The sequence below is a fragment of the Cetorhinus maximus genome, chromosome 11, assembly GCF_964194155.1.
Source record: "Cetorhinus maximus chromosome 11, sCetMax3.hap1.1, whole genome shotgun sequence".
Classification (NCBI taxonomy): domain Eukaryota; kingdom Metazoa; phylum Chordata; class Chondrichthyes; order Lamniformes; family Cetorhinidae; genus Cetorhinus; species Cetorhinus maximus.
Window position 1 is genome coordinate 45,694,395 of NC_135889.1, and position 72,089 is coordinate 45,766,483.

General features: G+C 41.9%; 1 protein-coding gene across 1 annotated transcript; it reads right to left on the minus strand.

Annotated features, from left to right (window-relative positions):
• Positions 1-763: 763 nt before the first annotated feature.
• Positions 764-34,676, minus strand: wdr75 (WD repeat domain 75). The gene is made up of 21 exons (XM_078551897.1): positions 34,517-34,676; positions 30,050-30,179; positions 28,848-28,913; positions 28,666-28,765; positions 27,415-27,539; positions 26,729-26,799; positions 26,472-26,597; positions 25,196-25,284; positions 20,449-20,607; positions 19,848-19,907; positions 19,631-19,746; positions 15,836-16,011; positions 13,143-13,306; positions 7,931-8,111; positions 6,435-6,529; positions 6,235-6,330; positions 4,457-4,626; positions 4,291-4,350; positions 3,461-3,589; positions 3,285-3,376; positions 764-1,085 (listed from the first exon to the last, which is right to left on the minus strand). Exons 1-21 carry the CDS (start codon positions 34,609-34,611, stop codon positions 839-841), a joined length of 2,547 nt encoding a protein of 848 aa, XP_078408023.1. The 5' UTR covers positions 34,612-34,676; the 3' UTR covers positions 764-838.
• Positions 34,677-72,089: the final 37,413 nt, after the last annotated feature.

A 72,089-nucleotide genomic window follows, 5' to 3' on the forward strand; every position in this document is an offset into this window, starting at 1 on the left:
TCTGTTTCCTGTCAGTTATTACCTTGTGTAATAACCTTTTATGTGGCACCTTAATGAATGCCCTTTGGAAGTCCAAATACGCTATCTTGACTGGTGCCCCTTTTCCACCTTGCTTGCTACATCCTCAAAGGACGCTAATAAATCTGTCAGACAAGATTTCCCTTTCATAAAACCATGTTGACTTTGCTTGACTGTATTATAATTTTCTAAGTGTCCTACTGCTTCCTTAATAATGCATTCTAGCATTTTCCAAATGACAGATGATAGATTAAGCAGCCTATAGTTTCCTGCTTTCTATCACCCTCCTTTCTTGACATTAAATTTGTGGTTTCCAGTCTGCTGGGACCTTTCCAGAATCGAGGGAATTTTGGAAGATTACAACCAATGCATCCACCATCTCTGTAGCCACTTCTTTTAAAACCATGGGAAATAGGCCATCAGGTCCCAGGACTTTGGCAGCCTTTAGTCCCATTAGTGTTCTTCATATTTCTTCCTCCATAGTGATTGCTTTAAGTTCCTCCCTTTTGCCTCTTGATTTTCTATTATTATTGGTTTGTCTTTTGTACAGTGAAGATAGGTACAAAATGCTTGTTCAAAGTATCTGCCATTTCCTAGTTTTCCATTATTAATTCCCCAGCCTCATCCTCTAAGGGATCAATGTTTACTTCAGCTACTCTATTCCTCTTTTCCTTTCAGTACACTGCAGAACAATGTGCAAAAGCGTTGTGCGCGCCAAACAGTTCAATTATAAGGAACACAAATAGCCATTTAAAAAAAAACTTTATATAGATAACCATGACTAAATGTTTGTTATAAAAATATTTAACACTTTATCTTGTCACTTTCTAGCAGATCCCTGGCTGTAAGCAATCTCTCCAGTCCATACTGCAGATAGCCAGCTGTAATCAATCTTACGAAGTTTTTTCAGTTCTTTTTCTTCAGATTTGGTCAGTTTAGGTAACAGTTCCTCTGATGAATATGCTTTCCTTGTTTCTTGCTCATCTTTAATGGGATTCATCTCCACGTCAGATTCATCTTCCTCTTTCTCACTCTCCATTTCCACTTCCTCTTGTTCTTCTTTTGAGCTAATTTTAAAGATTGTAAAAATGCAAAACCATATCAAAATGGATGGTCAGATAACAGATCTTACTCCTTCAACCGAATTATTTGCAGACAAGAATTGAACACACTACTTCAATTTCATTTGGCTGATTATTCCAAACATTTATCACTCCGAGTAAACATTTCTTCACTGTATCTGTTTCAATTTACTTTTCACTATTTCTTCTTATCCTACTTTCTTGGTGTGCTTTGGAGGTAATAATTTGGATTTACCACCACCACTGCTTAACTGTGGTCTTTCAAAACATCAAATCCTAAGATTCTCTAACCTTTATCATGTAGTTCATAGGTGAGGCCAGTGTCTGGTACGAGTTCAATCAATGTAATTGTAAGTGCAATAAAATTAATTTTTCCATTTATTAAAATTGAGAGATTTAAAGAGCTGCAGCTTGACTTAAAACTGCACAACTGGTGGTTGGAAGGATAGTTAGTTGATAGCATGTAACTCAACTTTCATTACTTCCTTCTTGTCCTTAAAATCTGTCTCTTTGACCAAGCTTCTGATTACCCCTCCTGCTTTTGCTTCTTAAGTTTGTCACCCATTTTTGCCTGTGAAATGGCTAGGGTGTTTTACTATATTAAACGGTGCTATATTAATGCAAGCTGTGGCACACTCAAAAAATCACATCACCAGAATAATGCATCAATTAAGTAGCACTTCAAAATTACAAATGTGCTCCTAATTATTGAATGGCAAGCTGTAATCAAATAATCTCTCTGGACATTGTTGCTTCATTTGAAAATGTTATGCTGTTGCTGGAATGTGTGTAAATTCATAATAATGAAGGTATTTGATGTCCCATCCTAAGTTGATTATAGTGAAATAGAGAGCTTATTTCGGTATGGTGACCAGAACTCAACACAATCCAAAGCACTGCAAAGATTTACATTAATGTTCGTGGTCTGTATTCTAGGTTTCCATACGCTTCTTTAATTGCTTCACTATGGACAGAATTTTACGACCCGTGGGTGGGCGCGCGCTCAACCTGATCAGAGTAAAATAGTGTGCGATATTTTGGTCAGTGGGCGCATGCGAGAATCAGCAGCGCGCCTGCCAACAATTAAGAGGCCTAACAAGGCCTTTAAGCAAGTAATTATGTAGTGGTTTTTGCTGCCCGTCCAACATTACTGTTGGTGGGCAAATAGGCCAGGCGGCCTTTGTGTTTTTTTTAACGAAACCTCATCCACGGGTGGGATGAGGTTTCCAGCAGTAAATAAAACAATAAAAATTTATTATTTTTAACACGTCCCTCTTCATGTGATTGAGTCACATGGGACATGTTTATATCATTTATAAAATCTTTATTTTTCATTTTAAAATTCATCAGCTCCCTGAGGCAGCTCTGTGCCTTCAAGGAGCTTTCAGTGAGCGCACCACCGCACATGCGCAGACTTCAGCGCTCACGTTCCTCCTACCCCACACCCGAGCAGCACTGAGGCTCTGAGGGCACATTTCACACTGGCTGGCCATTAATTGGCCAGCCAATGTGAAATTGTGGTTGGAGCCCAATCGAGGGCGGCGGTGAATTTTGCAAGCGTTGCTGTGCCTACTCGTCACGCTCGACCGATGAATCCTGCCCCACATTGTTATGACAACAAAAGCACTATGTCTTAAGTTCCTTTTTTATTCTCATGATAATTATGCAATGAGTGAAAATTAATTATGCTTCCCATTTTTTGGTCTATTTAATACTTCATAATTATTAGCGTTAAAACGTTATTTGTTCTTGGTCACACTGATTTTTAATTTTTACTTGGGATTGTCAATCAGCAACCAAACTCAACACGTTCTTAATTGTTTTCTTCCCCTCTGCTCTTTCTCATTTACTTCCTTCCTGCTTCCTCTCAGACTCCAGTTCCTTTTCCTGCCCCTCACAAGTTTTCAGTTAATGCAGCAGTTGGCAAGTACAGGGCTCATTTTGGCTTACCAGTACTGTGTAAAGGTTAATGCATAATATAGGATTTAAAGGCCAAGAAGAAATCTAAATATGGCGCTAAACAAGCTGATTGAAGAGCTATACGCGGAAGCCAAATAATCTAAAGTTCTGCAAAAATAGAAAGAAAATAGGTATAATTTCAAAGGAGGTATGTCTGCCTGGTATGATCTTAATCGCATTTAGGTGAAGTCACCTATTCCAAAGCAACCAATCTATTCATCTTACCTTATGCCCATCTTGGGTATCAGCAATGAATTCACAAACATCAAACAGAGAAATGATGCATTTGGCAGAACATGAGCTGGTGTGTGAAGCATCTAGAGAAAAGCAAACAGTGTTTTTAAGAAAGCTATAGTAGTTAGGACTTGGTATTCTCAATTGCTCATTATGTAGGTACTCACTTGGTTAATTGTAGCAGATCCTTCAGGCAGTGCAGTTTGTTCTGTTTTTGACCCAAAATTGGTTTGTTGTTCCCTATGTTTTCCCAGCAACACATGGAAAGGAGTCATGGGAATGTTTTCTATGACCAGCTGGAGGAAAATTGAATGTTTTTTATAAAGTTGTTGATAAACATTAATTTCCCACTCTTGGTAGAAACAAAGCAAATTTTATCAAAGCATGAGCACATTTCTATGAAGATATCAATAACAAACAAAACTCAGGTCAAACAATTGTACATCATTTATTAAAGCTTCTTAGCCTTAAATAATGGTAGGGCTAAGGAGAAAAGGCAGGGACTAGCCGAGTTGCTCTTGCAAAGGGCTGACATGGACACGACCTGCCAAATGGCCTCCTTATGTGCATTCAGAATTATTTCAGTTGATCTTCTAACTTACTATGTAAGTAATATTATCAATTGTATAAATTAGCAAATTACACAAGATACTGCTACCTTTCTAGTCAAACACCAGTTAACAAGATCCTAAAGCTCACAGCCTCAAATTTGCAACTGGATATTCACTGACCTTTTAATTACGTCATAAAAGCTCCCATTAATTGTACTATATATTACCAGAGAGTGAATTAAAATTGCATTACAATTTCACAATTCAGTTGGCATTCAGAAGCTTTGTTCTTCCAGTATAGGGTATAATAATCTGGACTCAGTGCTTTTTCCTTGCATATGTTCAACAATAAACTTCTTTCATATGATATAATGTACGATTTCTACAAAGGAGAACATAATCTCCTCTGGCCACTTTATCTTTATACTAGCCACATATACAAGTACCTGCTTGCTGGATGGCGTCAACCTTTCTTCTACTGATTCTGTACTGAAGGTCAGCAAGTTCTGCGAGGGGAAAGGAAATGCTTATCAACTTATTAAATGCTTAATATAGCAGTGAATATCTAGTTATTTCACTAGTTTGTAACTTCACCGTTAACATTTGTTTTACCTGTGAAGCAGAGATGAAGTAGAGCTGGGATCTGACTAGCCATTGGTTACTGTCAGAATTATAGTCCTCAGGAAATTCTCTCGGAACAAAGAGCGCCCACCGCACTCGATCGTAACACACATTCTTCTGCATGTACAAGGGCTGTGGCTCATTAGGCTTAAAAATAAACACTGGAGTGAAAAAAAAAAAGACATGAATGAAAAATATTGGGGGAATTTAAATTCTGAAAAGCTAAGGAAAAGTTATGGAATATGAAATAGAAACAAAGTGTTGGAAAAGCTCAGCAGGTCTGGCAGCAACTGTAGAGAGAGAAGCAGTTAATGTTTGAGTTGAATATGACTTTTTCAGAACACATATTTGATTTGAAACTTTAACTGTTTCTCCCTCCACATGTGCTGCCAGGCCTGTTGAGCTTTTCCAACACTGTTTTTATTTCAGATTTTCAGCAGTAATTTGCTTTTATTTTGGAAAAGGAAAAGTGACCAACTTTAAAAAAAAAAGGGATAAATCCCACTTGTGTGCTTGTGCCCTTCCACATAATAAATGGTTGAAAGCCATTAGAAAATGTGCAGCAGAGAAATAGAGTTTTTAATCCTAATATATTGAAAATACTGTACAGTGCTTAAAACCTCAAGCAATCTAAACAGCTAAAGTTCTTAAATACAGATAGGACACTTCCATATGAAAACACTTTTAATTACAGATGTAATGAATAATTGCGATTCTACAAAAGTAAATTTAAGTCATAAATGAGATACCCTTTGAACCAATATCACAGCCTATATAAGAATACTAGAACTATGAGCACTGAAGAAATTACATTAAGTAACTTTCATGAGGATTTGTGCAGTAAATTGTATTTGTTAATTCTAATCTTATATAAAATTTAGAACAGCATGAGTAGACATCCCAGCAGTTAATATGGTAGTGTTTATTTGATTAGGTTTTAAGGTTTGATTTTGATAGCACAAATATTCCTTCACACAAATTGGAGAGAAGTGCATCATGCACACAGAACAGTGAATATGGTGAAAAGATGATTTTGTATAAAACATCTTTTGCTGTGGCATTCTGGAAAAATTTCTTCAAATTGAAAGACCATAGCAAAGCAGTGGAAAGAATTGTATTGAGTCAGAAACTAGCAGATTTATGCATCTTGCTTTTTCTCTCCAATGACGTCACAACAGAATTCTGTAGCCATGGTTCATGTGTCAGTGACAAATCAACTCTAGAATGAGTGAGTTTCTCCATTTCTGCCAAGTGGAGTGGCCATGACACAGGAGGGAAAAAAATACACCTGCGTGGCCACATCTCTAGTCCATTCTCCCAGACACGATCTCACAAATCACAGAGCTGTCTACAGCCTGACTGCCAAAGGCAGCACGCTGGTGCTTTTAATCTAACTGCTCGTGAAGGAAGATGAAAAATTAATTACAAGTGAAATGACATTTAAGTAAAAAACAATAAAATATTGCTGTACCATCCATTTAATCCGCAAAGTTCTCAAAATGACAGATCTGGGAATAATTTCTTTTTTTAAAAAAAGAGCTTGCACTTAAAACTGCACAGTGAGAACTAGATGTTAGCTGTAAATGAAATAGGGAATATAATTTCTGGATCATGTTATTCACGATAAGTAATCTATTGAAAATGGTAATCAGATATATTTTAAACTTATAATCTGTGTCTGCACTAAAGAAAATGTATGGTAATTTCTTAATTTACTTCAATGACAAAATGCAGAATATATTGCAGTTAAATACAGATATTTTACTTACAGTCTGTCATCCTAGAAAATTCAGTAAAAGCAGCAACATTCTCAGACAGAGGGTCAACTTGCAATACCATTACATTCAATTGTGTGCTCCATTCCACTGCAAAGAAAAAACACTCTAAACTCAAGAGCTGTTTCATAATTGGAAATTGAGAGATTATAAAATCAGATAGTATTCTGTTGAAGAAAAAAATTCATACGCACAGGTACATGTTAAAAGGTTCCAACAGCACAAAAATCCATTTTCAGTTGTGCCAAGGAGGTACTTGGAACAACTCAGTCTTCCAAAGGCAAGATCTCTGAAAGATTCAAATGAAATGTTCAATACTTCAAAATAATGTTAATATTTGATTAGTAATGCTGCATCAAATTATCTGTCATTTACCATAATTATTAAACGGACAGGGAAAAAACAGAATTCTGAAATGGACTGTTTGTGAAGAAAGTGGTATTGTGTCATAAATGCTTGGAATTTACATCATCATGAGTCACCAAAGCTTTCAAGAACAGCTGCATTTCTACCCAACTCAGCTACTTGTGAAATACGAATAGTATCAGAGTCATTTCTATAAATGCTCAACTGTGCCATGTTCATGTATGTTCTCAAGGACCAAAAACGAATTCTGAGGACAACAGATCAGGTATACATTTCTGTGCCAATGACAAAGAATGTCACAACAAAACATGGTGTGGAATTTTCCCCAATTCCTTGGAGCCGACAGCTGGTGGTGCTGGGTCCAGGAAAATAGTAGGGAGAGCTGCTTAGGGATGACTCCTCCACTCATTTCCACCACTGGAGAACTTGGATCTGCTGCCCACTGCACGGAGGCTGGTAGCTGATTTACATAGTCAAGGGTCCATTTAAGAGCAATTTTGCGGCCTTGCTGGTATCTTACCAAAGGTGTAGTGGCTGCACCCCCAACCATGTGTGGCGGTCACCAGCTTAATAGAGACAGCCCAGCCATCGGAGCCAGAGACTCCATGCCACAAAGAGGGGGTTGTTTTAAAGCGTGGCCACAATCACTGGCTGAGATCAACTCAGCGGTGAGGTATCCCCTCCAGCCCCATTCACCTATCTATCTAGGTCCTGCTTATTTGTTGATTGTTGTGCAGGCCAGTGAGGGTGCCTCCATTAAGACACCCTTGAAGTCCCAAACCTCTCCTACTGGTGTTGCCGACAAGTTGCCAACTCTCTGATTGGGCTGGGAGCCTGCAAGGTGCGCTTGGAGGCAGCCAATTAAGAGGCTGTTCCAGGAAGATTGCTCTGTCAGTTTTGCTACTAGCAAGTGCAGGATTGGGACCCCCATTTGGTCTCTATGTCAGGGTCCTGAAGCCTGCAACTAAACCCAGCCCATTGTTTTTATTCTGTGACTATCTGAACCAAAGATTCTCTTCATTTTCCATGTCATTTTGGTTTTCACCAAAATAAAAACTCATCATACAGTAAGAACCACAGGGATACTGCCATTAGCTGACAGTTTCAGGGTAAATTGAGCTTTTTTAGAGTTACCAAGTGGCTGGAAATTGGGTGAAATGATACATTTCAACAACGTAGATAAGTGCCAAATTTCCCAAAGGTGAAATATTACTTTCAAAATTAGAGCCAAATGGCATATTTATATTTTACAGCAGGCAATATTTTTTATATCAGTAGAAGCAATCCTGCAGCCAGATTGCAAAAAATCTCCTGGAGGACTCACCGTATTTTGCCAGGTGGGTGGCAGAAGGTGCATTTCAAATCCCAAGTTTCTGGATCCCATAAAGTAATGATCTGTTCAAAGCTGACTGCAAGCAGAGAACCATCTTCAGAGAAACTACAATTTGTGGCCTGAAGGTGGTGATATGTTCCCACAAAATCACAGCTCCAGCTTACACTTTTTCCTGGAAATTAATTGCAAGATAGAGAGCACAGCATGTAAAGAGCAAAGTGCAGAAAGGCTGCTAACTTTGTAACTCTGATCAATTATTTGAACCTTTGTACTGGTAATTCAGTTCAAATGTTATTTCAAGCACTTTACTTCAAGTGGTTTCGAGAAATTCTACAAAATAGAAGTGTAATTTGACATCAGCATTAATACTCCTTTAGAAAAGTGAGGCTAAGAGATACATACACACAAGATTTTTAACATTAAAAGTAAATCACGCTCTCCCGTGATCAGCAAACCACATGCAATGAATTGAAGATGAAAGTCATTTGGGTCAGGAAATGAGGTACTAAAATAAACATCAGGATTTTGGTTTTATTTCATAGAATTTTTCAATAAGGAATCAGCAGTCAATTTGTTGGAACCATGTATAATATGATTCAGTATCTCCAAATGGGAACCTATGCAACAGCACCTTCTACTGTTGAATCTTCTGCATTTACAAAATGCACTGAGAGTATATAATATATTGGATCTCCCGCAACTCGTACCTGGAAGGTGCCCCAGAAGATATGCAGGGGGACCACCCCCTCCCTGGGAGTCCCCACAAAAGGACTGCATGGGAATTGCCTGGGAAGTTTAAACTTCCGATAGGCAATTACCCTGCACTAGGAACCATCCAATAGGCTGATTTAAATTGGAGATTTTGGATGGTTCCGACTCTCTTAGCAGAATGATTATTTAGGAAAAAATGGAAGAATTAAAACCACTTTTAACTTCTGGGTAACCATAGTACTGACCTCTGCCCCACTGGACCTCCAGACAAACCCCCCACCCAACTCCTCCGACTACACTTCACCACCTCCACCACCCCCCCCTCAACCAGCCCCCTCTGAATATACTTCACCACCACACCTCAACCCAGCCCCTGACTCTCCTAACCCCCAGCCCCTGACCACGCCCACCACAGACCCCGATTCCTCCCCCACAGCCCCCTTCCCTTAAATTCCCCCAACTACCCTCCCAGCCCGACTACCTCCCCCACCCCACGACTATCCTCCAGGCCCGACTACACCCCCACCGCCCTGACTACCCTCCCAACCTCACTACACCCCCAACCTATCACAGCTGCCCAGACCGACCAACCACCCGACCCATCCTACCCATCCCCCTCTTCCCTGCTAATTATTTAAACTAGCCATAATCCTGTACACTTCCATCAAATCTCCTCTCAACCTCCTTTTCCCCAACGAGAAGAACCCCAGTTTCCCCAACCTATTTGTAGCTAAAATCCCTCATCCCTGGAACTATTCTTAAAATCCCCTCTACCTTCTCAAAGAATCTCACATCTTTCCTAAAGTGTGGTGACCAGAACTGGATACAATATCCAGCTGCAGGCTAAGCAGAGCTTTATAAAGATTCCGCATAACTTCTCTGCTTTTGTACTCAACGCCTGTATTAATGAAGCCCATGATCCCATATGCTTTGCTAATTACTCTATCAACACGTCCTGCCACCCACAAAGATCTATGCACATGGACCCCTAGGACCCTCTTCTCCTGCAGACACTTTAGAATTGTGTCATTAAGTCTATATTGCCTCTCCCTTTTGCCAAGAATGTATCACCTCACACTTCTCTTTATTAAATTCCTTCTGCCTCTTGTCATGACAAAAAACCGCACAATACCAATGAAACAGAAACAGGGATCGGAATCTTCCAGCCCCCTACCCACAATCTGTCCCCACCCCATGGCGGGGCTGGCGAGCCTTGAAATCTCCAGCCCGAGTTTCTGAAGTGTGTTCAGATGAATTTTCTAGATCAGAATGTTTCAACTAGAAAGAGAATGGAGGCATTGTTGGTTCTGAGTCAAATGGATCAAGGGGGACAGTTATCAGTGTATTATAAGGTTTAAAGTTATAACAGCACAGAAGGAAGCCATTCAGCCCATCAAGTCTATGCCAGCTCTCTACAGAGCAATTCAATCAGTCCTAATTCCCGAGTTCCAGGTCATTACCACTCGCTGCATAAAAAAGTTTTCCTCATATCCTGCCTGCATCTTTTGCCTAAAACTTTAAACATGCACCCCCAAGTCTTTGTACCATCAGCTAATGGGGACAGCTTTACTTTGTCTACCATATCCAAACCTGTCATAATCTTGTCCACCTTTATAAAATCTACTCTTGATCTCTTTTGCTCCCAGGAGAATCCAACCTAACGGTTGCAGCTATCATCCCTGGAACCATTCTGGTAAATCGCCTTTTTTGGGTAACTATGGAAATAGGCAAGGACCAATCCAGAGTAAAAAATAATTAAATGGGGGATACCAATTGGGCGAGGGCAAATTTGGTCCTTGTAAATCAAAGATCGGCAGGCAAAACAGTAATGGAACAACAGACTGTCTTTAAAAAGGAGATACTCCGGGTAGAGTTGATATGCCTTTACTCAAGGGGGAAAGAGGTGACAAAGGCAGAGCTGCTTGGATGATGAAAGAGGTAGAGAGGAAGATGAAGCAGAAAAAGGGTGTCTATGCCAGAGATCAGGTTGAAAACCAGGCTGAACGTAGAAAGCTCAGAGGGAGTGTGAAAAGGAAAATAAGAGAATGTGAAAGTATGAAACAAGAATGGTAGCTAACATAAAAAGGAATCCAAATGCATTGTAGAGGCATCAGACAATAGTAAAAAGGTAAAAGACAAGAGAGGCCCTATTAGGCACCGAAAAGGGGATTTACACATGGAGGCAGGGAGCATGACTGAGGTACTAAATTAACACTTTGTATTTGTCTTTCACAGGGAAGCACAGGCTGCCAATGTCATAGGGCAGGACCTTTATAGATGGCAGGGTTTCCCACCCTGCCATCCGTAGAGTCGGCAGGGAATGCATGCACACAGTCATTTAATGTTCCGTGAAGAGCTAAATGGCTGAAGATGGGATTTCTGCCTCTCACTCGGATGGAAGGTCTGCCGCAGTGTGCAATCAGATTGGCCGGTAGCTCTGTGGTGGAGAGGACAAGCAGGGAGAGAGCACATGGGAGCAACAGACCTTGAGGGGGGGGGGGGCCTGATGTGGAAAGGGACCCCTAGAGGGCTTCCAGCCCGATGCCTGATCACAGTTGTTGTAATGTGCCTTTAAGGGATAGGAGCATGACATCACTAGAAAGGAAGTGTGTCACGTGATCCAGTTTTAGTTTCACTTTTGCTTTTAAGCTGAGCACACACAGTTCTGCTGATGTCTTCAAGCTTTCTCTCCACATATGTCTGTTCTCATGTGCCTAGTCTTAATAAAGGAGCCCACAATGTGTTTACCCAATCCCTTATGAGTGATTGGTGCCTTTATATCATTATAAAAGCACAATATGATGAGCAGCAGTTGTTCCTTCTAAACGACACGGTGCTCAGCCTGGCAGCAACATAAGTACAGGTACACCATGGTGAATAGTCTTAAATCATGAGACGACCTTCAGCGCTTTGGTCAGACTGCAACCAAGTCGAAGCATTGGAGAGTGTTGAGAATGCAGCGTGCTGACTGCGCAAAGCGTTGAAGGCACACTGCTCAAGTAAAGAGCTGATAAGCAGATGGAGTTCTTGTGGTGAGATTGCAGCGCATAGCCTGTCAGTTCAGTGAGTCGTACAGTGCGTCGAAAGGATCAGCACCGGGTTACCTCAATTGAGAAAGGTGGGTGACCAGGATGTGGGCCGGATCAATAGCGAATGAGAGAGTGTCAAACAAAAAAACCCCTCAAAAATCGGGCCAGAAAAGGGTGCAATTGTAATGAGTGGAGCTTCGGAAAAGCGGATACAGCAACATACATTCCAGGCACTACAGAAGGAGGGAAGTCAAAGGGATATTGTACAAACATCCACAAAATTCCTCTGTTTGAGTTGGGATGCAGCTGACTCACTGTCTGAATTCAAAATGTTTAAACAGCGTACAGAGCTATGGTTTCTTGATTCAGGTGTACCTGAACCAGACAAGCAAGCCATAAAACTTCACCTAGCAATTGGAAACAAAGGTCTACACAGGCTGAATATGTCAGAATTAACAGCAGATGAGATCAAGGATCCCCCAAAAATATGGACTACATTGGAAGAAGGATTCAGAATCAGGTTAAACTTCCATATTCATCAACTAGAGTTCATGTCATTTCAACAACAGTGTACAGACTCCACAGACCACTTCGTTAGCAGATGCAGAGAAATGAGTACGTACTGTGATTTTTCAAATGCAGAGCTAGCAGGTAGAAATGATGCTATAATATGCCTTTAAGGGATAGGAGCATAACATCACTAGGAAGGAAGTGTGTCATGCAATCTAGTTTTAGCCTCACTTTTGCTTTTAAGTAGAGAACACAGACAGCTCTACTGTTGTATTTAAGCTTTCTGTCCATGTATATCTGTTCTCATGTGCCTAGTTTCAATAGACTAACCAACAACAGGTTTACCCAATCCCTTATGAGTGCTTGATGCCTTTATTATTATAAAAACACAACAACAGTGACCTGCTGGGTTTCCCCTCTTCCCCCAAATTCTTCCCGCCGGCCTCAAAATTGAGGCCAGACAGGAAGCAGCCCTTTAAGTGACTAATAACTGGCCACAACAGGCCTCAATTGGACAACGGCAGGTAGACCCAAGCCTGAGAGTGTGGGGGAGATAGATTCAATCATGGCTTTCAAAAAGGAGTTCGATAATTATCTAAAGAGAAGAAAACCTAAAATCTACAGGGATAGGGCAGGAGTGTGGGGCTAGCTGAGTGCTCTTTCTGTGAGCCGGCACAGATATGACAGGGTAAATGACCTCCTCTGTGCTCTAACCATTTTATGAAACAGGAAATACCTGTTTACAGGATGCCTGAATCAGCTCTTTTATAGCTTAAAAAGGAATACAAGAGAGAACACAGACACAAACAATATACAGATAGGCCTCTGTCTATTTTAGGATTGACATTCAATCCCCTTCAATTGTTGATACAGTACATTGTTCAAAGTTTAGAATTTACAAAAGTGAATAGGAGTTGCCTCAAAGGGCTGCTTATAAATGGCTAAGTACTTACTGTATATATCTGAATCATCTCCAAGAACCCAGACTTTAAACTGGCAATCCAAGCCAGCCGTTACCAAAGTAGCCAGCCCACTTCTGGAACCATTCAAATTTTGGAAGCAAAGGGCTGAAATGTGGCTCTCATGAGGCGCATTTATTGTGGTATTAAGGACAAAACTATCAGAAGGAAAAGGAACAATCTCAATTAAATTCAAATTCTACAAATTAGATTTGATACATCTCAATGTATTGCAATGCGTCCTTATGAAAGATATTCTGTGAATGTTAACACTACAACAACAACTTATATTTATTCAGCACCTTTAACGTAATGAAACATCCCAGAAAACGAAGTATGACACCAAGCCACATAAGGAGATATTAGATCAGATAATAAAAAGCTTGGTCAGAGAGGTACGTTTTAAGAAATGTCTTAAAGGGGGAATGAGGCAGAGAGATGGAAAGGTGTAGGGAGAGAATTCCAGAGCTTGGAGCCTAGGAAAATGAAGCCACAGCCATCAACAGTGGAGTGATAATTTAGAATGCACAATAGGCCAGCATTAGAATTACTACTTTCAACTTCATTAATAATGGAAGTAGAGGTGACATAACAAACATGTAAAGCGTACATGATTCCAGGGATTTCACAGGAATCAATGAAGGAGCAGCTTAAGACTTTTTCATCTACAACAATTGCTCAAACAAGTTTCTTTCACTAGAGTTAAGTAATGAAAGCAGTAGCAAAAAAATTAAAAAAGATCCTCCCTTCATATTTAAGATTTGGATTTTAGAGAAAGTAGGTGCTTATAAATTAAGAATCATCACAACTGGGGGGTTAGGTTGGGCCATGTAGCACTCTGTTGGTCGCAACATTAATGTAAATATTTAATTCACTCACCAAAATGGCCAATTATTTACCTTCGCTACTTTTAGGCCCAGAATAAGAGACTTTAACTAGGTTTCTTTCAATAAACTCAGAATGATTGATTTATTATAAAACAAAACTTCTGTTTTCTAAAACAAGTTGCAAGAACTGCTAACATACAATTTGTAATCTAGAAGTGTAACTATCTATTCCTTTTAAAATAACCCAGCACCTATACGCACACATACAAACAAACAAACAAAGGACAAACAAATAGGTTCCCTGCAGAGATGGGCGGTTGAAGTAAAAACTAAATAAAACAAAGGGTAAAGTTCACAGGGTTTTGACGCTGACAATCTGTTGCTTCCTCATGTGTAAATGGATGGATCACTAGTCCCAGTAGATGCCTTCTCAGCAACGGAGCTTTGGCATGGAGGAAAATAGAGCTGGATCAATCCTCCTTGTCTCAAGTCTCTCAGGTTTCCAAAGACAGATAAGTTCCGCTGAGATGGGGATTCCTAGCTGGATACCAATGACCACACTGTTTCAGGAAGGCAAGGAGAGCATGAGTTGGGCAGCTTTCCTCCTCCTTATTTTATTCCCAACAGAGCTCAAAAGGAAATTTCAAAACATAAAGCTCATCTTCGTCAGGTGACTTCCAGTAAATCACCAGGCCATTGCCTTTAAAACAGTTTCTTTTTCCTCCCCAGCCATTAAAGTAATTACTGTTCAAATAAGCAAACAGTTCTTCTTCTCAAGTACCATGCTGGTCAGGTGGTTTCTTGGAAAAGGCATACTTGCTCGCAGTCCAAAGGTGAATGTATGGCCTTTTTTGAAAAAAAAATCCAAGTGTCCAAATAGTGAATGTCCTTTCAAATTTTAAAAGAAAAATACAGTTCTTGAAGATATGGTTCCAGCTACGTGCATACTTCTGACTGCCTACATCTTGAGGTTGGCATACATTGTTGGCAGCATGCAGATCATCAAGATGACAACGCAAATCAGTTTGAAGCCACCGCTGACATTTTGCAACTTCACACTTCAGCCAACTTTGTACAGCTGAACATGAAGTCAAAACAAATGAAGGACCTCACATCAGTGCTATTTAAAAGGGTCATTAAGTACTGTATACCTTTCTGGAGATTTCCTATACTTTTCACTCTCGCATGTTCAGCCATTCTTCTATTTTTCAGTGTATAAAGGGCTCCTAATACTTCTTGCAGCCACAATGCACCTCCCCATTAAGAAGTACAAACTGCCTTTAAATAGCAATATCAGACTTTCAGCTGAAGCGTGCACTCACTGAACTGCTCAGGTAAAACTGGCATGAATATAACATCCTGACTGCTATGCAACAAGTGGATGCAGGCTAATCATGTAGTATGATCCCCATGCCCCTTTTCTGGGGTTAGCCAATTTAACCCCCAATAGTCCATAACACAGCCAGTTTACTACAAAACTATACAGGGTGAATAGTATTACACCATAAGCAGTAAATGATACTACTGTTATTGAAAAAAGTATGTCTCCTAACAACAAACGCTAAAAGCTAACAACTTCTATGGTACATAAAAGTTTCAAGGTCTATTTTTTTTGGTAGGCAAAACGTAACAAGTGATTCATATGGCTTTAGCAATGGAAGAAATATTTGTGATATTTATATTCAACTGTAGTAAAATTTTAGAAAGTTGGTTAAACATTTGGCACAATTAAAAATATTTCAATTTAAAAATACAAGCGGCCCATTGTTCTAAATCCAATTTTAGTGGTTCTATTTATGTGATTCAAAAATAGGTTAATTAATGTATTTCATTTTTGTATATGATATTGGGAAAATTCACCTCTGCTTTTCCTGATTATAGGCCCAAAGTTTCATCTGCAGCTCAAGGTCAGTTGCTTTCTTTTTCTTTTCTTCCACAGTTACTAACCATGTACCCTGAAAGTCAAAGGCTGCCTTGACCACTTCAGTCTGGTTTAGTCCCGATTGGTGGATATATTCCTGTTGAACAATGTCTAGCTGTGAAATAGAAACAACACAAAATTAATTTGACGGTACTTAAGTGTTACTAAATTAATCACAGCTAATATTTTTATATTTAGAAGGAACCTATAAATACTGCATGTTAACATGTTAATGCTGCATGTCAGCCCTCTGAAATGCATCAATTTACTCAAGTATTTAATCTACTCGGAAGTGTATGGAACACAAAGATTTGATCAATACATCAATGGCATACAATTCCGGACCAAAATTATTGCTGAAATGGTCTATGCTTTTGATTGGCAAAGTTGGAAAGATGTTTTTGAAATTACTTCCATCTAAATGGAATGATTTGGAACCTAGAGAAATTACTTAATGATGAGGGATACAAGTTACATGGCATATTCATGTTATTTTGTTCAGCATAATTGGTGCATATAACTGCGAATTACACTTTTATACCAAAAATAAGACCATGTAAATGACATAGGATAAAGAGAATAATCTAAAACACAGTTTAGGAAATGTTATGTCATAAAAGCAAACTTTCAAGAATTTATAAATCATCTGAATCTCAAGTCTAGATTATTGCATTGATATACTTCCAGGGTTGGCTTTTCAAAAAAAAAACCATGCCATTGTTGGGAGAATGAGCACGGTGTTTTTGTGTGGCTTCAGACTACCAGTATTCTCTGACACTAATGCATAATATTTATGTTAAAGGATTATGGACCATGAGGTAATTATTGCTCATTTGCCAACAAGTAACATGTTCATTGTGTAGAAGGGCACTCATGACGATTGATAAGCCAATAAGCTTGCTGTGTTATTGATAGTATTTGGTCACAACGACATGGCTACAAACCACCCCACAGGAGTTTGTGGTCTATCGCTTGCACTGTGTAATGAATCATAGATTAATGGCATTTTTTTGTTTACTTCTTGTTGAAGAAGGGAGGACAAGGGCAAAAGAATTCACGAGAGGTAAAGCTTTCTCAGCATTCATAGTGCCAGCGAAAGCCCCTATTAAGATTGTAAGAACACCAACCAGAAAAAACAGAAGGGCAGGGACAGAAGTTAACTGTGAACCAAGCAACACAAAGTAAAGAAGGGATAATGGGAAGAATAACCATTGAAATAAAACGAGAAAGAAAAATCAAAAAGCAAGATAGAGTTATATTTCAGGATATTTTCACTGTTCTTCCAAGGAATTAATCCAAATAAGTTACTTTTAAAATGTGCTTTCAAGAAAGCATGGCAAAGTGGAGTAGTTGCACAGAGATTATGTAGTACTGATTGAACCAAGTGATTCTAATCATAACTATTGCTTTATATGTTCATATTACTGTTGAATACAGCAGTGTAATGGTCCAAAATTTGCTGGAGCAGGGCATTGTTGGTTAAGACATTTTCCCTCAGCATTCAGCTTGAAAGTTTTTTGTGCTTGTAAACTGCTGGAAGTGAGAGCTAATTACAGTTCAACAGGACATGGGACCTTACTGAACAGGACCAACAGTCTATCTCCTTAACCACTGGGATTTAAGGATAAAGAAAATATGGATTGACAGAGAAAGAAATAGATTGAATTAGAGTCAAATAGGTAGAGAAAGAGAAATAAACAAAGAACATTAAATGAGAGCAAGAGAAAGAGACAGAAGGGAAAATAAGTTTAAATTTTAAAAGCCTTTTAATATTTACTATCCAAAGGAATGAGACTCCAGTTTTCACTTATCCCTTTCTGGTTTAGAATAGGTTGAATGGCACTGCAGGAATATTAATCTAATCATTAAACAAGTCCTTACGTAGTTAAATGCTAATTTCAACATTCTGCGGTGGCTTTTAACTGGCAATAAATGCGCAAATACAGCAATTTCTTGACAATCATGAGGTGGTTGATGGCAAGTTCCCACTTACAGGTGGAGTGGTGCATATCGTCCAGCAATTTGTGATGATTTGCAACTCATGGGGTATCTTGCCACAAGTTGCTGGGTCACATGCTAATAATGACGTGAGTGATAGACGCTGTTATTTTGCCAGCAAATTCTGGGCCAATGATTCAAATCAAGCTACGCCTCATCTCATGCAGACTCAGTTCACTTTCCGAAAGATTAAAAGAAATATGGATACAAAAGACATGCAGAACGAGTCAAGATTAAATTGATTGTTACACCCATCCCATCCCCCAAGTGTATTGTTAAAGTAGAGATTGTGCGGTGTGTTAACTCCTGGAAAGAAAGCCTCTCAGACTGTTGGTGGACGTAAGTGATGCCACAAACCAGGGAAGTTATCTATGGCAGCCCCCAATTCATAATATAGGCGGAAATAAAGACATAAAAATTAAAGAGTAAAAAATAAAAAGGATAAATAGCATGCTTGGAAATTGGGGAAGGCTGTGCTCCAGCAATCAACTCAAAATACATAGAAATCCTGTTAGGCAGCTCCCCACAACACCAATGTGCTATTTAAATGATCAATCATTAAAACATGAATGATGGTACAGCAAGCTAACAGACTTTTAACTTAAAAACCTTTTGTCAGGGCTTTGCACCGACTGCTTTTATATTGTAGCCAATGTCTATTCTTCTCAAATGTTCTCAGGCAATTTCTGATGAGCATTTGCTAAAAGTACTTCTTATAGTTACTAGAAGATGCAGCTTGCTTGGTGGAAGAACATCAATTATTCAAAGCATTTGAAAGCGAGACTGCAGAATACTTTGTCAATTTTTGTAAAAGCATTCCTATACAAAGTCAGATGACAATCTAAATACCATATGTCAAGCCTCACCACAATGCTTTATCAAAATTCTGGTGATGAAAAGGGTTGTTTGAATAGCCACTTGAGATTGTAGTCTTTGATCAAAAGTTACTGAATACCCCTGAGCTATTTTTTCTCTCAGAGGGTTGAGTCTTTGGAACTCTCTTACTGAAAAGGTGGTGGAAGCAGAGTCTTTGAATATTTTTAAGGCAGAGGTGGAGAGATTCTTGGTAATCAAGGGGGTGATAGGTTATCAGGGATTAGCGGGATGCAGATTTGAGGTTACTATCAGATCAGCCATGATTTTATTAAATGGTGGAGCAGGCTTGAGGGTCCAAATGTCCTACCCATGCTCCTTGTTCATATTTTGAGTCTAATTAAAGGCAATCTGAAGCTAAGTAGTCACACAAATCTTAAATGACTGTGAATCCTCTAACTTATTACTGCTGCAAAAGATGAGAATTACATTTAAGCAGTGCTCAAACGTTCAACATAAAGCACTAATGCAAAAACAAAGTTTCATTTATCCTAAACTACAATTATATTTTAGCCTAACATGTACCGCTCTAAACCTATGGTCCCTATGCCAACAAACATCTACCTTTATTGGTCAATTATAAACATGACACCACTATTGTTTCACTTGAAAATAAGATTTTGAATGCTGCTTTTAAAGGCCAAAAATGCAGTACATTAAAGAATTACTTTGAAATATAGTGCTTTGAGTGTAAGAACTACAATTATTCTTCACAGCACAACTCACAACACCAAGTGAGGAAACCAAGCCATGGGACTCCGTTACATTAAATACAGGACAGATGAGGTTATTAAAAAGCATCTCTTTTATTAAAAAACCAAATGAAGTAGTTGCACAGACTGCAAATAATTGCACACACTTACATTGTATAAATGCTCGTCACTCTGGAGCGAATAAAACTGCAAATGTCCTGGCTTCCCATTTAGAACTAGAGCTTTGCTCCTTGGATCAAACATTAAACCAGTTGCAATCTCCTGACCTGAAAAAGGACCAAAAAGCAAAACAGAAAAGTAACAATCGAGTGCCAATGATATGATAATACAAACACCTTGTTCAAACAAATCTCAGCCAGATACAGACCTTTAACCAAACCCTGAATTGCGGCAGTAAACTTCAGATTGCTTTGGATGATTGTTATTTCTGAAAGAGAAATCAAGATGTAATATTAAAAAGTAGAAACAAGATAGAGACAGTTAGAATTAGAAACATTACAAAATTTGGAAGGAGCATAGAAAATACAAGCGCTCCACATTTGGTTTGGAATACATGCATATAATTGCACAAAGTGTGGTGAATAAGACTGGTGAGCTGCAGGCACAAACAGCCATTTACAACCAATGTATGGACGATCACCGAGACCTGACCCAAAAATGGGGAGGACTGGATGTTTAATACTGTTGGGTACAAGTTATTCAGGAAAGATAGGGAAGGAAAGAAAGAAGGGGTGGCAAATAAAACTAACCTGTAAAATGTAATGTCAGTCAGATGGACAAACCTTATGCAGCTGAACAGAGCTCTGTATCAAATGCTGATACTACCATTTCAAAAGCTAGTAAAGTGAACAGCGTGTCAGCTTTAAAAATTTGTTATCCAATGTTAGAAGTAATACAAAAGCATAATATAAATTCTCAGAGTTTACTTCAAAAGCACAATGGCTCCCACAGAAGTTTCCAACCCTTACTATTATCACTGTGAGATGTACAACACAAAACACCATCAGGTGAGGCTTCAATATGTTCAATCGCTCCCCCAAGACGAGGCAAAAAATCTTTCTTGGTTTCAGATCCATATCGCCACTGAACCAGTACAGACTCCACTCCACCAGACAGCAAGCTAGTGCCTGTTAAATAAAAAGCCACAGAAACATTAATTAGCCAGGAACACTTTTCTTTCTGCAGCCTTTCACAAATAGCTGTCACTGTAAAATCTCAATGCAACAGTATGTCTCAATCTAAAATGGAGCGCTGCAAACTAGAAAAAAATCTAAACCCCAAGTCAACCCAAACTCTGCAGTTTTGTCTGCACCCTCCAAAAAATTATGTAATTGAAGGCAAGCAAGCCAACAAAAAAGCCATTATCTCTACAGAACAAGATCTCCTGCTAAGGAGCAGCAACTTTGTAGAACTTCCTCCATCGCATTAAAATGAACTTGCTTCCTTATCACCTGCCCAGGACATCTTTGTTGCCAGTGTTAAATGATGAGCATGAAATTTGATACAAAATCAGGAGGATTATACAAGATGATAAGTAGTAACTCATTCTGGTACATCCTTACAAATTGTATTAAAACACACAAAAATAATAGCTTTTAATGAACACAACTGTAGGCACATGGCTTTTTTTTTTTAAATGGGTGACCTTAACTGGACATCAATCACTATGGTTTATCACCCTTTTGTACTTGAGTTCAAAGGAATGCAACAATCTCCACTAGTAAAAACATGCAAGTTTTTCATGGAAGCATCGGTTGATGGTTTGATTCTAATGTAGCAACTGCAACAGCAATACCTACAGTTCTGTTTGCCATTTCAAATGTAGCAGTGAATTCATTTCAGTTTTCAAATACTATTGTGATTGGAGAGGGTTTAAACTAAATTGGCAGGGAGTGAGCACCGGCTTAATGATGCAACAAAGTGGAATAAGATTCTTAATGGGTGCGATTGTTGGAGAACACTGTAGAAGGAAGTAGTACCATATTAGTTAGGAGCAGACTAAGAAGAACTACAAGGGCCACAAAGACAAGTTTAGAATGCAATAATGTACACACAAAGTTTGGGCAATAAGGTTGGTGAGTTAAAAGTGGAAATAGCTGTGTGGGAATATGATGTAGTGGCAATAATGGAGATGTGGCTAAAAAAGAGTGAGGATGGGATGCTTAATAATATTCATGGGTTCAAAGCATTCAGAAAAGATAGGGTGGCAGTACTGATTAGCGAAGTCTTTGTAATGTTAGAAAGAGAGGATATCCTTGAGGGGGCAAGGGCAGGGTTCACTTGGTTAGAGTTGATAAGCAAAGCAAAGTATGCTCAAGCTACTGGGGGTATTCTATATGCCCCAAAATAGAGAGAAAGAGAGATAGAGGAGAAAATCTGCACGGAAGTCAGAGATGTGCAAACACTATAGTGTAGTGATATATTAATTACCCAAATATCAATTGGGATGATGTTAAGAGTAAAAGGAAGGGTTGAGTTTCAGGATAACTTTCTTGACCAGTATGTTCTTGGTCTAGCAAGGAAGGAGGCATTGCTGGATATGGTGCTGGGAGCACCAACATTTATTGCCCATCCCTAATTTCCCTATGTAAATAGTAAATGGGCAGTAAGAGGTGGGTTTGGTCCTATTAGGGATAAAGGAGGTCCAAGCGTCTACAGGACAACACTTGAAGTGATCAACATATCATAAAGTTTAGATTAGTAATGGAGAAGGGCAAGGTACAATTTAAAGTAGACTTCAAAATTGGAAGAGGTTTAACTTCATGGATTGATAGGGGATCTAACCAGGGTGAAATGGAACTGAAGTTTGACAGGAAAAATGGTAACATAACAAGAGATGTTTCAGGTGATAAAAACAAAAAACTACTGTGGATGCTGGAAATCCAAAACAAAAACAGAATTACCTGGAAAAACTCAGCAGGTCTGGCAGCATCGGCGGAGAAGAAAAGAGTTGATGTTTCGAGTCCTCATGACCCTTCAACAGAACTGCTGAAGTTCTGTTTAGTTCTGTTGAAGGGTCATGAGGACTCGAAACATCAACTTTGTTCTTCTCCGCCGATGCTGCCAGACCTGCTGAGTTTTTCCAGGTAATTCTGTTTATGTTTCAGGTGAGGCTAGGTAAATTCCAAAAAAGGAGGTAGGTAAAGTAAACTCAGGACTTCTTGGATGATGAGGGAGAAAGAGAAAACAATGAAACAAAAAAAAAGACAGTGTATGATGTTTGTCAGGTGATAACCAGGCCAATACAATAAGTGGAGAAGTAAAAAGGAAAATAAGACTGGCAAAGAGAGATGAGAATAGAATTACAGTTAACATAAAAAGGAACCAAAAAAATCTACTGGCATTTTTTAAATTCATTCATGGGGTATGGGCGTCATTGGCTGAGCCAGCATTTATTGCCCATCCCTAATTGTAAATAGTAAGTGGGCAATAAAAGGTGGGTTTGGTCCTATTAGGGATAAAGATGGTGATATATACTTAATGGCACAGGTCGAGGCTAGAATATTTAATGAGTACTTTATATCAGTGTTCACTAAGAAACAAGATACTGACAAAGTATCGGTATAAGCGGAGATGGTAGAGGCAATAGGTCAGGTGAAAATTGAGAGGCAGGAGGTGCTGGGAAGGCTGGCTATGCTTGGAGTGGATAAATCACATCATCTGATGACTTGTATTCCAGCAACTCACCAAGGCTCTCTCGACAGCACCTTCCAAACCTGCAACCTGTACCACCTAGAAGGAAAAGGGCAGCAATACATGGGAACACCCCCACCTGCAAATTCTCCTCCAAGCCACACATTATCCTGACGTAGAACTATGTTGCCATTCCTTCATTGTGGGTGGGTCAAAATCCTGGAGCTCCCTTTCTAATAGCACTGTAGGTGTTCCTACAAGGCGGTAGCTCACCACCAGCTTCTCAAGGGCAATTAGGGATGGGCAATAAATGCTGGCCAAGCCAGCGATGCCCACATCCCATGAACAAATAAAAAAAAGGTTGCTATGGGAAGTGGCTTTGCAGATGGCAGAAAGGTTTGCGATAATCTTCCAATTTCCCTAAGATATGGGGAAGTGCCAGAGGATTGGTGAGTGGCAAACGTGACTTTTGTTCAAGAGAGGGTGTAAGGGCATTCCTAGTAACCACAGGTCATTCAGCTTAACATCAGCAGTGGGTAAGCTTTAGAAACAATCGGAAAAAAAAAAATCAACAAGCACTTGAAGAGGTTTAAGTTAATTAAGGAGAGAACACACAGATTTGTAAAAGGCAGAAACAAAAATAAAAATAGCTGGAAAAACTCAGCAGATCTGACAGCATCTCGGAGAGGAATACAGTTAACATTTCGACTCCGTATGACTTTTCATTGGAATGTAAAAGGCAGACTGGAATTGACTAATCTAGTTGAAATTCTTTGATTAAGCAACAGAGAAGGTTGACAAAGGGAATGCATTGGATGGTGTCTATATAGATTTTAAGAAAGCATTTGACAAAGTACCATAGAAAGGCTGATTAACAAAATTGAGGTTTACGGAATAGGAGGGCCAGTGCCAGGTTGGATAAAAGACAAGTGGTTTAAGGACAGAAAACAGTGAGTCATGGTAAATGGTTGTTTTTCAGGCTGGAAGATGGTAGACGGTGGTATGAATATATATATATATATAAGGTTTTGACACAGATTTAAGATTTTGGGTAAGAGATACAGGGGAGATGTGAGGAAGAACTTTTCTTTTTATGCATTGGTGGTAGGAGCAGAGACAATAAATGATTTCAAAAGGAAACTGGATAGGCATTTGAGGGAAATAAACTCATTGGGCTATGGGGATAAAGCAGGGGAATGGAGATGCCTGGATTGCTCTACCGAGAGCCGGCAGGGACTTAATGGGCTGAACAGCTTCCTTCTGTGGTGTAATGACCATGAAAAACTCTTGTTTGATATGCCATTTGCTTTTTGCTGAAGGGGTAAATTTTTAGTGGGCAGGATTTTCCCGTCGGCAAGTGGGGGGGACGGGGCCTGCTCGCCGACAAATAAAATGACGCACGGTGACGTTGGGCGGAACTACTGACGTCACCGCGCCTCATTTAAATTTTCAGGAAGGCGGGGGCACAGCAAAATCAGCTGTGCCCCCGCCGATCTGTCAATGGCCAATTGAGGCCATTGACAGAGTCACTTAACTAATTAATGGACCTGCCTGTCCAACCTTAAGGTTGGTGGGCAGGCCAGGAGCCCTGGCGGGAATTAGAAAAAGCATCAAACCTCATCCACGGGTGGGATCAGGTTTCATGTAGGTTTGAAAAAAAAATTATAGTTTTTAAAAAGATTATGGACATGTCCCAACTCACTGTCACATGAGGGGACATGTCAGGAATTTTTTTCTCTATTTTTAATATTTGTGACAGAACAGCCAATCTCCTTGATGCAGCACTTCGTGTCAGGGAGATGAGTGCGCTCTTTCGTGCACATGCGTGAAATATCTTACTCACAGGTCTCAGGGACTCCACCCCCGCCTTGTGTGCGCCCACAATTCAACTTCGCCCGACAGGGGAAAATCCTGCCCAGTAAGTATCATCTCCAAAGAGTACTCTGTCAATTTACTTTGTATAGGAGTTAAAAAAAAGCTTAAAACTTGTGAACCATAATAATGTAAAAAGGAAAAAGAATCCGTTTGTCTCATTTCAGGGAAAGTCAGATTAGAAATCAGACAGGCAATGTATTTCCCTACCTTCTGCTGAGAAGACCAGGTCATTGACTGCATCGTAGTGCCAGTGGTGTGCTGAGTAGGTATACTCCTGTCTGTGATTAAAGTTCCTCCTATGAATTTAAAAACATCCTCACGTGAGGTCTAGAAACTCCTCACCTTTTCAAAAGCTAGAATTTATTTTTCCCTTCAGTTAAGCTTTCATACCAATAACAAGCAAAAGCTTTCATTACATTTTGAAAAAGGAATAAACGTATCACAAAATAGCAGCATTGTTTTTATGGATAACTGTGTTAAAGTGTTTCCCAATATAGATGTACGAGTTCCCACTTTAATTCAGTTTTCTGCATGAAGCTTCCCTGATGACCAATATTGCCTTGATGGTACAGTATATTAAAGACAAAAACATCCCAGCTTAGATTTCTAGCAGTACTAAATTATCTAATCGCAGTCAAAACTACAGACTTAGGAAAAACACTTATATGTTGCTTCTACTTATTTATATTTTCTTGTTAAACAGTACTTAAGATACAGATTCTGGAAACATAATTCCTAGGTTTGGACAGTGAAATTTTAGTACCTGTACATCCTAGATCCCGACCACTCCTTTCTCTTATTGGAAATAATGGAGCAATGCTATATAGAGCTTTGCAGCTTTTATTGTTGACTGACCTTTATAAAAATACAGTCAAACAGAATTTTGTACAAAGGAATTTCCTCAGCAAACTGTAATTATTGTAGCCTGCATCCTAGCAGTTACAAAATAATGAGATAGTGTGAAATGTCCATATTTGTTTTGTAAGCCCATAATATGGGAAGAGGGAAGAATTTCAATGAACTCCGACAGTCATTTTATAAACTTAGCCTGAAGTGTTTCTTTAAGGTGCTGTCCAAATTAAAGTAGGGCATGAGAGGAAGAAAAAAAAAGTCATATTTTCAAGTATTGCAACCCCAATATCATTTAACACTATTCATAGAAGCCTTGGTTTTCAGATTACAAGCAACTAATATACATCCCAAAAATCTTATAAAATCAGTTATAAGTTATATGATAAACCAAGGTCACAAAGCACATACTCATTTTAAATTCATTTTTATTACATCTGCTTTTGTTGATGCACATGGAGAGTTGGGCACGGAAGAATTCCTCTGTGTGCTAAATATAACAAAATCATAAATGGGTTTTCTGATTTCGGTGTACACAGAAAAAGGCTTTTCCCCATGGTGGAAACCAAATAAAACTAGTTACAAATGGCTTATCGAAGACAAACTCCAGAAGTAAGATGAAAGAGTACCATACCACAATCTGATTTTGCCATCTTCATGGCCTGTTGCTATACAATCTTCCTTTGGATGACAGGCTACACAGGTGAATATATTATTGGCTGCTTTCTGAGCGTTCTGACCTTTAATACTCAAGGGAAACCTTAAAACATAAAATGAAACAGGATTATTTTGCTGTTCCCTTGATTGTAAACATATTGTTTTGTGGACTAGTCTGACATGATGAAACTAATATGCAGAGAAAGCCAAAGTACTATTTCAACTAAGGGTTACCTGTAATACTTTTTCTTTTCAAAGAAAAACACACAGAGCTCAAGAGCTTTGACTGAAGCAACATATGCACCCTGTTAATTGAAAGTGAAATAGAATTGAAAATGTAACAAATAAAGAAGATGCATTTTTCATTCTAATGAACTATTAAATAACTTAGCTTACCTTAAAGCAATCATGCAAAATTAGTTGAGAGTTGTATGAAGAATATTTTAACTTATTAATTTTATACCCAAATTATCTTTGTTCAGAAACATTGTCAACATCACATGAATTGCCAGTGCGAGCTACTTCCTACAGCAACTTATACAGAACATTCCCCTCCAACCCCTCCACTTCAGTTACTGTTAGATTATATTTTAGCTATAAGATAATCTCTCAGTGGATAAAACTTTATTTCTCTAGCTATATATATATATATATATATATCTCATGTGTTACTAAACAACTCAAAGAAACAACTGTACCATAAGTTATACTTGCACTTCCTTTCCACTTCCAATAAAAATATAGGAAATTGCTTTACAATTAAAATGCAGCTATTAATGTGCAAACTTATTACTACCTGAACCAATGTGACTGTCATATATTGTTTCATATTCATTTTGATTTACAATTTTGATTTTAAAAGTTTTTATAAAATTTTAAGAAGATTTTTATTTTAAAACTGGATAATCAAAGAGTCATACCTCTCTGCCAAATGCTATTGATTTTGGTGACTGACATACATCATCCAAAATGACATTAAAGTCTTGTGCTTCAACTTCTTGAGCAGTTGACTTGGGCAGACTGATGGATATTAACTGAAACTTCCCTGGAAAACAACAGATTGTAAAGCAGGAGAATAATTCACACATTGAGGAACCTTCCAGTTTTTCTTTACATGTTATAATTTACCTTTGAAAACATTCCACTACCAAAACTAAAAGACAATTTGCCACCAGAATCAAAACCCAAAATCTATTGTACTTGATCAGAGAAAAAGTGACTGCAGCTGAAATTGGTTGCTAAATTAATAATTACACATGGTTGATTTGTAGTATAGAGCTTGAATATTGCTGAGAAGAGACACGTGTTGCTGAAGCTTTTTGTCTTGCATTCATCAAGCCAAACGTAAGAATGGCAAATTTCAAATGATCACAACAATTTATACAACAGGAGAAAAGGGGTGCTGATTACTTGGCAAGTTGATTCCGATTGGTCAGCTAGCATGTCGAGGAAAGAGAACGCATTAAGACTGCTCCATCTCAAAAGTGAATTTGAGCATAGGATGAAGCGTACTGAAGTATGTAAGGAAATCCTTACACGCGGCAGCAGATTCAAAGATCACAGTGTATCATCTACGTATCAGAAATATGCACAAAGCAGGAGGTTTGAGCTTATTCCGTCAAAAACACCTTTCTCGAGCAAACCAATGAAAATGTTGGTGAGTGCTGGACCTAGAGGGAATTACCCGAAGCGTGGGGAGCCTACAGTTCCCCATTGCTTTCTCCACAGCAATGCCTCAGCCATCAGAATTGACCTGCCAACTAATCAGCCCTTTTCTCATATAGTATAAATTGTTCTGATCATTTGAAATTTCACATTCTTGCATTTGACCTGATGAGTGCTAGATGAAAAGCTTTGGCAACATGTCTCCTTTCCGCAATAATAATTACATGAAGATTAAGGGGCTCGCAACTAAAATAGTTTTTCTGTACATTCCAAACTCATACAAGTTTTAAGCTACAATACAGAGGGAAGTTTGACTAATGTCTTGTGATTACAATATTTTACAGAACAATGAACATTAAAACAAACAGCTGATTATATTACTGTGTTAAATCAGCTTTTCAGGATCTTAGATCTTTGTACTTTTTTTTATTTTTAACTGCACATACAATGCAATGTTGGCAAAGGATAATCTTTATTAAATCAGATTTTGAATTAGATTTTGTTACCTGAATCGTCATCATTATATTTTGGAACAATAGCAAAGATGGACTTTTCATCAGCAGCAGATGTGTACAGGGCAAGCAGTTTAAAATCCACAATAAAAGTCTACAGAGAAAACAAATAGTTACTACACATTTAAAAAAAAACAAAATTTTTAGTATGTCCTTCAGAGTACAGCACCACTTACTTTTATTAATATTCCATCTGTGAAGTCCCAGAGTTTAATAGTGCCATCCAATGAAGTAGAGTACAGCTGTGAACATATAACTGGATCATCAGTAGCAATTTTAAAAGATGATTCACTGCAGTTAAAAGGTATACTGTGTAGGCTTATGCTTTATTAAACTTTGTAGTTGTAAGTTTGAGCCAAATAATGGCTATTATTTAGGCTCTCAACAATACCAGGAGGCAAGACACATTCCTCCATGAAAAAAGAAAAAGGACTACAGTACCATAGTTGTACTGGTTTAATATTTTCCAAGGACTTTTAGTTGTTTTATGAAAGATGGGATCACTTTGCCATCTTTTGCTGAAAGAAGGAAAAGAAATATCACCGCTTTCTATTGGTCAAAAGCCTATAGCTTAAACTATTAACAGTTTATTAACGGAGGCAAGGTGTACATGGAGCAGCAAAATGTTACAAGCACATATGCGAAAGGGAAATGAGGCACAGATGGCACCTGGGCTGCATTACAAGTGCTACTGTGTGAGAAATGCTTTAATTGTCAAAAGTTTAGATTTTTAATACATCAGGGTTCACAAGTATGATGTCTCTCCTAGAGATGATTTATTGTATTTCTTCAAGATCATAGTTTGAGGAAAACCATTTACGTGAGGCTAACAATTTAAAAACAATCCTCTTGATCTCTAAAAATAATTTTCAAAAAGATCAGGTCAGCTAAAGGTGATCCATTACCAATAAACCTCTTTGATTACATCACTATCCCAATCAACTGTTAAGTAATGAGGCATATCTTAATTTATCCTCTTTCTCATTATAAATTGAGACCATTGACACTACTTCACTTATGGAATTTTAAATGTCGTCAGAGTGTTCACCTAGGTTATTTTTGTTGCATTTGTATTCTTGACCAAAGGAAAATAAAACTTCTACATTACCTCAAGAATAGTTGTGTCTCTTTGGTTGAGAAGAAGGTGTACAAGCCTTAGGAGTGGATACAGAACTCTGGCCAAGTTAGGGCAGTGAGTTGGGATGTGTTTAATTTGCAGGCAGACACATCACCGTAGCCAATATATCAAATAAGTCTCCAGGGTCTTCCACAGATGAAGCAACTTAACAAAGTGTACTCCACTATGTACACTGTGCTATAAATGCAATCTTTTACACTGCATTATAGCTAAAGATTAATCGCAAAAAAACTTTCTTACCTGCAAATGATTTTTGGGATTAAGCTGGAAGCCTGTAACGAGATTCTTATGGCCTTTCAGGATATGCACACATTCCTGTGTGGCTGTAATATACACTTTCACAAGATCCCCTGATGCACACAGCAAATATCTGTAAAACAGTAAATGTGTGAGCACTATCCACCTACTTCTCCTTGGTACTTACAGGCACATGGCAGCATGAGTAATTCAGAGATCACTATCTTTGAGGATCTTTTAATTTCTTTCCAGCTCCCTGAAATCTACCCGCAGTACCTCATCTCTCTATCTACATATGTCATTGGTACCAATATGGACCATGACCACTGGCTGTTACCTTCAGAATGTTGTGCAATTGTTCAGTGACATTCTTAACCCCAACACCAAGGTGGCAACACCATCATCATTGAGTCAGGGTGACATTGGCTGTAGAAATACCCATCTGTTTCTCTAAGGGCCCCAGGATATCGCCCCAAGGCGTTTCTCAGGATAATGTCAGCAGGTCTGACAGCATCTGCGGAGGGGAATTCAGTTAACGTTTCGAGTCCATATGACTCTTCATCAGAATTAAGGAAAAATAGAAATGAGATGAAATATAAGTTGGTTGAGGGGGGTGGGACAGGTAGAGCTGGATAGAGGGCCAGTGATAGGTGGAGGCAAAAAAGAGATTGCCAAAGATATCATAGACAAAAGGACAAAGGGGTGTTGATGGTGGTGATATTAGCTATGGAATGTGCTAATGGTGACATTAAGGTTAGAAAGCAGGAAGAGCAAGTGACAGGTAGCCCTAGTCGGGGTGAGGTAGGGGGAAGGGATCGAAATGGGCTAAAAGGTGGAGATAAAACAATGAATGGAAATACATTTAAAAATAATAGAAATAGGTGGGAAAAGAAAAATATATATTTTTTTAAAAATTACAAGCCTACCGACTCCCACAGCTACCTCGACTACAGCTCCTCACACCCTGCTTCCTGTAAGGACTCCATCCCATTCTCTCAGTCCCTTCGCCTGCGTCGCATCTGTTCCGCTGTTGTCAATTTCCAAAACAGTTCCGCTGACATGTCTTCCTTCTTCCTTAACCGAGGCTTTCCACCCACGGTGGTTAACAGGGCCCTCAACCGTGTTCGGCCCATCTCCCGCTATTCTGTTCTCACGCCTTCCTCTCCCTCCCAGAACCATGATAGGGTCCCCCTTGTACTCACTTATCACCCCACTAGCCTCCGCATTCAAAAGTTCATCCTCCGCCATTTCCACCAACTCCTGCATGATGCCACCACCAAACATATCTTCCCTTCACCCCCCGTCGGCATTCCGTAGGAACCGTTCCCTCCAGGACACCCTGGTCCACTCCTCCATCACCCCCTCCCACGGCACCTTCCCATGCAACCGCAGAAGGTGCAACACCTGCCCCTTTACTACCCCCTCCTCACCGTCCAAGGACCCAAATACTCCTTTCAAGTGAAGCAGCACTTCACTTGCACTTCCCTCAATTCAGCCTACTGCATTCGCTGCTCCCAATGCGGTTTCCTCTACATTGGAGAGACCAAACGCAGACTGGGTGACTGCTTTGTGGAACACCTTCGGTCTGTCCGCAAGCATGACCCAGAGCTCCCTGTCGCTCGCCATTTCAACACTCCACCCTGCTCTCATGCCCACATGTCCATCCTTGGCCTGCTGCATTGTTCCAGTGAAGCTCAACGCAAACTGGAGGAACAGCACCTCATCTTCCGAATAGGCACTTTGCAGCCTTCTGGACTTAACATTGAGTTCAACAACTTCAAAGCTTGAACTCTCTCCTCCATCCCCACCCCCTTTTTCCAATAATTTATATTTTAAAAAATATATATATTTTTTTCACACCTATTTCTATTATTTTTAAATGTATTATCATTAAATGTATAAATTCATTGTTTTATCTCCATCTTTTAGCCCATTTCGATCCCTTCCCCCTACCCCACTAGGGCTACCTGTCACTTGCTCATACCCTTAATGTCACCATTAGCACATTCCATAGCTAATATCACCACCATCAACACCCCTTTGTCCTTTTGTCTATGATATCTTTGGCAATCTCTTTTTTGCCTCCACCTATCACTGGCCCTCTATCCAGCTCTACCTGTCCCACCCCCCTCAACCAGCTTATATTTCATCTCATTTCTATTTTTCCTTAGTTCTGATGAAGAGTCATATGGACTCGAAACGTTAACTGTATTCCTCTCTGCAGATGCTGTCAGACCTGCTGAGTTTTTCCAGCTATTTTTGTTCTTGTTTCAGATTTCCAGCATCCGCAGTATTTTGCTTTTCTCTCAGGATAATGTCCTTGGCCTAACTAACTTGAGCTGCTTCAAGAATGATCTTTCCTCCAATGCAAGTTCAGAACTGGGGATGTTCGCTGATGATTACACAATGTTCAGTACCATTTGTGATGCCTCAGATACTGAAGCAGTCCATGCCCACACGCAGCAAGCTTTGGATAACATTAAGGCTTGGGTTGATAAGTGACAAGTAACATTCATGTCACAAAAGTGTCAAGCAATAATCATTTCCAACAAGAGAAAATCTAACCATCTTCCTTTGACCTTCAATGGCATTATCATCAACGAACCCAGCACTATCAACATCCTGGGGGTTACCACTGATCAGAAACCTAACTGGACCAGCCATAAAATACAGTGGCTACAAAAGCAGGTCAGGGGCTGGAAATTCTGCAAGTAACTCACCTGACTCCCCAAAATCTGCCCACCTTCTATGAAGCACAAGTCAGGAATGTGATGGAATACTCCCCCCTTGCCTGGATAAGTGCAGCTCCAACAACATTCAAGAAGCTCAACACTCCAGAACAAAGCAGCCCCCTGATTGGCATCCCATCCAGTGCTTTAAAACATTCACTCCCTCTACAGTGGCAGCAGTGTGCACCATCTACAAGATGCAGTGCACCAATGCACTAAGGCTCCTTCGTCAGCTTTTTCCAAACCCACAACCTCTACTACCTAGAAGGACAAGGGCAGCAGATGCATGGGAACACCACCACTTAACTTTGAACTATATCGCTGTTACTTCACTGTGTCTAAGTCAAACTCTTGGAACTCCCTCCTTAGCAGCACTGTCAGTGTACCTATATCATATGCACTGCAGTCAAGGTGATGGCTCACCACCACTTTCTCAAAGACAACTAGGGATTGGCAATAAATTCTGACCTTGCCAGCACTCACATCTCAAGAATGAATTACAAAACTATTGAATCTCCTATTACTATTGCTTGTTTGATCTTCCCCTTCCATCTGTGCCATTTATGGACCTGAGGCCTTTCCTCAGGCTATATGCCCCATAAGGACCATCACCCTGGGGTATTCAGAATTGAATGCTGGTTGCAGAGCAAGATGCACTCAGGGGATCCTGCACTACCTCACCACCTGGCACTCACCCATTTCCTCTCTCTATTAGGTCGCAGCAACCCCACCTCTCAAGCTATGCTATCCATGTAACCATCAGCCTTGCAGATGAGCAGTAGCTGGAGTCACTGCAGCGCAAGTGCCTGAAATCCAGAGCTCAATCTTTTCCAACTGATGCTACTTCCTGCACATTGTGGCAAAATTTAATTTGATAACTCTTGTGCGAAGAGCTTTGGGTTATTTTACTGCATTAAATCCATTAGATCAATGCAAATTGTTGTTAGTGAGTATAGGTGCATTTAGCGCAGGCTTCTGCACAATGCCATTTGTCCTGGAAGAATACAGCAATAGTGGTGTTCAGCACTGTTCTCTTAGTAGTGTAAAGGTTTGACTTTCATCTCAAAACATTTACGACCTTTTAATGAAATATATTAGAAAAATGTAATTATTAAAAACATCAATTCATAATTTAATCAAATTATAATTTAATTGAAAATGAACAAGTGTGTAAATATTTGAGGGGGAATGGAAGTCACAACAAACAGGAGGCTCCAATTTATCAGTTTCAGGCTAATTTGATTACAGATAGAAGTGAACCACATAAAGGCACAGTAACAAATAAGATTGTCTTGTAATTTGGAATTAAGGATAATTTGCCAGTAGTAAACTGCAAAACTCTACTGAGATCATTAACACGTATAAACAACAGGCTCCATCATAAAATCAATGCATTCACTTGCATTACACGGAGCAACTCATTCCAACCTGGTAACACAGATGGATAATGTCTAATTGTCGGCGGTTATCACAACACCATAACTCAGAGAGACTGAGCCAAGTGGCCTCTCGGTGCTTCCTGCCCCTGCCCATTGCAGATGTAAATCAGAGCTCCCGCCCTCAAACTGCAGCTTCCCGGGAGTCAGAATAAACCACAGCCGCTTCCCGCAGCTCCGTCCCAGAGCCGGGAGTAGGCAGACACCGCGTGGCTGCAAACAGCTTCTCTCCGCGGGAACCGCCCCGCTCACAGCCTCGGATCGTGCTCAGGAGCCGGCAGGGAGCGGCTCAGGAAAGCACTCACCTGCTGTCGGCCGAGAAGACGGGCCGCCGGTAGCTGATTTTGCTACCGCCGCTGCGAACCACGCGAACATCAGCCGGCTCAGCTCCTTCCACCATCTTCCGTGACCTCTGACCCTTGACTCCTAACCTCACAGCCACGTGGGCTGCGAGGAGGAGAACTGCAGAGGGACGGGGCCTGAAGCGAGGGGCCGTGTCCAGAGACGGCGAAAGGGGCGGGGTCTAGAGTCTGAGGAAGGGGCGAGGTCTAGAGTCTGAGAGAGGGGCGGGGTGCAGAACAAAAGTGACATGAGGGGCGGGGTCTAGAGACGGCGAGAGGGGCGGGGTCTAGAGTCTGAGGAAGGGGCGAGGTCTAGAGACTGCGAGAGGGGCGGGGTGCAGAACAAAAGTGACAAGAGGGGCGGGGCCTGGAGCAAGAGTGACAACGAGTGAGGCGGTGTCTTTCTTTCTGCTCCCCTTCGCCAATTTTGTATCCATGCTGTTCCTGCCCCTTTAATGCCGTGGGATTTCATTTTACTCAAGTATTTTGTGTGGCACTTTGTCAAATGCTTATAAATAAAAATAAAAGAAAATAAGAATTGCATTTATATCGCACTTTCTTGACTACTGGACATCTCAAAGGGCTTTACAGTGAAAGAATTTAGAAGTCACTGTTGTATCCACCAGCCAAGTTGCACACACCAAACTCCCAAAAACAGCAATATGATAATGACCAGATAATATGCTGTTGTGATGTTGATTGAGGTATATATATATAACCCAGGATAACTCTCCCACTCTTCCTCAAAATAGCACCATGGGATCTTTTACATCCACCTCAACAGGGAGATGGGGCCTCAGTTTAAGGTCTTATCCCAAAGTCAGCACCTCCAACATTGCAACAATCCCTCAGAATTACACTAGTCAGGCTTGATTTTTGTGCTTAAGTCCTATTGTAGAATCTGAATGCAGAACCATGTGATTCAGAAAAGAATGCTTCCATCTGAATCTCAGCTAACACTCAGAGGGATAAGTGTTAGTGAAGCTTATGAAAGTTCATTTACACAGCAACATCTGCATTACCCTCATCAACCCTCTCCATTACTTCATCAAAGAACACAATCAAGTTAGTCAAATTTGATTTGGTCTTTAACAAATTTGTGTTGATTTTCATTCATTAGCCCATACTTTTCCAAGTGCCAATTGTTTCTAGCTAATTGCTTCTAAAACTTATTTCATGACCAACTACTGTTGAGTTTATCCAATCCTTTTTTAAACAGGGGTGTAATATTAGCTGTGCTTCAGTCCTCTGGCACCACTCCCATATCCAAGGAGGATTAGAAGATTGTGATCAGAACTTCTGCAATTTCTACCCTTAGTTTCCTTAATAACCTAGGTTACATCCCCACCTGAACTGGGTGACTTTACTGATATGAAGACTGCCAACCTTTTATGCCCTTGCTCTTCATCTATACTTAAACCTATCCAATATTATTACAGCCTCCTTTTTTACTCTGTATCTTTGCAGCATTCTCTTCTCTAGTGAAAACAGAATCAGACTACACATTTAGTAATTCAGCCTTGTAATCTCCTCCACAAGAATACTGCCATTATGATCCTTAATTGATCCCATTCTTTGAGTATCCTTTTGTTATTTATGTGATTATAAAACACTTTTGGGTCCCCTTTTAAGTGAGCCACTGATATAGTCTCATCGTCTCTCTTTGCCCTTATACTCCCGTTTTAGATCTTCTATGTACTTCCTCTATTCAGCTTTGTTCACTAGTCTGTTCTGTAACAATTGTCAGAAATCTCCTTTTTCTATCTCATTTTAACTTCTGGATCTTGAGTCATCTAGTGATGTTAGCTTGGTATGTCATTCCTGCACCTCCTGCCCCTCATGGAAATGTGTCTATTCTGCACTTGAACCTTCTCCTTTTTGAAGGGCTCTCCATGGGTCAATTTCAGTTTTGCCTCCCAAATTTTGATTCCAATCCACCTGGATCCCATTTCAACTCACTGAAGTTAGCACTCCTCCAGTTAAGTATTTTTATACTTGATTGTACCTTGCCCTTTTCCATGTCTATTCTAACTGTGATGACATAATGATCACTGTTCCCCAAATGCTCTCCCATTGAAACTGTACTTGTCTTAGCTCAATCCCCTGAACCAGATCCAGTGCTACTTCCTTCCTCAATAATCAAGAAAGTTAATTGAACACATTTCAAGAATACCTCCACATTTTTGCCCTTTATATTGTTACTATCCCAGTCTACGTTAGGATAATTGACGTCTCCATTATCACTATTCTGTAGTTCATGCTTCTTTCCATGATTTTCCTAAAAATTTGCTCCTACATCTCCTTCCCACTATTTGGTGACTGAGAAGATATACCCCACAGTATTACATCTCCCCTAGGGGTTCTTTAATTCTAAACAAATGGACAGACCCTGACCCTTCAACTACATTATCCCTTTCCTGTGCCATAACAGTTTCTTTGATCAATACTGTCAAACATTTCCTTGTTTGCCTTCACTATCTTTCCTGAATAACCAGAGTACACCTAAAATTTGTAACAGTTTTCAGCCCAAATGACAACCCAACCCATTTCCTGAAAACTGACATCACAGCTGTGAAGAAAATGGAACGAGTAACCCATGTCTAAAGTTGTTAAAGTCTATCAGCAAAGTCATCCTTGCACAAAGTGCGGTAGCAGGCGAGAAAAAGGACGTTTTACCTGCTGGCCGCAATGGCGGCTTTTCGCACCGTATCGTCCCATTCCGGGCGTGTCCTGGCTCATTAATGATGCATTCACGGGAAACATGCTGGAATGCTGGCGGGTAGGCTCGGATTTTCCGCCATACCATGACATCAGTGCTTCCTTACTCTGGGTGCCATGTTTAAAGTGTACCAGAGCGCATGCCTACTTCATGTCTACAGACCAGGACTGCTCCAAGCAACAGATGGCCCCGAAAGCAAAGAAGACGGCAAACCACAAAACTTATTCATGCATCTCTGGGGTGCTTGCTGGATGCATCGGAAGGTGGCTACACCCACTCTGGCCACAGAAGGTCCACCAGAGTCACCAATCAGGCCTGGGAGGCGTCGGCAGTAGCAGCCAGTGCCACCAGAGCACAGAGGAGGTCAGTCATCCAGTGCAGGAAGAAGACAAATACTCTCATCTATTCCACCAGGGTAAATCAACCACCTCATCATTCTCAACTCACACACTCACAAACCCACCACAGATCCACTGGGATCTCACACATCAAGGGACAACACCACTCACTCTCACACACATCCTCACATTTCCATCAGGCTCATATCCTCTGGAGCTCACATCCTCATCCCGTCCATGGCTCCGCTCACCACACAAACATTTCATGCAGTGCCATGTGTCCTTCTCACAATCTCTCCATCTGTTTTCATGCAGAAGAAGATGGCTCACAACAGCAGGGATAGGCCCCCACATTAGGCCCTTCACTCACTTTGCGTAGCATGCCATTGCATTGACTGGTGAGGATGTGGACCGTCCCTGCAGCAACAGTGAGGTTGGTGGTGAACTCCCACATGAGGATCCTGCACAACATCATCCCTCTCTCAACGCAACTGTGAGTGTTGTCTCTCCTCCTTTTGAGTCTGCTGCCATGCACTCATTATCTCTACTTTGGTTCACAGGGAGCTCTTCCACGTGACCGGCGCCCTCAGCCAGCCAGTCCCTCAGCTCCATCCACGTCCTCACCTCCAGCCAAGGGGGGCTTCCAGCCCCTCCATTGAAGAGCTGGGAATAAGTAGCCCGGAAGACCCATCAAAGCACTTACCCACACCCTCCACCAGCACAGAGACACACACCTCGGTGGGACCAAGAGCAGGCTCAGGTTCATAACCTGGTGGTCACTGCACATAGACATGTCTGCAGCAAGAGGAGGCAGGTTCAGCCGAGCCCCCCGGAACATCGGAGAACTGCTGGGGAGGAGGCATCTGTGAGGTCTGAGTCAGATTACAAGATTCTGGATTTGGCCTTCCAACTCATCATGGAGAGTAAGCAGAGGGCGTGGGAACATCACGCAGAGCTATTGGAAGCCCTCAACAGAGTGGCAAGCAAGTTGGAGGAGTGTGTCCGCCTGCTCTCTGATGAAGTGATACCCACATGTGCGTGTATAGAGGTCTCCGTGGGAAGGATGGCAGATGCCATGGAGACCCTGGTCCAGCAGGACGCGGAGATGCGCACAGACCTGCACTCCATCACGGTAGCCATGGCTGAGCTCCTGCAGTAGCAATGCGAGTGGGAAACGGGACACCTCAGTATCCCTCCAGGTGTTCCTTCCCCTCAAGGAGTCAACCCGGGGCCCACGGGCATCCAAAGGGGGGAGGGGTGGCAGCTGGACACACCTGGGTCATCCACTTTGGAATCTCAGAGGCTATCCTCTCCCTCCCTTTGCCTGTGATCCCCTCGGCCTCGCCCTCTGTCACTTCAGAGGGAGCAGCCAAAGCAAGCTGGGGCCCCCAAGGCCTCAGCTCTCCAAAGTCATCAGAAGCAACATGGCCAACCATTGCACAGGCTGCCTCCACCCCGCTGCAGGTGTCGGAGCAGCATCTAGAAGAAGTGTAGGCCTAGAAAAGTTAAGAAATTCTGATCACAAGTGGTTGCATGGGTGAACACATTTTGTCACTTTATAATCTGAAAATATATTCACTTTCACTGAATGATGTGTAATGGTGTCTTTCAGCTTCATTTACAGGCTTCGTGAGTCCTCCCACTGCATGCCTTCCCACTACCAGTTCAGCTGTACACAGCCAGACCACAAGTGATTCTGGAGGGAGGAGTGATGCGTGCGGCAGGGCCTTTCAGAGCTTCCTGCAAGCACTCTCCCACACATGCAGAGTCTTCCTCCATCACACTGTCTGGTAGCATCAACTTCTCCTAGGATGTCTGCAATCTGAGCAAGGTCCTAACTGTAAGATCTGACTTCCCCATGCATGTCACACTTGTCGAGATGTGTTCTGGGCCGGTGTGTTTTCCCGTCAGCATGACTGGAAATCTGGTGAGGGGGTCGATTCCAGTCGGGCCTTACTTTTCTTTTTGTAGGAAACTTATATTTTAAAATACAGAGAGGATCGTTTCCCTTTTATTCTTATCATACGTGGCACTTCCCAAGGAACTATAGTCCTTTTAGAGAACAGCCCACAGCCACTCCCACCTTCCAGTGGGTTCCTTTGTCCCCATTTTGCTGAATAGTAACTTTGAGTGACTGGCTGTAGGTGCTTTCCTTGGTTTTTGGAGAGTTCCTTAAATCCACCACCAGCAGTAAAGCCTATTCTAATGATTCTTCCTTCCCTTGTTTGAAATTCATTGCTTTGTAGAGAAGCCTGTAACTTGATCTCAAAAATGGTTTCCTCTGCCATCTTCCCCATGGCAACATGGAATATACTAACCTTACATTCAGACTTAATTAGTTATAATTGACCCTAACTCTCTTTCATCTTAGAAGTAAGTGGACAGTTTACAGCACAACTGTTTATAACCCAATACCTTCAACACCTTTCTGGGACTTTGGGAGATTCAGAGTCTACCCATTTTAAACTCAGAGACTGCTGTCATTGTCTCAAAGAATAAATACCTTGTACTATCTTTCAAGTAAAATAATCTAAGCCTTCCTTTTATCTCTGACAATCAAAACACCCAGGCTTACTGTATGGTAGACTGTAGAACAGGTCACATAACCCCCTCGATGTACCCTAAATTTAAAGATACATTCCCAAAACATAATCTTATAAGTCTCACGATGTTAACACCATACCAAACGCTGCTCACCCATCACCCCTGTCCTTACATTGGCTGCTGGTCTCCCAACACCTCGTAAAAATGTTCATATTCATGCTTAAATTATGCTCCATCCCCCCCCATCCCCAACGCAGGTCTGTTCCTTCCTCCAACCCTATAAATGACTGGGTGAGGGTGTCAGGTATGCATAGGTGGCCAGAGTGGAAAAAGGAAGAGTAGTTGGTGATTTGTAAAGCTGGAGAATGTTACAGGGATGGGGAGGGGTGAAGCCAGGAAAGGTTTTTAACAGAAGACTGAGAATCAATCTTAGTCTGTAGTGGGGACACCCCCTGGTAATGTGCAGTATTGTTTGTGTCTTTCCACAAGCGCATAAGGGGCAGGATTTTCAGCTCGGCATGCGGGTGAGCATTCGACACGCATCAGCGTGAAATAGTGTGCAATGACGTTGGGCGAGTGTCCGAATGTCATCGCGCACTCGCGCAATATTTCGGCTGGCAGGCGCACGCAAGATTTGGCAGCATGCCCGCCGACAATTAAGAGGGCTATTAAGCCCATTAATCAATTTATTAAATTGAATTTTTTGCTGTCCGCCCAACCTTATGGTTGCTGGGCAGGCAAATAGGCAAGGCGGCTTTTGCATTTTTTGCAAAACCCCATCCACGGGCGGGATGAGGTTTCCAACAGTGACTGAAAAAACAATAGAGATGTTTTAAACTCATTTTTCACATGTCCCTGTTCATGTGACTGAGTCACATGTGGGGACATGTTTATATCATATGTAAAAAGTTCATTTTTCTTTCTAAAATCCTTCAGCTCCCTGAGGCTGCTTTGTGTCCTCAGGGAGCTGTCAGTACACGCTCCCCTGCGCATGTGCACACTTCAGTGCTCGTGTTCCTCCTGCCCCCGCCCCAGCAGCTCTGAGGCTCTTCGTGCGCCTTTCACATTGGCTGGCTGTTAATTGGCCAGTCAACATGAAATCGGGGTCAGAGCCCAATCGCAGGCGGTTGTCGGTCTCGCGGACGTTCCTGGGCCCGCCTGCCGTGCCCGCCCGATGAGGGAAAAATCCACCCCAAGGGGTTTTTACTCAGGGCCCAGGGGTGAAGGCTGGCTGCACGGGGGCCCTGGCCTGTCGTGAACCTATTTTACAATGACCACTGCTGTGGTAGCTCAAAGCCTGCCATTCGACAGATGGGGTTATAAGCAACTTGTTAATGACTTCTCATGTTGGGGAACTGGCGGCCAGTGTGGATTGGTGAGTACAACACGATGAATGAGAAGTATATGCTCTGGGAAAGGATAAAGGCTCTCAGCTGGGGGCCGAGGGGCTCTGCAAGAAGGTTTAAAGGAGTCCTTCAAAAATAACTGGAGGATGTGTAGAATGTGGGCCTCATACAATTTGCTTATCTGCTCACTCTCCCTCTCTCTCTCCCTCTCTCTCTCGCTGTCTCTCTCTAATAGAATCATGGAAAGCTTACAACAGAGAGAGAGGCCACTCGGCCCATTGTGTCTGTGCCAGCTGAAAAACAAGCCGCCCAGCCTAAGCCCATTTTCCAGCATTTGGTCCGCAGCCCTGCAGGTTTCAGCACTTCAGGTGCATATCCAGATACCCTTTAAATGAGCTGAGGGTTTCTGCCTCGGCTACCCTTTCAAGCAGTGAGTTCCAGATCCCTACAGCCTTCTGAGTGAAAAGGTTTTTCCTCATCTCCTCTACCAATCACTTTAAACCTATGCCCCCTAGTCACTGACCTCTCTGCTAAGATAAATAGGCTCTCCCCATTCATTCTATCCAGACCCCTCTCAATGTTGTACATCTTAATCAAATCTCCCCTCAGACTCATCTATTCCAAGGAGAAAATCCCAGCCTATCCAATCTTTCCTCATAGATGCAATTTTCCAGTCCTGGCAACATCCTCATAAATCTCCTCTGTGCCCTCCCTAATGAAATTACATCCTTTCTGTAATGAAGTGACCAAAACTGAACACAGTTCTCAAGTTGTGGCCTAACTAATGTTTTATGTAGTTCCAGCATAACCTTCCTGCTCTTATATTCTATGCCTCGGCTAATAAGGGAAAGGATTCCATATGCTTCCTTGACCACCTTATCGACCTGTCCTGCTACCTTCAGAGACCTATGGACATTCACTCCAAGGTCCCTCACTTCATCTATGCCTCTCAGTAGCTCCCATTTATTGTGTAATACTTTGCCTTATTTGATCTCCCCAAATGCACCACCTCACAGTTTTCTGTGTTGAATTCCATTTGTCACTTTTCTGCCCGCCTGACCAGTCCATTGATTTCTGCCTGCAGTCAACAGCTATCCAGCCCACTATCAGCCACGTGGCCAATTTTTGTGTCATCTGCAAACTAATGAATTTTTAAATCCATGCTTGAGTGCTATAACAATCTCATTCAGCCAATGGCCACTGAGTCCTGCTGCTTGCCAGATGCAAGAAGGCTCAAGTTTGCAACATGTGGCTACACTCATCCCCTGAGCCTCTATGATGCACATTCCTTCCCGAGTCTTGATGAGGTACCCATTCAGTACCCTGAGTCTCAATCTGGTGCTCACACCCCTCTCCTGAGCCTCGATCAACAAGACTCACATTAAATAAGTAAAACAAAAGTAATACATCAATGTTGAATTGTTAGTTAATTTCTATATAGAAAAAATATTTGTGTTACAGGGGGTCTGTGGAAATTTTAATAACACAGTATGTGGGGGCCATTAGAAGCACTGACTTTCAGGTCTTGCTGTAAGGAGCAACAGAGTTCTGCAACATCCTGGAGGAGTGCATCTTCTTTGCTCACAACTATTCAAAAAATTGGCAGTAGGTGACTCTGGGCCTTGTATCAAGGTTAGAATGGCTGTGAGTTGCTATCCTCTATTGACTGTCAACAGCCACAACTGCAGCTCTGTGAAATCCATCCCCCTGTTGTTCCTCTTCCTCCAGCTACAATGAAGTACTGAAGACAAAATTATTCCATATTCTGTACTTTCTTGAGCTTTCTGAAGGAGTTGCTGCAAACACAAACAACTGTGCAGTGATACTGCTGCGGAAAAGGATTAAAAGGGGAGACTTGATTTCACATAGTGTCCTTCCTGGCCAGAGGGCATCACAAATTGCTTTTGAACCAATTAAGAGCAGTCACTTTTGTTAATGTAAGATACACAACAGCCAGTTTGCACACAGTAGGCTCCCACAAACAGCAATGACCAGATTATCTGATTTTTCATGATGTTGCTTGAGGGGTATATATTGACCAGGATACTGGATGGTAATCCCCTGCTTTCATTTAAAAATAAACTGAGGGATCTTTTACGTCCACCTGAGAGTTTGGGCCAAGAGATGTATTACAAGTAATGTCTTAAAAGAAGGGGTAGGAATAGACAGGTGCAGAAGTTTAGGCAGGGATACGCAGAGCTTTAGGCCCAAGCAGCTGAAAGCATGTCTGTCAGTGGTGGAGTGAATAAAATATGGGATGCCTAAGAAGCCAGAAATGGAGGAATGCAGATATCTCAGAGGGCTGTGGGACTGGAGAAAGTTACAGATGCAGGGAGGAATGGGGCTATGGAGGGATTTGAAAACAAAGGATGAAAGTTTTAAACTTGAGGTGTTATCACACTGGAAGCCAATGTATGTCAGTGAACACAAGGGTGAATGAGACTTCTTGTAAATGAGGATATGGGTAACAGAACTTTGGAGAAGCTCAAATTATGGAGGGTGGAAGATGGGAGGACAGCCAAGAGCGCTTTGGAATAGTTAAATATGGAGATCATAAAGGCATGGATGATGGTTTCAGCAGCACATGAGCAGAAGTTGCTGTCAGTTTCTGAGGAGTAATGACTGCAAGTTTGGACAGTTTTGTCATCATTACTACCTAGGCCTATATATTTTACAGAAACCCACAGCTGAAAGGCAAGCACAATAACAAGTATTTACATTATTTGGGCTTTGCACCAAATGTAGTACAACTGCAGTATGATGTGAGGTCAACTGTAAAATGTGCTGAGGACTACCTGGACACATTACAATTTTGGTGCTGAGCCGTTTTACTTTTATGAGGAAGTGGACACTTTCCTGACATTGAAAATAATTGCTGGCGTGAGAAGTATTTATTGCAGCCAGACATAACTCTGGTCTTGTTTACAGTGGTTTGGGCCTTTAACTACTGGTTTCAGTGACATATTTTGACTACAGCTTCACATTACTTTTTACATTTACATTGGAACTCAAACTGCACATCCTTTGCTTTCCTTCACAGTTACATACTGTGAAAAAAAATTCTGTTTTTATTAATGAAAAAATCATGAGTTCTGTGCCTAATCATTGTTAATCAGTTAACATTACACACTTGACCTGCAGCTGCTATCTGTGTCAATGATCATGCAAATTCATTCAAACACCAACTTGCTTGTCAAAATCAACTATTCCATCGCCAATATACACAATAGTTCATTGAAAGTGAAAACCTGATATCCAAAGTCACAAATACAGAGAAATAGCTACATATATTACACCAATATTTTTCCCCACTGACTCACCTCATGTTTTAAATGTAAGCATTTTTCCTGGAATTGAACTGTGAACATCAGTGCCAACTTTCAGTGGACCAGTGTGTAACTTGGAGTCAACACAAAGACTAAACTTGTTCAAGCATTTGGCAAGTTAGAAGGCATACTTACATTTGGCCCTGCTTTAAAGACAGTTAAAAAATGCATTTACACATTTTAAATAAATGTTTGAAGTCATCATAGGTCTTAACCTGGCACATTAGTTTTCCTCTTTTGGGTGGTGGAAGGAGAATTATGGGAAAAGTGAAGTAATGTGATTGACTCTTAACTGCCCTCTGAAATAGCCTAGTAAGCCTCTCAGTTGTAATAAACTACTACAGAAAAGTCAAAAAGGAATAAAACTGGGTGGACCACCCAGACTTAGGCACTAGACATGACAACAGCGCACCCAACTCTGTCAATCATGCAAAGTCCTCCTTACTAACCTCTGAGGGCCTGTGCCAAAATTGGGAGAGCTGTCTCACAGACTAGTCAAGCATCAAGCAACAGACTGACGTAGCCATACTCATGGAATCATACTTTACAGGCAATGCCCCAGACATCACCACCGCCACCCCTGGATATGTCCCGTCCCACTAGCAGGACAGACCCAGCAAAAGTGGTGGCAAAGTGGTATACAGTTGGGAGGGAGTTGCCCTGGGAGTACTCAACATTGACTCCAGAGCCTTTGAAGTCTCATGGCATCAGGTCAAACATGGGCAAGGATTACCAGCTGCTGCACCCCTACCATCAGCTGATAAATCAGTACCCCTCCATGTTGAACACAAAGGGCACAGGATGTACTCTGGGTTGGAGAATTTCATTCTCTATCACCAAGAGTGGCTCGGTATCACCACTAGTGACCGAACTGGCCAAGTCCTGAAGGACATATCTGCCCGACTAGGCTTGCGGCAGGTGGCGAGGGAGTCAACAAGGGGGAAAAACCTACTAGGCCTGACCCTCACCAATCTACCTGTTGCAGATGCATCTGTCCATGCGAGAATAGGTAGGAGTGACCACCGCACAGTCCTTGTGAAGACAAAGTCCCTACTTCACACTGAGCATACCCTCCATTATGTTGTGTGGCACTACCACTGTGCTAAATGGGATAGATTCAAAACAGATCTACCAGCTCAAAACTGAGGCACTGTGGGCAATCAACAGCATCAGAATTGTGTACAGCCACAATCTGTAACCTTGTGGCACAGCATGTACCTCACTCTTCCACTATCAACAAGTCAGGGGTCAAGCCAGGTTCAATGAAGAGTGCAGGAAAGCATGCCAGGAGCAGCATCAGACGTATCTAAGAATGAGTTGTCAACCTGGTGAAGCTACAACACAGGACTACTTGTATGTCAAACAGGGGAAGCAGCATGCAATAGACAGCTAAGTGATCCTAACAGATCAGATCTAAGCTCTGCAGCCTTGCCACATCTAGTTGTGAATGTGGTGGACAATTTAACAACTCACTGGAGGAGGAGGAGGAGGCTCCACAAATATCCCCATCCTCAATGACGTGTGAGCCCAGCAAATCAGTGCAAGAGACAAGGCTGAAGCATTTGCAACATCTTCAGCCAGAAGTCCTGTGTGGATGACACCTCTCGGTCTCCTCCTGAGAGAAGCCAATTCGATTCATTCTACATGATATCAAGAAACACATGAAGGCACTGGATACTGCAAAGTTTATGAACCCTGGCAACATCCCAGCAATAGTACTGAAGTCTTCTGCTCCAGAACTAGCCATGCCCCTAGCCATGCGGCTCCAGTGCAGCTACAACACTGCCATCAACCCAACAACATCTAAACTTTTACAAGCATGTCCTTTCCACAGAAACAGGACAAATCCACCAGGGCCAATTATTGCCTAATCAGCCTGCTTTCAAACATCAACAAAGTGAAGGAAGATGTCCTTGACAGTGCTATCAAGCAGCACTTACACAGCATTAACCTGCTCACTGATGTTCAGTTTGGGCTCTGCAAGGGCCACTCGGCTCTGACTTCATTATGGTCTTGGTCAAAACATGGACAAATGAGCTGAACTCAAGAGGTGAGAGTGACTGCACTTGACATTGAGGCAACATTTGACTGAATGTGGCATCAAGGAGCCTTGGCAAAATTGATGTAAATGGGAATCAGGGGGAGAACTCTCCACTGATTGGAATCATACCTAGCACAAAGGAAGATAGTTGTGGTTGTTGAAGGCCAATTACCTCAGTCCCAGGTCGTCACTGCAGGAGTTCCTCAGGGTAATGGCCTGGGCTGAATCATCTTCAGCTCCTTCAAATGACCTTCCCTCCAAAATAAGGTAAGAAATGGGGATGTTTGCTGATGATTGAGCAATGTTCAACAGCACTCACAGCTCCTCAGTACTGAAGCAGTCTGTGTTCATATGCAGCAAGTCCTGGACAATATTCAGGCTTGGACTGATAAGTGGCAAGTAACATTTGTACCACACAAGTGATAAGCAATGACCATCTCTAACAAGAGAGCATCCAAACATCTCTCCTTGACATGCAATGGCATTATCTTTATTAAAGCCGCACTATCAACATCCTGGGGGTTACCACTGAGCAGAATCTGAACTGGACCAGCCATATAAATACCGTGACTACAAGAGCAGGTCAGAGACTAGGAATTCTGTGGTGAGAAACTCATGTCCTGGCTCCCCAAAGCCTGTCCACCATCTACAAGGCACAAGCCAGGAGTGAGATGGAATAATCTCCACTGGCCTAGATGAGTGCAGCTCCAACAACACTCAAGAAGCTCAACACCACCCAGGACAAAGCAGGCCACTTGATCGGTACTCCATCCAGGGGTCAAAATTATTTCTTTTTCGAGGGCTCTTTTTGAGATTTTCTTGAGGGCTCCTTTTTGATTTTTCGGGGCTACATTTTGGTTTTCAGGGGCCCTTTTTCATTCTCACTAACTCTTTTATTAGGTAACACAGTCATAGTAATATTATCTTCTGTATCTGTGATTGCTTTTTTAGGGTTTCCTTCTTTAGATAGGTAAGACAGCACAAGTAGTCCAGTTTCCTATAAACTTATTTTGTAAATAAGACGTTTTTGTTAATCTAATGTAAATAAGTCTTCCATACTCCATGGTCAAAATGAAAATTCTAACCACTTGGCACAAGGTAACTTATTGGGAATAAGTCTCACATCTGTAGCTTCTTTAAAAATTAATTGCAAGAAATTATCACTCTCCAGCATTCTTTGGTTTTGTTCTGCCAATTTCCAGTTCTTTTTTTCCTCAATATTTCTGTTTAAAATGAGTACTGAAGAATATGTCAGGATATCGATGAAAAAGGATGCAACTGTGCAACAAGAGGAATGCACACAAATTAATGCAGCAGCATCAAGCTAACCTTCAGATAATGAATGGCACCAGACCTAAACCTGGACCTCCAACCCTTCCATTAACTGGCTCTTCAGCAAATTTTCTCCATTTCTCACCTTCCTACAAAGTGACTTCCTGCTAATTAATCTTGGCTCTGTCACTGTGAAAAGATGAAAGGCCAGCCAAGAACCCTGGCCCCATCTGCATGGATGGCAGCCGGGTTCAGACTGGTGCAAGGCTGAGTGGCGTCTTCTCTGGGCCCTGCTCCTGGTCTTATTACTGGGTTTCCACAAAAGTCTGATTCTGTCTCTTCCTCAGATTTCTAAACTTTTGCCTATAAGCTTTTAGGGCAATCTCATATGCTTTAACTACAGCATTCTAAACTGTTTTGTAATTTGCAGACTGTTGATCTGAAAGAGTTGAATAAACCTCCAATACTTATCCTACCAAAAATATTTGGTAATAAAATCATCCAAATTTTGTCTGGCCATTTTGCTTCCTTCCTCACTGTATTTAGGCACTAGGCGAATATACCTTCCCAAATCAAAACCAGGAGTTAAATCTGGCCCACTATCACGCCTGTTTACTACTTCCTATTCATGTAAGTGAAGTCTTTCTCTATACATTCAAATTTTTTGACTTCTCTCTCTCTTTTAACTTTTAATTCAAGTTTTTGCATTTCTTTCTTTTTCTCCTCTCTTTTGAGTTCAATTTTTTTCATTTGTTACTTAATCCTAGCCTACTCATTCTGAATTTTATCTGGATCACCTTTTTCTTCTTCAGCATTCAAGTGTTGGGCCAATATAAAATATCTATTTTTTTTTTAAATGCCTACTTTTAAATCTATTTCTGACTTTTCTGCCACTGCTTTTATATTAACCTTTGCTAACAGCTGCAAGGCACTCAAAGGTAAATCCTCTCTTTCGAAGAAAACTTCAGCAATAGATGCAGCCATTTTTAACCTCTCAATAAATACAGCAAAAGTTACTGTGAAACCTTATTCATGCCAAGCCTAATGTAGTCATCTCAGCTTATGGATTCGAAATTCTGTAAAAGAGCTCCCAATTGTTATGATCTCTGTGGAGACCAAGAACTTAAAAAAAGGTTCAAGCTTCCAGTTAATAGCTGAAAAAAATTACATGACAAAATTTCATGATTTAAGCTTTTACTGTAACAAATAATCACACCACAACTAAACACAATTTTCTTTTTGTAGGCAACTTATGCTTTAAATTACAGAAAATAAATTGCCCATTTATACTTATCAGAAAGAGCACTCTCCATGGAGTTACAGTTTTCACAGCAAACAATCCACAGTTACAAAGCAATTGGAAGGTGGGAGCATTTCCCTGGTTCATTGACTAGTAACTTTGAGTGACCACCTGCAGGTGCTTCCCTTAGTTTTTGGAGATTTCCTAAATCTACGACCAGTAGTAAAGCCTGCCCGACGATTATTTCCCTCTGGCCAAGCCATGATGAATCTCCTGGAATCGTTAGATGGCTGGGGATGTGTCTCTTCAACTAGAGTCCACCTCCCTCCCACATCCAGCTGTGGCAGTTTGCAAAGCTAAGCAGCCTCTTCTCTCTGCTGACCACATAAAAAACTGTTGTCTGTGTGAGATATATTGATTTGTAGGGAGGCCTGTAAAATGATCTCAAAAATGGTTTCCTCCACATCTTTCCCTGTGGCAATGTGAATCACACAGGCTGTGTATCTAGTTAGAAATGCTAATTAGCTATCCTTGAGAGACAACTCTTTCACCTTGGAACGAAATGGACAGTTCAAACAACAACCGTTTACAAGCCAACATTCTCAACACTTCTCTGGGGCTCTGGAGACTCAGTCACCGCTATTAACACACAGGCTGCTGCCACTTTGACCAATCTTGCACCTTCTTCCTAGTAAAACAATCTAAATGTTCCTTTGATCTCAGACAGTCAAACCACCTAGACTGTCAGGCAGACTTCAAAGCAGGTCATCTGACCTCATTCATTTTACCTTAAATTTAAAGACATAGGGTGGAATCTTTCCAGATTTGCACTATGTGGTAGCGGACAGGAAAAAGAATGTTTTACCCGCCTGCTGTAATGGTGGCTTTTCATGCCGTAGCGTTCCAATGCAGCCTCATTAATCATACCTTCCCAGGAAACACGCTGGTTCGATGGCAGGCGGGCACTCATTTGCCTGCCACGATGCCACCTCACCACTTCCTCACGCTGGGCACCATATTTAAACTACAGCCGCGTGCACACCTCTTAGTGCTTCCAGCCCAGGATTGCTGCACAGAAGACATGGCCCCGAAAGGCAAGACAACTGCAGCCAACCGCTCCCCCCCCGCCCACCCCGATTCAAAGCTATGTCCCTGGAATGCCTTTTGGGTGCCAGGGAGGCCTGCCATGATGTTCTCTAACCCCGCTCTGGCCGCACGAGGTCCAGGAAGCTCACCACTCCCACTTGGAAGGCGATCACAGTGGTGACCAGTGCCAATGCTGCACAGAAGAGGTTGGCCATGCAATGCAGAAAGAGGATGAATGATCTCATCCGTGCAGCCAGGGTAAGGCAACCATCTCATCATTCTAAACTCACACACTCAAGCCCATCACACATTCACTGGCATATCACTCACTGCCAGCTCAAGGGACATCACCGCTCACTCTCACACACATGCCCTCACATGTCCATCTGGCCTCATCTCCTCCGGAGACTGCCTCCTCAGCCTTCACCATCTTGAGGCTGCTTGCACAGATCAATATGTGTCCCCACACACCCTGGGATACCCCCCTTCCCCATTGCAGCCCTCGCCCCGCAGCATCCTCCCTTGCCTGAGGCCATTTCCCCCCTTCCCCAAGCAAGACCTAGCTCTGTAGTCATTGAAAAGCCACCCCTGCCTTACAGCTGGTCTGGTAGGTAGAGGCCTGCCCACTAGCCCCCCTAAGAGTGATGCAGCGCTGCCTGCAAAACCTGGCGCTGGTGACTGCGAGTGCTGACTGAAGCAAGGCAGGCAAACAAATCTCGAAGTCCCGAGATAAGTGCAGCTCGTCAGGCGCACATCACTGATGTACAGCGGTGAAACACGTCAGCATAATGTGCCTGGATGATCCAGCATGCGGGAATGATTCTGGCGAGCTGGGCTTATCATGAATGACATGCAGATGTATTATTATGAAGTTCCGGACGTCTGACGGTGGTAAAAGCGGCCTGCCATTGACGGACAGAGTGGATGATTGCAAACTGGTTTCACAATGTCGTGAAATCTATTTCTGGCCATCTCACCATATTGTCTGCCTATGCTGCCAAACATGCTCACCACAAATGGGCACAGAAAATTCCGCCTGTAGTCCCAAACCATAATAATCTTAGACCTCTGTGGCCCATTGCCCTACACAGGACTCAGGTGACTAGTTAAGCTTGCGTTAATGCATGGAGATATCTGCAATTACGACATTTTAAATGGTGCTCAAGGACCCTTCAGGTGCATAGGCATATGATGAACAACATTCCTTATTGATGCTCAGTGCCTTACTACTGATATACAGGCAAGGCTCTGTGGACTGCTCTCTACAAATGATTATCTTAATTGATAACTTTTTCTTTTTCACCATGGTGCTTTTTCTGGATTTAGATGCTGTTAGCCTCTGCAAATATTTCAATGTGTTAAATGCGTGAGGTGTGATGCATGGGCCCTGTCAATGCACACTCGCTCATATCTAGCTGTTGAGTTGCATTCAAATCTGCCCTGTTCTGGTATGGAGACTTGATTCTCCACTACTGACATCAGATGAAATGCTGGTTTAGGCAATTTGCATTCTGCTATTTCAAGATATAAGGCTGTTATATGGTCCAGATTTTGTTACCTCTTTCAGAATTGAATATTGATTTGCCAGCATTTCTGTAATTATTTTTTGCTTTTGCCACCGCCTCCCAAAGCAAGCCTGAAGTGGAGATGGAGGCGAGATGATGCTGAGCTGGCCAGGTTGAAAGGCCCGTCTCTGTTTGCAGATACATCGGCCCAAGTCTGGAGATGAGTGCGTGGCCTCCTAACCCTCACCCCTACTCCCCTCAACTCCCCTCGGCCCTCATTCCCCCATGTGCCCTATGCACCCTCATCCCTCCAACACATTCACACACAGCACTCCCTATATACAGAACTCACAAATCCTCTAATAACATTGGGAAGTCTTTGAGAAGCACATAACTCTGCCACAATAAGCAAACAGTATGTAAATAACTACTTAAAAAACATAATCCTCTTATCAGCTCATAAATCTGTCAAAATAACCAAGTTCACATTTCCCTCGACAGCCGTGTCCACAATCCTTGCTGTGAGGAATCTATCAATTGGTTGAAACTGAGCCAAGCATTCATAAGATTCCATTGAACAACTGTGTCAACAATGCTTCCTGAGCTGGATACATTAAAGCCTTTGAACACAGCCAGAAGCTCAGTTATGCTTTGAAAACAGCCAGAAGCTCAGCTATCTGTCAAAGCTTTGAAACACCTAAACAGATGACTGAGTTGAACTACAAGGTAAACATAAAAGCAAAGGGGACATTACAGACAATCAAATCCAAGGGGAGAATTTTCCCCATGTCGGGTGGGCCGGTCGGGAGCAGGCGCTGAGCCGATTGCCACCCGTGATTGGGTCCGCGCTGCCATTTTACGCGGGCGGGCCAATTGAGGCCCGCCCACCGTAGTATGTGACTCCCGAGGATAGCAGGAGTGGGTGGGCGGCGGCGGGAGTGCAATGACCGCCAGGTCCAATGGCGACCCATCGGCCTGTTTAAATGAAGTGCTGGCAGCCTTGCAAAGGCTGATCACAATGGCCAGTAGAAGGGCTCACCAGAGTGCTGCTAGAGAGCAGGCCAGGCCGGAAGATAGGGCAGTAGGGCAGTGTGCCCCTCGGTTTTTCTATGAGTGTCTAGCTGCCCTCCTGGAGGAGGTTCCAATATGGTGCGAGGTCCTTGTCCCAAGGAATGGGAGGTGGAGGCTCCCCCACCTGACCAAACGTGCCTGGGAGGAGGTGGCAGAGATAGTCAACTCCTATGACATGGCACGACGCACATGGGTCCAGTGCCACAAGCGATTCAATGGCTTCTTGAGCGTGGGAAGAGTGAATACCATGTTGGCAGAGGTCACTTAATACAGCTGGTAGCCTTTCACCCCAAGGCCATGCCCCAAACCCCCCAACTCTGAGTGCAGTTACAGCATTGAATCCTTCACGGCTTGTTTCCCTCACTGGGTGGGCCAGCAGATATTGCCCATGTCTAGTTCAACCTGAGAGGGTAGTGCTGAGGTGTGCTCTGCACCTGCAGAATGTGTGACACTGACACCCAGAGTGCTGTTTTGGGGACAGCTTCAAGGATCTGCACCTAGGCAGAGTGCTGGAACTGGGAAGCATGTCAAAGTCAGGGTGCTAACATGCTGGGAAGGGGAACTTCCAGGTGGCAGGGCACTAATCCATCTGCTGCCCTTGGCGTTCCACGTGCTTGTGCCTCCTTGCTTTGCAAAGTTAGACCATGTGGTGCCAAAGGTGATGGAGGCAGCATGTGGGCAAGGCGGGGCCAGCCCTGGCTTCTTTGTGTGAGTGTGCGGCAGCTGCGGGGTGACGACACACTGGAGCCCTGCAATGTCCCACTCTGGTTAGGTTGGCAGGGATGTGATGGGAATCCAGGTACAGGCTGGACTAATCATTGCTCTTCTATCCTTTTCAGGAGAACACTGCACACAATTCCACAGAGCGAATACGGACTGGTGGAGGCCAGGCCCAGTTGGCCATCGTGACTAGTTATAAGCAGGAGGCGATAGATCTGGAGAGGTGCCATGCACCCAACTCCACAGGTGGCGGTGAGGCTGGGGTGCTACGGGGAGGTATGATTTCCAAGCACTGAGGTCACCATGTGTGTCCTAGCAGCAATGGCAGTGCTGAATGCTCCATGATTGAAGTTTGCAACATGGGTTGACCATTGATTATAGAAGGATAAGTGCATACTGATCGGGAACACAGGCATGCACATTGACATTGTCTCCACTTTAACTATTCAAATGTCCTTGTTCTTCCTTTCAGCATCACCGGAGCAGGGCCGGAGGAGGAGACAGAGGGGTCACCTCTCACACCTGAGGGACCTGAACATATCAACTCACCAGTGTCACACCATCTCTGCCAGGCAGGCACCAGCGCAGATGCTAGCACTTCGGTGGGAATTAGATCATCGGCTAGTGTGGACATCTGATTCGGAGACACTGCAAAGATCACCTACCAAGCCCTGGAAGGAGGCAGAGGCATAGAGGTTGAGGGCAGCTGTGACCTTTAGAGCCACTGGCATGGGGTGTCCACCCACACAGTTAACGGAGATCTTAGGCCCTATCATCTGACAGATATGGTTGACTCTCTCCCTTGAGAGATGGAGCCTCCTTCGGCACTGCACCTCAGACATATTGAGGTAGCTGCTTCGCCGCCTGTATACCCTGGCAGCAGGATAGTGGCATCTTCTGCAGCCCCTTCCGCCTTGGATTTCCTGTTGGCCCTGCGGCCCTTGTGCCTACATCTCTCCTCCCAAAGGTGGTTCCCCTGGAGGCTGAATATGGGCTCCTGGCCTCCTCCCCCTTCTGGCCCTCCCTTCCTCCTCAGAGGAGATGCCTCCAGTGGAGAGTACAGCTTCTATTCCCAGGCTACGGCAAGGCTTCCTGAAACCAGCAAGGCCCCAGAAATGATGTTTACTCAAGAGTCCTGACCTGGAGGTTGTTATTCCTGTCCAAGCGGCTGTGAGGGGTTTTGAAGCATTCCTGCTCACACCGGCAAGTATCAGTAACTTTAACAATTAAATGTCTGACAAATGCCACTCACCCCTCTTATCCCACCCATGGATGAGGTTTATGCAAATGTCTCCTACCCGCCTGCCCATTGCGCCCGTGCGATGTCCTGAAGATCACACGGGCCCCGAAAAGTCCCCGACAATTGCTGCCTCAAGGGCCTCACGTGGATCATTGATTAATGGCAGGTGTGCATCGGAGAACATCGCGCGCCCGCCCCACCTAAATATTGCGATGGCGCGTGGTGACGTCGGGACGTTTGCCTGATGTCACCATACGTCACTTTACATGTCGGTGTGTGGGGACCGCCCCCACACGTCAACAAGAAAGGCCTGGCCCAAATTTCACAACTTTTAAATGGAGATTGGCACTTTATCCGATTGGTGAAATGATCTAATGCTTTTTCACTGTCACAGTGATGTTTATTGCCTTGGTAGCTTGCCTGATGCCAGGAGTGACAACCTGGCAAACACATTCTTTAATTGTCACTTAACTCTTCAAAACAAGGGCCTACCATCACTCATCATGTGTATTAAGAACATATATAACTCGTGATATTGCATTTCATTCTGACTTGAGAAGTTGTAAATACCTTTTGAATTTACCCTTCACATGGTTCCCGACTCCAAACCATGCTTCCCTCATGTTTCATGACACCTCTGAGCTGGTCTGAATCATACTGCCTTCCAAAACTGGCCCAACTCCTTCAAAATTCTGGACGTCTGAAATGCCCACTTCCACTACGAAGTCAGCAACATCAGGACAGCTGGGTGTGGGTGTCCTCTTTCTCAGACCGATGAAAATTGCCAACACTAGGAGTGAGGGCTAGAGTCTTGGAATCAGGTCCTGCCCACCATTTTCAAGGACCGCCCAATGTAACTCAGCCCATTTCAGGATGGGAAAATCCAGCCCTTTATGGTCCTCCTGCTTCAACAGGAGGATTAAAAAAATTGTTTAAAGAAAACCACGGTTCCATATTGGTCACTTGTTAGGCTGCAGCAGCTTCTGAGTTGCTTGGTTGGGGGTGTTAAGTGGAGGGCATTGTTGGGGTAATCCAAGGCAGCAGAGCTCCAGACGTTCCTCGTGTAACTAAGAAGATCAATCCTGTCCCTCCTGATTCTGTGAAGGAATGTTTTTGACTTTGATCTGTCTTCTTTTCTACCAGGTTTTTACTGAGCCCAGAGATGTCCTTTATTAATGAGGATCCTACGTCAGTTGGGCGGGTGGCTTGACCACCTAAAAAAAAATAGTCAGTTAAAGTCACGGCAGTGGGAATCTGCAGAAATGGGGAAGTGGGGTCTAAGCCCAGCCACTTTGACTTCAGGCCTGCTTCATTTGTGTTGTTGGAGGTGGGTTAAATTTCTCCCTTATTTAGCTACGAGATTGCTACATATCTGTCATATACTTGAGGGGATACTAGAGGGCAGTAGCAGCTCAGAAACCATTATCAATGAAGTTTACCCTTAAACTTTAATCATGATATGAATAGAGTCAGAAAAAAAGTCTACTCTGGAAGCATTTGGTTAAGTGGGTGGGATCAGCTACATGGCTCCCAAAATGTCTCCATTGCTAGAAATATGCCAGCTCGACATCAATCCTGTTCATTAGCCAAACTAATGACCAACAGCAGGAAAAGATTCCACACATCAAAATCTAAATCTGTAAATTAATATATTAATGACCAATTTGGCAAAACTTAGAGCATCTGTATTCTGAGCTCCTCTTAATATAGATGCTTTGGTATTTTAAAAAAGGAAGACAATTCATATGGGACCTTTTGTTGTAAACTAAAGCATGTTGTACACTAAATACAACATCTGAAGCGAGCATTCCTTCCCTTTTTTTATGTGAGCATAATCACATATTTAGATACTGCTTTTCTTTTGCCACCGCAATTAAGTGTTTTGAGATTCTTATGAACATTAAAAAAATTATAATATCTTAAAAGGGAATATTAAAGTTCCAATAACTTTCAACAACATTCTTTAATAGCAAATAGTACAGTAAAAAAAAACCCTTGTTCAGAATGAATTTTATTTACATAAAAAAACTGCTCCATCTTGTTTTCCCAAAGGCACAACATAAACAAATAGTGGCACCCAAATTGTGATCTGTTTAATGAAATCCTCTCAAAAGGAAATGACACGGCACATAAAACAGAGCCATAATACAGAAACTATACAAATAAGTAAATTGTTACATCGTTTGAAAATGTTTTCCTTATTTGGTTTGGAGCCTTACTTATTGCAGACGTATTACCACTGATACAGAACAGCTGTGGATGGCCCAACAGCTTCATGTAAACTAATGCTTGCTTTTTACTGAGGAAATGGACTCCAAGTTTGAGGCAAATTATCATGGGTTGCCCCTATTGAGTCCAAATGGCCTGAATGACGATACGGCAGCGATGATTTGTTTTTTCTCTTTCGGGGCAATGTACTACATGTCAGAGTTCAATAAGCTGTTGAGAATTTTTCAGAAAAAGATGATGTAGGACTCTCTGAGACTCACTGTGTAGTCTGCAAGTCAATGCAAGCTGTTTGTTGATCCTAGGATAGATTATGTTTTATCCCTTTTAGCCATACTATGCTTGAGATAGGATGAAAGTTCAACCAAATAATTTGATACATCACTGTGGCAAGTGCTAATAAAATCTTCTGTGCACTCTCTCTTTCTCCAGCTGAAACATGGAACCTGAAATTTCTAGTCATAGAAACAGTCAATTAAATCATTGGAGCATTTGCATTCGAAAAGAAAACCACACAAATCAAAGGACTCGGCTGCTTCCTCGAACTACAAAAAATATTCTTCAAACTCCTGAGTACAATTAGTTACAAGTAATTTAATGGATTACAGTCTTATTTCTGTTCACAACCATGTATTAATTTCAGTTATGTGACTGCAGGACAGAGGAAGATCATATTAAATTAAGGCTGCTACCTATAGAAATAGTGTGAGTCACAGAATGAGAAAGGCTCCTCCATTACTATAATCAATCTGAGGAAACTAAGTATTTAACTCAGTATAACATAAAGTTAAGCATTTACTGTAATACTAGTTGACCTTTCATGATGTTGCTAATGAAAAAAATATATTATGGACTAGAAAGTCATTGCCATAGCACTGACTTGAGATATTCCCAGGGGTGCGCTGTGCTGCTGACTACCTTCTACACAACCTACACGATACTTATGGAGGAGAAGGTATCTGGCAGGGACATCCCCTGAATGAGATGGTAGACCTTGAATCATTGTTATCCTGACATTAAACAGCCCAACCAGCTGATGTGACATCAGAATCCCAAATTTGGACAATGCATATGCAGACAGCCTCTTCCTGCAAACAACAAGTGTGAGGCTGCAAGATGGACCCTGCACTTGTATTATTTAAAGGGAAGGCAACCAACTTGCACCTATTATAATTTTTGCCATTGAAAAATATCTGGAAGTAACTCTGGAATACTTTGAGGTGTTTTGGTAACTTTCTGGATTTTCCAGAGAGTGTTATGTGCTAAACCTTTGACATCCTGATGGCGATCTATGAAATCAGATGCCAATCTTTTACTTAATATTCGATTTTTTACAAAATGCAACATTACAAATGTCTGCCTCTTCCCTTATGAACACCAAGCCAAATAAACAAATTAACTGATGACCAGCCCCTGAAAGGGGGAGTCTCTCTTCATATGTGCTCAGTGTACTTAATCAATCAATGCCCTCAACCTGTATATTCATAACCTTCATAAGACAATTAACATATCATTAACAGATTCCCCTCTTCTTTAAATCAAAACTTTATAATGCACAGAGAATACAGATCGAAGAGTAAGTGGAAACAAATTATTTTTCATATTCAGTATACTACATCATAACATAAGATGATCCTTTTCTAAGACCTTCAATAGTCTTTGTACAAGCATTCCTTTTTGTAAAGCAATCCAACAATTGATGACTTGCATCAACCTATTCTATCTTGGGGATCTCTTCTTTCTAGCATCTCTTTTATACTAGCAAGATTACTACCAACACTACCTTAACCTTTTCCAGTCACACATTTTGTCAAATGTATGCTACCCCACAGACAATTATTATCTATATAATATTCAATAGGCAACCAATTCTCAAAACACCCTTTGTACAGAATCCCCCTAAAATATGTGACAAGTGAAACCCCATATCTATTGCTTCTACGAGAGCCAGTGTTTCCACAGCTAAAGTGCCTTTAACCACCCTTTATATTTTCTTAGCTTCCCAGGTCAAGGGACAACATTTTCTATTTTCATCCACCAAGAACATTATAAAACAAGCTGTACTCAAATACCCATCCAGAAGATTGACATGAGAGCATCACTGAAAATGATTACTATTAGGTCTTTCAGGTCCCCCAAGGCTAGAAACTTGAGTATGCATTTCTTCGTATTTAATTTTTTAATGTTTTATTTAACCACAAAACATCCTCAACTGCAGCGTGTTTTATCATAGTACTTAATTCCAATACATTAAAACTCACATCTGATCTTCTGAGTGCGAAGCCAATTCAACTGTCCAATCAAGCTTCTTAACTGCTCTGTTTCTTCTTTAGATGTAACATCTTTCTGTGACAACCTAACACATTTTATTGAGATACAAATGTTATGGACAGGAGGAGGTTTAATTTAAAACATCCCTAATTTATCCCCTCACCACCTATCCATAAACAGAAAGGTGTTTTTGATTTCCCATTTATAAATGGTGGCGCATTTTCTCCAACCCTTCAGTTTTGGGGTGATCCAATCCTCTATTCATAACCCCACAGCAAACTCAAGATAGGGTAAAATTAGAGGGTTAGTTTATTGTACACACACTCAAAACACGGGGAGGGGATGTCGCTACATATCCCCGGTACATCCACACAATAAAAGAGGGATAAGGGAAAGAAAGAGGTACAGGGCAATAACCACAGACAAAATAAGAAATACCGTTTCACGTGAGTCCAGAGTCTAGAATCAGTCCAATGGTGTATTCTTTCAGAGGTTAGCAGGCTGAAGCTGGTGCAGGGAAATCCACTTTTCCAGTAGTGATGACTTCCCTGATGGGAGAGGCACATAGAGATGAATTAGTCATGTGGCAACTGATACAGAAGTTCAGAGGTCCCAGTAGAAAACAGTGTAGGTGAGGAGCCAGGTATTCAAAAACCTGGACAGAGCCCTTTTCTGCTGCTGCCTGCTAGATGGAAAATGACAGTCTGCCTCTTTTAGGTTCATAAGGCAATATTACAGGTTCTAGCTGTTCATTTGGGGGGGCTGCTGGGGTTGTCATATGGCATAACTCCCGCTTCTTCTCCTTGACTTGGACAAAGGATGTACATTCCTGGTCTGGATCCTTGAGATGGTTAATGTTTCATCCATTAATAAGTTTAACAGAAGTTTCAGGATCCTTTGGCCTTGCATACAGATCCTCTCCATTGGCCAGAGCCCGGTCTTAGAAACGTAAATGGTCTTTGTACAACCTCCTTGAGATTTGATCTTGGCAGCTAGCGCCTCTTTAGGGATAACAAACTTCTGCTGTTCCTGAAGGCCAGAAATTCCTTTTGTGTAAGCCATCGCAGGTCAGCCATTTTAAAGCCTTTGTTCAAGTGTTTTTTAAAAATAACTTTATAGATTTGCCAGGGTGATATATATATTTTTGTAAAAATATAGAGGGATGTCTTAGCCCCCTGACACAAGTAACACTTTCTAGATAAGATTGTTGATTTAAGGTTACTTCTATCTAGACTTATTCTGCTTAATGTCCAAGCCTATGTATCTAAGCGCCTCTGAAGCCTGTCTTCCAAACTTAAATTCTCCTTTAACCTTATTTATAGGAAATTGCTCAAATTCCACAGAACCTTCCAGAGAAAATCATCAACGCGCATCATAAAGATACCCTTTGTGATACCAGTAGAACATTGCTGGATTTTTCTGGTGAATACAGCCTACTTTCAGCAAGACAGATCTAACTTAGAAAAACCATATTCTTGATGCATCATTCAATCCAAAAACACACTTGTTTAATTCCCACAGCTTCCCTTCTACATTGCTTGTATCTTCAGGCAGTTTCAAACCCACTTCAGTGAAATTATTTCTCCCTGCAAAAGTGCGGCTTTTGTATTGATCGATTTATATTCCCATGAATATGTGGTTAGTAAAGCTAAGAAAATTTTCAAGATTATTTTTCCCTCCATCGGGGAGTCCACTCTACCATTTTGCTCTCCAAGTTGCTCTTTGAAACCTGAGCCATTAGTATCGTTTTAACCTTATAAGCCCTATCTGATAGGACTTTTTCCGTACACATCCATCTATTCGATAAGGCTGGCTGTCCACAATCTGGTATTTCAGATAGACACCAAATTCCTTCCAACTATCCAACTCTTTGTTTTGCCTCTCTTATTAATTTGTCTTCTAATTTGTTGGCAGCCACCATAACTTCCTGGTCAAGAAGGCTTCCTGCTCTTAGTACTGTTTCAAAACTATTCTGTAGTTCTTGTCTATTGTGTAATCTATTCAAGTTACGGCCTCTGCTTGCACTTTGAAGTCCTTCTTAACCACCACTACAAGATCTCTCCCTCCCACAATCAGAGATTCTGTCGCTGGTACGTGATCATTTTCTAGTGCAAGAATCCTTCCCAGATCCACTAAGAGAACTCGCACTGTATTTCCTTGCTTTCCACTCTTTCACCTCATTTTGCCAGTCTATAAATCTTACTTCTTGTCCATCATCTTGGACATTTATCCACTGGGCTTTAATTTCCTCGGAGTGCCAATCAGCATTGGATTGCCACTCTGTGCCCAATTTCTTACCTGATTTTTTTTCCCAGTTTGTCTTGCCTCACCCTGCAACTCAGGCCGGGCGAGATCCAGGCGGTGCAGCGCATCCCCGGGGCCTAGCATCAAAGTCCAGCAGAGTTGAAGTAAAGGAGGCCATGCCCCCTTCTATAAGGCATTAACTGCTGTAAATCAGGTAAGTTTAAAGGAACATTGAAAGTTAAAGGTCCTTGACAGACCAGATTACTCAGGCCTTTCCACTCTTTCTGACCCTCTTTTTCATAGTATATCAAATCCCCAGGATTAAAGTTCATCTTGGATGGTCTTATCTGATGCCTTAGAGCTCGCTGAGTTTTCTCTGAGACTTCAGCCTTGATGAAATACCATCTCCCTGTATGCAAAGCATTCAAGTGTGCATAAAAAAATTGAACTAATTGTAGTGCCTTCTTGGGCAAGGGGACTATCACATTGCACAGAAAATAATTTTGGATTCCTTCCATAGACCAATTGATAAGGACTATTCCCCCCCAATCATCTAAAGTGAATATCTTGCATGAACCACCCAATGCCAGGGCAGTTGTTAGCTTGCTATTTGATGGATCAGCTAAGATCTTATTGAGCATCTCATCGATCACCGTGTGATTTATTTTGCATAACACATTGCTGAAAGGACATTCAGCTGGAGTGTGCATGATCACAAAGTTCACATTTTCACACGTTTCTAAGCTCATCATCAGCGAATTCCCCTCATTGTCAGTCAGAAATTTAGCTGGTTCTCAAGCAAGGTCTCCATACAATTTTCCATGACTTTATTTACAATCATTCTTTTGCCTTTACCATGTAAACTGTATAAAGACTGAATCTGGTTTCCATGTCTATATAGATTGTAAGAGTGAAAATGTGTCTTTGTGAAAATGTGATATAAAGTATCTTTGTCCCACATCTTTAAGTTCATGGTTACTACTTCATTAGTTTTGTGCCAATGGGAGATTTACAATGGGACATAGCAGCACCCTCTGATACTTTTTACATATGTCACATTTTTCACTAATTTCTTCAATGAGCCTAGTATACTCATCATCAACTACACCTGCATTCTTTAGTAAGATTTTAATCTGTGACAAGAGTGGTGCCATATTGTTAGTGTAACTTTAAGACCATTTGCTTCTTTCCCTCAGGTTCTTATTGCCTGATGCCATAAACATGCCTTTAACATTTGGATTAGAAATATCAGGTTTTGTTATGGGGGTATAATAATGCCCTGATTGGGTAAATTACAGATCCACTGACTTTTCAAAAGCAATTGTTTTATCATATTCCATGTCCAGTTTTGTTTGTGCCTTTTTTATGGAAGGTTTGCTCAGCAGCAAGGTTACCTCACTAGAGACTACTTTGGCGCAAATAAAGTGGCTTACTCCAGCTATCTTGTATTAAACCATTACTCTTGACAACATGCTGTTTTCTCTGAACCTGAAATAAGTAGTACTTTCATGCTCCCTGGCCTTACTTTGATCCTTACTACTGAGTGAATCTATTCCACATACTGTTGAGGTGCAACCACTATCTAACAAGGCACAATTAAATGAATCTATGACTAATACACTCATTGCCAGACTAAAGTTTCTTGTGATTAGTACAATTCGCTCAGGCTGATCATTATCATCATCTTCAACTTCCAAATTCTCTGTGTCTTTCATCCCTTTGAAAACCTTACCGCTCTGCTTTACACAGTTCATCACATAATATTTTGTGTCACATCTGAATCAGCTGTTAACTGATCCATGGATATTCCTGGGAATCATTCTTCTATTATTGCTACTCCAATCCTTACTTCTTCTGTGATATCCAGATCTACTATAAGTGCCTCAATCTCATTCCTTCCATCTGTAACCCTTCTGTTGTACTGACACCTACACCCTGCATCTGAATTATCTCAAAAGGATACAATCATTATGGCAAAGCAGAATGTCTCAATTGCTCCATCAAGGCTGCTGGAAATGACTGCCTCCCCAGGAAATATTTTTTAAAGCAGCAGACATTTGACCCGAAAGGATGTCTTTTCCTGAGAACCGAATGCCACTTAAATACCTGGAGGCCATCCATATGTGACACCTTAGCACAAGCCAGCAATTTAGATGTAAGCACCGAATGACTCCTTTGCCCTTGCCCCATTGCCAAGCATTTTTATTCTCTTCAGGTGCTTTTTGAATTCGCTTTCTGAAAGCCACAATTGAATCTGCCTCTACCACACTCTCAGGAAGTGCATTCCAGATCCTAACCACCTGTTGTGTAAAATAATTACTCTCATGTCACCATTGCCTCTTTTGCGAATCACCTTAAATTGATGTCCTCTGGTTCTTGGTCTTTCCGGCAATGGAAACAGTTTTTACCTATTCACTCTGATGAAGCCTCTCATGATTTTGAATACTTTTATCAAATCTCCTGTCAAGACTTTTCCCTCTAATAAGAAAAACCACAATCTATCTTTATAACGAAAGTCTCTCATCTCTGGAGCTATTCACATAAACTTTTTCTGCACCCTCTCTAAAACCTTCATAACCTTCCTAAAGTGCGGTGTGCAGAATTAGCCACAATACTCCAGTTGAGGCTGAACCAGCGTTTTATAAACATTCACCATAACCACCTTGTTTTTGTACTCTGCTGGGCCAACTTCAATGATTTGTGCACATATACCCCCAGGTCTCTCTGTTCCCACAACCGCTTTAGAATTATATTCTTTAGATTATATTGGATATCTTCATTCCTCCTCTCAAAATGTATCACTGCAACTTCTCTGCATGTATTCGACCATGCCACCAGCCTATGTCCTTTTGATGTCTATCACTATCCTTCTCACAGATCACAATACTAAATTTTCTGTCATCATCAAATTTTGAAACTGTGTCCTGTACACTCAAGTCTAGGTCATTAATATAGATCAAGAAAAGCAGTAGTCCTCGTACTGGCCCCTGGGAAACCCCACTCTATACCTTACGGCAGTCTGAAAAATAACCATTCACCATTACTCTCTGTTTCTTATCACTCAGCCAACTTTGTATCCATGCTGCCACTGTCCCTTTTATTCCAAGGGCTTCAACTTTGCTGGCGAGCCTATTATGTAGCACTTTATCAAGCACTTTTTAGATGTCCACATATACCGTTTCAACCATCTTACATTCATCAACCCTTTATGTTACCTCATCAAAAACCTCAATCAAGTTAGTCAAACATAATTTGCCTTTAACAAATCCATGCTGGCTTTTCTTAATTAACCCACACTTTGTACCAAAATTTTGTTTCTAAAAACTTTCCCCCACTGAGGTTAAACTGACTGGCCTTTAGTTTCTGGGTTTATCCTTATGCCCGCAGCCTTCTCTTGCATGCTACCCCATTGAGGTCCTCATCTGAATCAGTACTCATCCGCCATCTTTCCCTCTGGTGAACTAGCATATGAACCATCCTTTACCCCTTACCTGAGGACTCATCGTGTGCCAATTTCAAATCTTTCCTAGTGTCTAAGGTACATGTGGTGCCAGTATCTGAGCTGCTGTCAGATCAGATGACAAGGTCTCTTAATTAGTCCTAAACTGGTGCCCTCATTCCTTCTCTTGGAGCTCTGTGGCTGGGCAGTCTCTGGTGGCTTAAAGCAGGAATTGTGAGGCAAGATGGGTAGAGTGGGAAGCAAGAGCTCCATGGTTACACCATCAGTGGATTGTTCATCATGCCAGATAGCAGGATGAGGTTGATCTGGAAGTTGAGAAGGGGCATGAGGCAGGACAATACCATCACCCTCAATGTTCTCAATGATATCAAATGCACCTGGCCCCATGATTCAGAGAACCATCTCCCCTGTAGGGCTCAGGAGATACAGGCTTCCTTGTCCCCAACCAGTTCAGTTCTGCTCCCTTATACTGTGTGTTACTTTCTCCTGCAAGAGGGAGTACAGACGCCTGTGGTTGTGTAACACTGTGTTTGGGATGTGCCTTGCTATAGTTCTGCAGGGTACAGTCCTAGGCCCAATCATTTTCAGCTGCTTCATCAAAAACCTTTCCTCCTTCATATGGCCAGAAGATGTTTGCAGATGATTGCACAGTTTAGACCCATTTGCAGCTCCTCAGATATGGAAGTGGTCTCTGCCCGCATGCAACAAGTTCTGGACAACATTCAGGCTTGGGCTGATAAGTGGCAAGCAACATTTACCCCACACAAGTGGCAAGCAATGACCATCTCCAACAAGAGTGAATCTAACCATCTCCCCTTAACTGGACCAGCCATATAAACACTGTGGCTACAAGAGCAGGTCAGTGGCTGAGAATTCTGTGGAAAGTAGCTCACCTCCCGGCTTCCCAAAGCTTTTCCACCATCCATGAGGCATAAGTCAGGAGTGTGATGGAATACTCTCCACTTGGCCGAATACGTGTAGCTCGACGCCATCCAGAACAAGCCAGTCTGCTTGAGCAGCACTCATCTACAAAGTGCACTACAGCAGACCGCTAAGGTTCCTCTGACAGCACCTTTCAAACCCATGACCTTTACCACCTAAAAGATCAAATGGCGGAGCAGGATCAAGGGGCCAAATGGCCTACTCCTGCTCCAAATTCGAACGTTCGTTTATTTGTATGTCCGATAGCTGATTGATGAGAACACCACCACCTGTAAGTTCTCCTCCTAGTCACACACTACCCAGACTTTAACTATGTCACCGTTCCTTCACTGTTTCCAGGTCAAAACCCTGGAATGCTGTCTCTAATAGCATTGTGGGTGTACCTGCATCACATGGACCACAGAGGTTCAAGAAGGTGGCTACTTCTCAAGGGCAATTAGGGATGGGCAACAAATGCTGGCCTTGCCAATGAGGCTGACATCCCGTGAAATAATCAAAAAAACACAGAATTTTCCCAGCCCTGTGGAGGCGGCTTTGGAAGCTGGAGACCGGGAACATTACATCAAGAAGCGTTGGGCTGATTCTTTGATATGATCTTGCCTCCTCACCCTTTCCCAGGAGGTGGCACATATTGGTGACAACAAGCTGCCTGAAAGCAGCAAGATTGCAATCAAGCTAATTAAGGAGCCGCCTAGCAGCAATTATTGCAGCAGCACAGCAATTTTGTGATGTTGCTTGGGCCCCTCCATTGTGCCCACACCAAGGCAAGTCAAATGAGGTGGCTGCACAGCAGGAAGTTGTGGGTGCTTTACAGCTAAAGGAGACCTAAAAGCTTCTGGCAGAAAATGGCAAGCTTGCTGAACTCCCATGTCATTGCCTTGCCACTGAGTGTTGAATTGAATGTACAATCTATGCTAGTGATTTAGATCAAGAGACAGAGATTAATGTATCTAAGTTTGCTGACAATACAAAACGAGGTGGGAATGTAAGTTGTGAGGAGGACACTGAGGGGCTGCAGAAAGATATAGACAGGTTTAGTGAATGGGCAACAAGATGGCAAATGGAGTAAAATATGGGGAAGTGTGAGGTTATTCACTTTGGTCGTAAGAATAGAAAAGCAGAATATTTTTTGAAAGATGTGAAACTTGTAAATGTTGATATTCAGACAGACTTATGAGTGCTTGTATAAAGAACTCAGAAAGTTAGCATGCATGTTCAGCAAGCAATTAGGAAGGCAAATGGGATGATGGCCTTTATTGCAAGAGGATTGGAATACGAGAATAAGGAAGTCTTGTTGCAATTGTATAAGGCTTTGGGAAACCACTTCCTGTGTACAGTTTTGGTCTCCATATTTAAGGAAGGATATATTTGCATTGAAGGCAGTATAGCGAAGATTCACTAGATTAGTCCATGGGATGAGAGGGTTGTCCTATGATGAGAGGCAGAGTAAATTAGGCCTATATTCTCTGGAGTTTATAAGAATGAGAGGTGATCCCATTGAAATATAAAAGATTCTGAAGGGGCTTGACAGCTGGTAAACACTGAGAGGCTCTTTCCGCTGGCTGGGTGTTGATCATTTCAGACTGAGAGGAGGAGAAATTTCTTCACTCAAAGGCTGTGAATCTTTGAAGTTTTCTACCCCAGAGGGTTGTGGATGCTCCTTTGATGACTGTAATTAAAACTGGAACAGATACATTTTTGGTGTTTCAGGGAATCAAGGGATATGGAGAGTGGGCGGGAAAGTGGAGTTGAAGCCCAAGATCAGCCATGATTATATTGAATGGTGGAGCTGGCTCAATGGGCCATATGGTCTACTCCTGCTCCTATCTTTTATGTTCTTGTGGAGTTTGTGGAGACAGATATTTCTGACCATTATGGGTGTAATGAAGTCTCAGCCACTTGTTTGATACTGGTAGTGGCTCCACTGCTCCTGCTGTTTTGGTCTCAATAGTGCTTCCACTGGCTATGCAATGAGGGTTGGTGGCCTCCCTTGCAGTGGGCCGCAGTTTCTGTAGCTCCTGTCTCTGTAACCTCACCCCACCTCTGTCTCTAGTTGGGCGGCAAGACCATAAGACCATAAGACATAGGAGCAGAAATTAGGCCATTCGGCCCATCCAGTCTGCTCCGCCATTCAATCATGGCTGATAAGTTTCTCAACCCCATTCTCCCGCCTTCTCCCCGTAACCTTTGATCCCCTTACCAATTAAGAACCTATCTATCTTGGTCTTAAATACACTCAATGACTTGGCCTCTACAGCCTTCTGAGGCAATGAATTCCATAGATTCACCACTCTCTGGCTAAAGAAGTTTCTCCTCATCTCTGTTCTAAAAGGTCTTCCCTTTACTCTGAGGCTGTGCCCTTGGGTCCTAGTCTCTCCTACTAATGGAAACATCTTCCCCACGTCCACTCTATCCAGGTCTTTCGGTATTCTGTAAGTTTCAATCAGATCCCCCCTCATCCTTCTAAACTCCATCGAGTAAAGACCCAGAGTCCTCAAATGTTCCTCATATGTTAAGCCTTTCATTCCTGGGATCATTCTCGTGAACCTCCTCTGGACCCTCTCCAGGGCCAGAACATCCTTCCTGAGATACAGGGCCCAAAATTGCTCACAATATTCTAAATGTGGTCTGACCAGAGGCTTATAAAGCCTCAGCAGCACATCCCTGCTTTTATATTCTAGTCCTCTCGAAATAAATGCCAACATTGCATTTGCCTAACTACTGACTCAACCTGCAAGTTAACCTTAAGAGAATCCTGGACTAGGACTCCCAAGCCCCTTTGCACTCCAGATTTCTGAATTCTCTCCCCATTTAGAAAATAGTCTATGCCTCTATTCTTCCTACCAAAGTGCATGACCTCACACTTCCCCACATTGTATTCCATCTGCCACTTCTTTGCCCATTCTCCTAACCTGTCCAAATCCTTCTGCAGCCTCCCCGCCTCCTCAATACTACCTGTTCCTCCACCTATCTTTGTATCATCTGCAAACTTAGCCAGGATGCCTTCAATTCCTTCATCTAGATCATTAATGTATAAAGTGAAAAGTTGTGGTCCCAACACTGACCCCTGCGGAACTCCACTAGTCACCGGCCGCCATCCTGAGAAGGACCCCCTTATCCCCACTCTCTGCCTCCTGCCAGACAGCCAATCTTCTATCCATGCTAGTACCTTGCCTCTAACATCATGGGCTCTTATCTTACTGAGCAGCCTCCTGTGTAGCACTTTGTCAAAGGCCTTCTGGAAGTCCAAGTAGATAACATCCTTTGGCTCTCCTTTGTCTAACCTACTCGTTACCTCCTCAAAGAATTCTAACAGATTTGTCAGGCATGACCTCCCCTTGATGAAAACATGCTGACTTTGCCCTATTTTACCATGCACTTCCAAGTATTCTGAAATCTCATCCTTAATAATGGACTCTAAAATCTTACCAACGACCGAGGTCAGGCTAATCGGCCTGTAATTTCCCGTCTTTTACCTCATTCCCTTCTGAAACAGGGGGGTTACATTAGTGATTTTTCAGTCCTCTGGGACCCTCCCTGACTCCAGTGATTCTTGAAAGATCACCACTAACGGCTCCACTATCTCTTCAGCTATCTCCTTCAGAACTCTGGGGTGTAATCCATCTGGTACAGCTGATTTATCCACCTTCAGACCTTTCAGTTTTCCTGTAACCTTCTCCTTGGTAATGGCCACCATACTCACATCTGCCCCCCCGACTCTCTGGAGCAATGGATTTTAAGGATGGGATAAGACAGTTCAATAGCACCAATCCCGAATACAGGATTCGATGGGTTGATTTTGATCGATGTCTTCCAAATTCCTTTCAGTTCTTGTTGATGACTCGAGGTGGTCTTCAGTACTTTCAGTATTTAGTTCACTGGTTGAATACTTGCTTTTCAATGTCTCTAACAATGGTTTTCCCCTTTGCCTCTTGACAGGGGTTTCCAGAGAGAGCAGGTTATAGAGAAATGAGGGGAAAAACCCAGCAATCAATTATTGTGGAATTACTGGAATCTTGCACACACAGGAGAGAGAGGTTTCAGGTCTTGTTCCTTTCAGGCTAGGAGCTATTCTGCTGCACTCACACAAAACCTGGACAACCTGCTCAGGAGCCAATTAAAATGCAATTGTAAGGCAGCTCCTTTGGTCCAGGACTCCCTTCTGGCACCATCCTGTCTTTCATGGCACACTCTGTACCAGGACTGCAACATTGTATATATCTCTCATCCTGTTCCAATGGACATGTCTTTCCACTGCAGTCATTGTAATTTTACCACAGTCCAGCCGAAAATAAAGAGATATGTTCTTTACAACAGTCCAACAAATAAATATATATGTTCCTTACATGCCTCCACCCTTAAAAGAGATGAAACACCATTTCAAAAATGCATTTTATCACAAGGTATGTGACACATGGATAACAAAACATGAGACTTACTTCCATTCATCCTTCCTCCCCTTTATACAATCTTATATAATCTTCAGCATTTCTTACCTCTTTAATTTACTTTAGTACTTTACACCTGGGACAATGCATCCGCGATCACGTTATATTTGCCTGTAATGTGAACAATCTTTACATTGAATGGTTGAAACAATAAAGAGTCCATCTAAATAGTCTTGCATTTTGAGTTTAGATTCCATCTAAATAGTCTTGCATTTCGAGTTTTAAACTTTTCAATGAATGCCAATGGATTATGGTCAGTGAGATTCGTGCTTCTTTGTTGTCGTGTCAGACATAAACTTCAAAGTGTTGAAGAGACAACAATGATGCTAAAGTTTCTTCTTCTACTGCAGAGTACTTCCTCTGATATTGGTTTAGTTTCTTGGAAAAGTACCCCACCATCTTCTCTATCCCTTTCCTTGCTTTTGGATTTTGCCCTTTTTTCTTGATCCTTACTCTTGCCCTGTTCCGCATCATTACTATTGGATTTAACACAGTTTTCCTTGTGTTTTTGTTCCCCACCTCTGCTTCTTGAGTTTGCATGTTTTTCTCTTTCTTTACTTTTTCTTTTATCCTATCTTTACTTCTAGATTTGTCCCTTCCCCCTCTATCTTTGTCTTTACTCTGTTCTGTATCCAGGCTTCTAGATATTGATTTGGCCCTTTTTCCTCACTCTGCTTTTACTCTGTTTATGATCTCCACTTCTGGATCTCACCTCTTTACCATTGCTCTGCTCTGGATCACGTTTGTGCTGGATTTTGGCTTGACTTGTTTCTCCAACTCTTTTCCATTAGTCTGCTCTCATGCTACTTTATATGCTCCTGTGAGTCTTTCTAGAAACATGGACATGTAATCCAGCATGGAGGATTCATCTTTCTGCTTTAGGAACTTTTCCTTAATCACCTTTAATGGACCTCTTATTTCATGACCATAGATCAATTCGAATGGACTAAATCCAGGGGGTTCATTTGGAGAATTTCTGGTAGCAAATAATAAGAAATCTAATTCTCTGTCCTAATCATTTGGGTATTCATGGCAATAGGTTTTAATCATGGTTTTGAGAGTCTGATGGTATCTCTCTAAAGCTCCCTGTGTCTGTGGATGATAGGTGGTAGACTTTAGTTGTTTGATACCCAAATTGCTGATTATGTCCTGGAAAATTTTAGATATGAAGTTAGAACATTGGTCAGATTGTATTTCAATTGGTAGGCCATAATGAGTGAAAAACTGAGTTAACTTTCCCACCATCACCTTGGCTGTAAATGTCCTTAAAGGAATAGCTTCTGGAAATTGTCATATCCATGATTATAAGGATATACTGATGTCCTGCTTTTGTTTTGGGTAATGGTCCTACACAATCTACTAACACCTGGCTGAACGGTTCTTCAAAAACAGGTGTGGGTATTAAAGGTGTGGGTTTGATTTCATATTGAGGTTTACTTACTACCTGACATGTATGACACATTTTACAAAATTGCACTACGTCCTTATGAAGTCTTGG

Excerpts from the sequence above, each read along its gene's own strand:
- wdr75 (XM_078551897.1), bottom strand. The coding sequence starts at position 34,611 with ATGGTGGAAGGAGCTGAGCCGGCTGATGTTCGCGTGGTTCGCAGCGGC. Across the intron at positions 8,112-13,142 it reads AGATGATTCAGATATATACA|GAAAAAGTGTAAGCTGGAGC; the intron begins GTAAGTACTTAG and ends ATTAATTTCCAG. Across the intron at positions 6,331-6,434 it reads GAACCTTTTAACATGTACCT|TGGAATGGAGCACACAATTG; the intron begins GTGCGTATGAAT and ends TTTTCTTTGCAG.